The 66560-nt window shown below is 44.7% G+C and overlaps 1 protein-coding gene across 1 annotated transcript; it reads left to right on the top strand.

The window, feature by feature from the left end:
- Nucleotides 1–14439: 14439 nt before the first annotated feature.
- LOC130294534 (indolethylamine N-methyltransferase-like) lies at nt 14440–47142 on the top strand. Its single transcript, XM_056544470.1, has 3 exons — nt 14440–14590; nt 18590–18797; nt 46722–47142. Exons 1-3 carry the CDS (start codon nt 14440–14442, stop codon nt 47140–47142), a joined length of 780 nt encoding a protein of 259 aa, XP_056400445.1.
- The last annotated feature ends 19418 nt before the right edge of the window (nt 47143–66560 follow it).

The raw sequence follows: 66560 nt of genomic DNA, 5'->3' as shown, positions 1-66560 counted from the left end.
ATTAGTTGAGTATAAATTGCAAAGAGTAATAGGGGTGTTATGTGATCGGCCAGAGACTATAATATATTTATCATTTGGTTCTGATATGACTGAATCCTCTTGGAAGGGGCAATTCTTGGAGAACACAATGGCTACCCCACCTCTCCTTCTATCTTGATTTGCTATAAACACCTTGGGATATTGTCTAATAAGCAAAGTTAAAGGATTGGGGGTTATCATGGTGGGTCTCCTGAATGAAAGCAATATCTATCCTATGAGTTTTTAGTTCTTTTAACAGGAGTCTCCTTTTAACATTTGTGTTTAGGCCTTTGACATTGTAAGACATTAAGCGTGCCATGGCTGTTGGCTAGAGAAAGGAAGGGTATATGAATGTAGAGTTTTAGCATGGTGGTGGGAGTGGATGAAAGTGGACATGTTAGTTATCTGATCGATGTGGTTTGATCCATGGGCAGCAGTAGTGCGGCAAATCTGTGGGGAGACTCTTGACCTCCGTGCATCAGGATGAGAAGACTATGGAAGGATGACCATGCGGATAAGAAAAAGGAAAGAGAGAAACAATAGCAGCTGTAAAAAAAAAAGGAGAGCATCATCAGCAACATACGTAACCGTAAACTAGATTAAACTTGTTAACAACGTCAAAGAGTATATATAGTAAATACTTAACACACTCCTGAGATATAAGAAACTCAGGGAGCAGGGGAAGATCCTCCACTGGTTGGGGAAGAAACTTAAAGGGGTATTCCAGGAAAAAACTTTTTTATATATATATATCAACTGGCTCCAGAAAGTTAAACAGATTTGTAAATTACTTCTATTAAAAAATATTAATCCTTTCAGTACTTATGAGCTTCTGAAGTTAAGGTTGTTCTTTTCTGTCTAAATCCTCTCTGATGACACCTGTCTCGGGAAACGCCCAGTTTAGAAGAGGTTTGCTACAGGGATTTGCTTCTAAACTGGCGTTTCCTGAGACAGGTGTGATTAGAGAAGATTTAGACAGAAAAGAACAACCTTAACTTCAGAAGCTCATAAGTACTGAAAGGATTTTTTAATAGAAGTAATTTACAAATCTGTTTAACTTTCTGGAGCCAGTTGATATATAAAAAAAAGTTTTTTCCTGGAATACCCCATTAAAGTCGCTTTCTAAGCAGAGAGACAATCTCCCCCGCCCCTAACTGCATGGTATAAGCTCAATTATTTAGAAACAAGTAAACATAGTTAACTAAAAATAGCATGAATAACTAGCGGTCTGTATTTGTATAAACTGTAAACCAGTATTGGTAATGTTTTTAATAGGCCTTGCCATTAGCCCACATATGTTACTAGCCAGAAGAACTAATCTATTCTATTGTATATCCAGTAATATAGAAAAATGGGTACTTCCAAATGTCAGTTAACCATACGAGTCCTGGAGTGTGAGGTTGAGAATTGTTCTTCTTCTGGGAGGTGACTCTTGTCCACATCGGTGGGGGAGGAGGGGAAGGAGGTAAAAGTTCCCAGCTGCTAAGGTGCGGGATCGGTATATCAAGTGTTTCACAGAATGTCCGTAGGTCTTGGGAGGAAGAGTTGCTGACTTCCCATTCTTCTTTGCAGACAGGCTGAATGAGAATTCCCATTTGTATATTATAGCATTATCCCTGAGAGACTGGAGCAGGGGTCTCAGCTGGCATCTTTTTTGCAGGGTTAATCATGACAGGTCCGGCATCAGCTGCATAATGGCTCCATCAAAGTCAATTGAACGTTGGGATCTAGCTTTTATCATTATTTCTTCTTTCAATGAGTAATCATTACTGAATCAAATCATATCTCTAGGAAGAGGGGAGGACCCCTTGGGTTTTAGATCTCTATGAGCCCTATCCATTTGGATTTTGTGACTTGGCGGAGCTTTTAAAACTGAATTGAAAATCGCCTCTAGGGTTACTTTAAAGACCTCTTCCTGTGTGGCTTCGGGCAGGCCTCTCACCCGAATATTGTGTCTTCTCCCTCTGTCATTCAAGTCTTCTAGGTGCCTCTGGTACTCACAGAGGGTAGAGTGCTGATCAGTCACCGTTGATTGTAATGATGAGAAGCATTTTCGGGTGACATCGTGATCTTCTTCCAGCGTATCAACTCTGCGTGCTACTGAGCATATGTCCTGTCTTACGGTAGCGATTTCTGACTTTGGAGTAGCCTTCATTTCTGATAAAAAGCTCCGGAAATCATCTTTCGTAGGGAGCTGCCCTACATAGTTTCTCCAATCTGTATCTCCTTGACTAGATGTATTACCATCACGTGATCCGGAGGGTTTAGGGGATCATGGAGTTTGATCCATCTTTTTGCGCATCGGAGATGAGGATTGGTCAGTGGGATTCGCGTCCCAGGAAGCTGTAGAGGAAAGAGTTCTCTTAAAGGGGTATTCCAGGCCAAAACTTTTTTTTATATATCAACTGGCTCCGGAAAGTTAAACAGATTTGTAAATTACTTCTATTAAAAAAATCTTAATCCTTCCAATAGTTATTAGCTTCTGAAGTTAAGTTGTTGTTTTCTGTCTAACTGCTCTCTGAGGACTCACGTCCCAGGAGCTGTGCAGTTCCTATGGGGATATTCTCCCATCATGCACAGCTCCTGGGACATGACATCATCATTGAGCAGTTAGGCAGAAAACTTCAGAAGCTAATAACTATTGGAAGGATTAAGATTTTTTTAATAGAAGTAATTTACAAATCTGTTTAACTTTCCGGAGCCAGTTCATATATATATATATATATATATATATATATATATATATATATATATAAAGGTTTTGCCTGGAATACCCCTTTAACGTTCAATGGAGGATATTTAGGCTTCCTTTGATTTTTAGGGTCTCTGTTTTGATTCTTCGCTGAGGTGGGTGGAGACATTGCTTGGGGAGGTTGGTGTTGGATATCCAATACTAAAGAGGAAGCAGTCTGGATCAAGTAATCAGAGGAACCCAGTAAATTTTCAGCATCAATACTGTCTCTTGAAACAGAGTCTTCCATAATGTTTGGAGACCGTAAGTTAGGGGGGGGGGGAGGTTGTGTCAATATCCTGAGAAGAGTCAGAGAGGTCTTTATTTGGGAGAAATCTATTGAATAATGTAGCCGATAGCGCGGAGGTTGGTGATGATGGAGCGCTGTAGGCCTCAGAAAAGCAAATATTTAAGGATGATATGTTGGATCCTGTTCGTTTATTTGCAGAAGTTGATTTTGATCTGGATCTCAGAGATCTTGGTTTTAGTGCAGGATCTTTCAGGAAACATATATTCCGTAATGATGAATTGTAGACAAAATAATATTTTTTAAAGAAATGATTAAGGAATATTCAGGTAATGAGCAATAAACAATTTTCTCAATAGCTTGGTGGAAGTTGTTTTATATAATATGGTGTAGTTCTCAAATTCGACTGTAGATGGCAGCAAGCTAGTATAAAGCAATAGGAGAATAGGAGAATCTCACACACTTATAAAATCTTGTTATCTTTATGATCTAGCAGACCATTCTGCTACTCAGGTAAGTTTGTCACCTAGGTAGTGAATCAAGCAGTCACTGCAGTATTTGAATGTGGCAACTGAGACTTTGCAGATAGACGTGAGGTTATACAGGAACGGCTTGGGTAAGGAGACATAGATTGTTACAGTTACTTAACTGTTTGCAGTTCTTATGTTAGGGTACTTAGCTTGGAGCAGATGAGTGGATCTGTAGTGGGAGCTGCAGGCTGCTTGCTGTAGTTGCACTGTGCAGTCTGAGGTTGCTGTATGCAGGGATCCTCCTGCAATGTCCCCCTCTCGTCCTCCCTAACTGGAACTCCGGCCACCCATTTCCTGGGTTACACTGTGCCCCTGGGTGTTGGGTTTTGTGGTTTTTGCCCCCAGATAATAGTGCCATCAGGTCGCTGTCCCTCTCTTATGTGCAGTAGAGAGAGCAGAGTCAGAACGCTGCGCACGTGTGTGCTGTAATGGCAGCTGCCTTCAGGACCGACTCACACTGAAGGGAGCAGATAGCTGAACGGAGCCCGGGATGCAAGTGGGACTGACAGGCAGGTCCTCCCGACCTCTCCAGGGGATGCTTAGGAGGTAATTTAGTGATGTGGCAGGGCAATTACCGCAGTAAAGAGCAGTTAGGAGCGGAACTCTGTGGACTTGCATCCTACTCCATCGGTTTCCAGTCACGCCCCAAGTCAGAGATTTGTATTACACCAAAAAGCAAATAAATTATGAGAAACACTTTCCATGAATTTTCTTCATCCTTCAAGCTCAGATGCACTGACCTATTATAGATGTACAGAGATATAATAGGCTTGTAATAGAGATACAGAAGACCTTTAGGGCCCTCGCACACTATGGAAATTCTACTCTGAATTATTCTAAATGATATTCTGCTTGCAGAAAGATCCATCGGAATCAGTGCTTAAAGGGGTACTCCGCTGCTCAGCGTTTGGAACAAATTATTCCGAACGTTTAGAGCCGGAGCCAGGAGCTTGTGATGTCATAGCCCCGCCCCCACATGACGGCACACCCCGCCCCCAATGCAAGTCTATGGGAGGTGGCGTGACAGCCGTCATGCCCCCTCCCATAGACTTGCATTGAGGAGGCTGGGCCTGATGTCATGAGGGAGCAGGGCTATGACGTCATGTGTGGTCGAGCCATGTGGTCGAGCCATGTGGTCGAGCTGTGCAAGGGGTAGCAACCTGGGTGCTGCCTGCCGCAGCAAGACCATCCCACTTTGCGGCGGGGTCTGATGAAAACCAGTGACACCTTAGACTCCGCTCCCTGGTACGGTCCAAGTCATCTGCCACACAGGTCCAGCAGATCCACTACCACAAGTGTTCCTGTCTACTGAACCGAAAGTGTTACAATGAGTAGACCATATAGTGGCTGAATGACACAGCGTGGAGGTTGCGGCAGCATGAGGAGAACATATAGTGGCTGAATGACACAGCTTGGTGCTGGCATCAGCATGAGAAGAACATATGGTGGCAAAATGAGACAGCCTGGAGGTGGCTGCAGCAGCATCAGAAGTCCTGAAAGTGAAATGGAGTGGTGTGGTAAGTGGCAATATCAGTGCCCGGTGACGAAGGTGGGTATAAAAAAGGAGAACTTGGCATCAGATGTGTAGCATCAGGCAAGTGGCAGGATCAGAATAGTATCTGAGGCAGGTAGACAGAAGAAAAAGGTCTCTTTTGTAAAAGTGTTAGTGTGCACAAGTAAGTATTGAGGATAAGCATTACGTAAAACTTAACTTTTGATAATATGCTTAGGATAAAATATATGCCCTCCAATTTTTTTTTTTTTAATAAACCAAAGGAAAGGTGTGCAAAAAACACCATGTGCCGCCCACATCACTAAGTATTGATGTGATGCAAAGACCTCTAAAAGGTAGAAGGGAACAACGTGTGGTGCATTGTAACTCGAGGGGGTAAAAACTTCCCCTGTAAGGCCCTACTCTCAGATTATTAATTCCCTTCTTGGCAAGTGTTACTCACCCTAAAAAGGGCTGCCCCACACAGGAACCTCTTCCTATTTCCACCTACAAACACTGCCATTTTTCAGGGTTTTTAGGTGGAAATAGGGATTGGTTCCTGTGTGGGGCCACACTTTTTAAGACAAGTAACACTTTCCTCGAAACGGTCGAGGGGAACAACATATTGTCCATTGTAGCAGGTGGGGGTAAAAACTTCCCCTGTAAGGCCCTATCTCGCCCTATTAATTCCCTTCTTGGCAAGTGTTACTCACCCCAAAAAGGGCCACCCCAAACAGGAAACTCTCTCTATTTACACCCTGGGAAATGTCAGTATTTGTAGGGGGAAATAGGGAGAGGTTCCTGTGTGTGGCCGCCCTTTTTAGGGTGAGTAACACTTGCAAAGAAGGGAATTAATAATGCGAGAGTAATGCCTTAGAGGGTAAATTTTTACCCCCACCGGTTACAATGGACCATGCATTGTTCCCTTCCACCTTTTAGAGGTCTTTGCATCACATCAATACTTGGTGGTGTATATGGCACATGATGTTTTTTTCACACCTTTCCTTTTGTTTGATTAAAAAAACATTGAGTATGTATATTTTAACCTAAGAAAAGTTACGTTTTACGTAATGCATATCCTCAATACTTACTTGTGGTCTGATGGTGAGGAATGTCTGTAACTGGGGAGCAGTAACTTAAACATGTTTTGCACTATCCATATTTGTGAAGTGTTGGTGTGGCACCATGGTCAATCTACTCTGATGCATCAGGCATTGGTGGGTGGAAATTCTGGCTGATCCGTGCCTGATTTATCTTCACAAAGGTCAGTCTCTCCACATTTTTCATGTACAGGCGAGTTCTCCTTGGGGTTACCATGTCCCCCGCCGCACTAAACACCCACTCTGATTGCACACTACTGGCGGAGCAGGACAGCTTTTCCACAGCAAACTCTGCTAGTTGCTGCCACAAATCAAGTTTGGCTGCCCAGAAGTGCAGTGAATCTTCAAGGTGTGTTGGCATGGTCATGTCAAGGTATGCCATCAGCTGCTGGTTCAGGTCTTACTCCAGGTCTACCTCTGCTGATGGGTTGCTTCACTATGTGGGTGAAGAAAGCTACTTAACAGCGACTGTAGACTCAAGCTGCTGCTGATGGAGCTGGTACTGCTCCTGCCACCCCACCCCTCCCCAGTAGCCATGGCAGTGGAAGGTGAGCGCAGAGGACCCCCTGAGTCAGACCTGTGATAGGATAGAAGATGGCGCAGATAGGCATCGGCCAACTGGCTACGTAGGATGTCTCTGCAGTAGGTCAGTTTGTCTTCTCTCTCAGTGGGTGTAAAAAAGGCACCCATTTTGTGCCGGTAGTGAGGATCCAATAAGGTGGAGAGCCAGAAGTCATCCCTTTGCCAAAATGGTGACAATTTGCAGCCACTAAGCAAGGAAGTGAGCATGCAACGGGACTCGGAGGGACTCCCTGCCTCCATCTCCACTGCATACTGCCACAGTGTTCCTGGTTCCTCTGGCTCCTCCAGCTGCTCCTGCTCCTCCTATCCTGTAAGATGACTAGAAAAACTGTCCATCTCGTGAAACTTAAACTGTGCTCCACTGTGCCCCTCCTCCTCCAGTTCAGCCCCCACAGGACTCATGTGGCAGTGAGATGTAGGCGCCACGTCTCCAGTGCCCTGACCAGCCATCATTTCCAACATGTGTTGTAGTAAATGAAGCAGTGGAATGACGTTATTATTCCCGGAATCATGGCAATTGACTAATAATGTGGCTTCCTCAAAGGGCCTAAGCAAACGGCAGGTGTCAAATATGAGCTGCCACTGGTTGACATTGAAGTTACACAGGGGAGTCTCCCAATCCGCTTGGATCATCAAAAAATCAGTGATGTCTTTTCTCTGTTCATATAGTCGGTCCAACATATGGAGGGTTTAATTCCAACGTGTGGAAACATCGCAAATCAGACTATGTTGGAGGATTCTGACGCTGCAGCTCAAGGAGGGTGTGCTTTGCGGTGTACGAGAGGCTGAAGTGCATGCAAAGTTTCTTTCCCATTGTTAAGATGTCTTCAGGGGGAACCCTTCAGGAACCGCTTGACAACCAGATTGAACACGTGAGCCATGCAGGGCGCATGTCTCAGGCTTCCGTTGTCGGTTACCATGGTTCCCATTTCCAGTTTTCGTGGAGTAAGCCATAATTTCATTTCTTGAAGAATTACTTTTAGCAGTTCCTCCCCTAGGTGACTAAGTTCGCCAAGGAAAAACATGTGAAGAACAGCATGACACCGCTGTGCCCTTCACACATGGTATGCTGGAGGGGCTCTGAGACTTGTCCGTGCAGTGGAGGCTGAGGACACGGTGGAGAATGAGGAAGTGGAGTCGCACACCGTCACAGGACCAACAGCCTGAGAGCATGGAGGCGGAAGCGGTGTGACCTGTCCAAGTTGCTGTTGTTGTTGCTGTGCAGGAACCACACTCAACCAGTGGGCCGTAAAGAACATGTGTTGTCCCTGACAGTACGTACAGCTCCACACTTTGGCGCTGCCATGCACTTTGGTACACACCGACAGGCTTAAGGACTGGCCAACCTTCTGTTCCACAAAATTGTGCAGGGCTCGTACTGCCTTCTTCGCAAAGAAATGACGGCTTCTCCGCTTTTATACCTAGCTTCTTCACCACTATTTTCCATTCTTGCTTGTGTCGTCTATGTTCCCTCCTTTTTCGTTCTGTCTCTTCTTCCTTCTTCTTACCCCTTCTTGTCTCTTGGTCTGTTGTAACCCGCCCTTGTCCTCCCCTTCTTACCCTTGGCCCCCTACTGTGCCTTCGTGAGCTTCCTAGCTTCTACTCAGCTCCAGGGGTTGCAGCGATATTTAGCTACAGGTTTATATTGGAGTCATCCGATGTGTTGCTCACCCCTGAGGCTACCAGTCTATAAGGCCCTGTTCCTGTTATTTCTCTTTATATTATACTGTTGATGTGCCTTGATATGCCTATTTTGATATAGTAATATTGGTAACGCTTATGTATCGCCTTTGCATAATACAGTGATTCCTATGTTATAGTTGCTAATACTGTCAGTTGTGAAGTTACTTTCCACTGTAATGCTTTCATTACTTGTCTATGCTTTTGTTGAATTTAATTGATTTTTCTGTAAAACTTTCAATAAACTTTACTTTAAAAAAAAAAAAAGAAATGACGGCTTGGCACTCTTCACCTCGGCACAAGCCATCAGTTCTCTGAAAGTTGCAGCGTACCCACTTGAAAAGGGAGGGACTGCAGCACCATCAACTTGGACAGGAGCGCATTCAGCTTCTGCGCCTTTAAATGAGTGGGTGCATACTGTTGTCTCTTGGACATGGCTTCGCTGATGGATTGCTGGCGGAATTACTGACTCAAAGAAGGACGAGCTGGAGCATCGGGAGCGACAGAAGATGGGTATGACCCACAGCTCCCTTCTGCTGAGGTGGTGGAGCCTTGGTGTGCCGAAACAGGCAGCGGCGTGCCACTGGGGGATGTAGCAGGCTGGACCTACACGGTTTTCCGAGGACTCTTTATGGTGACGCTGCATATGTTGATGCAGGGCCATGGTGCCAACATTGGGACCCTGGCCACGATTAAGCTTCTGCCGACACATATTGCATGTGGCTATATTAACCTCCTCCGGATGCTTGATGAAAAACTTCCACACTGCCGAATAGCTGATTTTCCCACCAACAGTCCGTACTAATTGACTGCTACGGCCACCATCTCCAGGATCCACTGTTCCACTACCTCCTGGGAAGGTAGGCTGCCGCAAAGCAGGTGGCCTCCCCCGGGCACATTTGTTATCCTCCCTTTTATTACTATTATTATTTAAAAAAATAATTTTATGTTATCTTCATCTTTATGATCTATTTTTATTTGTATTTATTTCTTTTTAAATTTTTATACTTTTACATTTTTTCTTTTTCTTTTATTTATTTCTTTTTATTTCTTATTTTTTATTTATTATTTTTTATTGTCATTTTATTTATTCATTTTTTTCTTTTTTCTTAATTTATTTTTTATTTTATTTCTTTTTGTTTTATGAGAAACATGAGCATGGTCAGAATGTAAGATTGAGCCAATAGAAGAGTCAATTACATTTGGTAGAAGTGCATGTGGAAAAAAAACATAGTCTAAGCGACTATACGAGTTCTGTGGGTATGAGTAAAAAGTATAATCTTTTGTATCGGGATGAGTTAGTCTCCAGAAATCACTTAACTGTAGATTATGTAGTTTGCGTATAATAAGTGCTAGTTGGCGTCTAGATAGAGAAGAAGAGCCAGAAGAAGTGTCTAATAGGGGTTGCATGGGGACATTAAGGTCACCACATAGCAATATTTGACCAGTGGCAAAAGAAGTGAGTGTGTCTAAAGTAGAAAGAAGAAAAGAGGTTTGGTCCCTATTTGGCGCATAAATAGATCTGATTGTGAAGGGTTGGCCTGCCAGACTGCAATTAATCATTAAGTATCTGGCTTCTGTGTCAGCCAAAATGGAGCCCACTGTAATAGAAACAGATCTATGGAAGCCTATGGATACACCTTTGTTTCTATTATCGGAATTGGTAGCATGATACCAAGTGTTGGTGAGAGTTGGTGTATGGCCCGTCTTAAAGTAAGTTTCCTGAATGCATAAAATCTGGGTTGTGAGCTTATGAAAAGAATAGAGGATTTTGGCTCTCTTTTATGGTACAATAAAACCCTGAACATTCAGGGAAGTTATGGTAATGCTAGCCATTATCCCGAAAAAAGAAAAGAAAAAATGATATGTAATTGGAAAAGAGAGACAAAATGGAGTAAGAAGCGAGGTCAGAAGGAGACATGCCCAGAATAAACAGTATCCAAAAAATCAACAAACAAAAACAGCAACCTACCTAATTCAGTCGCACAATATCTAAAGGTGTCTAATCTACGGCAAAATCTGTTTGTACTAACCCTAGCTGGGGGTGGATGGCAGACAGCCAATACTACTAGGACATAGCCAATATCACAGATAATAAACATCATCAAATAAATGATAAAAGAACATCAACTCAGGCAGAAAAGGTTATCAATTAACACAAGAACGTATGAGGATGTACTCATGAAGTAAACCCTCATACGCTAAAACTGAGGAGACCTAACACAGAGCTATTATGAAGGATTATTTATAGAGGACATGGGGGAGGCACCTTGTGTCTAAGCAGTTTAGAGAACTAAAGTTAGCAATCTAATCATATATGTTAATAGAAAAACATCTAAAGGATATAAATGTCAGGTAGCTTGAGAAAGCAGAGTCGAGAGTCTCTGGAGCAGGAACTCTGGATCAGTTTCTTCTTGCAGACTTCTTTGAGGCCCTTTGAGGAAGAGGTCTCCATTCCTCAGATGGAGAAGATGAAGGATGAGAAGATGGGAGATTTATCTCGCCAGGGCCAGGATTCCAGTAATGAGTAGAATGAAAGGCTTCCCAGTCAGGGAGTGAGATCAGAGGCAACTGTAGGACTTGAAGAAATAGGGTAAGTCTTTAGGAGATCGAAGAGTAGCAGTAGTGTCCCCCTTTCGGACAATTAGAGAGAAAGGAAACCTCCATCTGCAAGGTATCCGTAAAGATTGTAGTTTAGAGAGCAGCGGAGTCAGCGTCGCTCTTTGTCTCAATGTCCGTATGGAAAGATCAGGATACAGCTGTATTTTTACATACAGATAGGTGATAGTTGGTAGAGACCGCGCATTTCTCATAATGTCCTCTTTTTGGGCATCATAATGCAGTCTGCAAATGACATCTCGTGGGTGGCGCGGATCCGGATTTTTTGGCGCAAAGTGCTCTATGAGCCCTGTCCATAGCTATTAAAGTATTCGGCATGTTTCCCAATATGCTGTTAAAAATACCAGAGAGTACTTGTATTAAGTCTTAAGGGGGAACAACTTCAGGAAGACCTCTCACACGTATATATTATTCCTACAGTTCCTATTTTCGAGGTCATCTATATTTTCAAATAGGTAATTTAGAGCATTAGAATGAGAGGATACCTTGGCGTTCAATTCCGTAACCACTACTTGCAGTGAATCTTTGGATATTTCTAATGCCGAAACTTTAGATTGCAGTGTCTGAACATCAGACTGGATGATTTTTAAATCTTTTTGCCAGGATTTCTTTAAGTCCGCTGCTAGGGGGCTGTCAAGTCGGATTCAGAAGGCAGCAACGTCAGCAATGCCCGTAATTCAGGGTGCGCACTCATTATCTGTGTTACTTCTTCAGGGTGCATATGAGAGGGAGAGCTCACAGTACAGATCCTAGAGCTTGAATCATTATCACTGGATAAGTGAGAGAAATCCCTTACTGGAGGTGAAGGGGTGCCTCTAGATGAGTATTTAGACAGGGTCCTCATTCATTTCTTTTTAGCCAGTGGGCTATCTCCCCAAGGCAGAGTTTTTAAAGGACATGGGTCATCAGAGTCCAGGGGAGAGGAGTCTGTGTCACTAGACCCTATGTCAGAGAAGGGAGGAGCCTTCACCATAGGAGGAGATGCAGCAGGTATGGAGCCTATAGGTGCAGAAAGAGTTAATGGAGAGTGGTCTTCGGCCCCTAGTGCTTTAATAGAGGGTTCCTGTGCTGTTAATAAGGGCTGCAAAAGTCCCGGCCTAGCAGGAGAGGAGGGAGAAGTAGGAGACACCTCCATCAATGCGAGCGCAGTGGGGACAGGCTGATACATCCCCACTGCGAGTGCAGGCTGTGTGAGCTGGGCAGGAGGGAGAGGCCCCGGCTTATTATTGATAGAGAGCAAAGGAGCTGGCGGTGAAGTAAGCCGTTATCAAGGAGGCAAGGGGGAGCTCAGCTCAAACACGTCCACTTGCCAGCTCGTCTGGCCACGCCCCCCTCATCGGATTCTTCTAAGCTCTTGCCAGGCCAGAGAGAAACCTACACAGACTTGTCAGTTGAACTAATTACACTCTCTAAACTATCCCTACAGTGATGGGCAGTAGAGGAACACACAAAAAGTAAACTAAAATGTATAGAAAATATTTTTTAGAATTACAGTCGCAGTATCAACATGCCATGACGATGTGAGCCCATAAAGTGAAACATCCACAATTAAGGGGTAAAAGAAGCTGAAAAGAGATGTATTAAACAGCTATAAAGCAAGTCGAAGGGGTGGACAACATGAGCTGTCAATGATGGGCCACCTGGAGGATAGCTGGGGACATCAATATAAGATGGAGATGAAATTAGAGAAGGAGCCTTCTATCTTCCTCATATATTGAGGCCCCTACTCCTCCTCTCTCCCATCCCATCATGCATATGGACATATATGTATGTGGCTCAGTATGTAGAAAAATAGGTAAAGACACCCTCCTATTATTAAAAGAACAGAGCGTGACAGGACAGGTAAAAAAAAGAGAAGAGAATCAGATGACAGGACTGTAAAGAGAGAGGACATTGATACTTGAGGGAGATAACCAACTAGTTAAAGAATATCAGCACTCATTTAACTAGCAGAAGACTTTTAGGAGCATTTAGGAGCCATAGGAGTTGGAGATCTCTAATGACAACATTGAGGAAGAGGATCTAAGGCAGTCAGACTGGAGCGCAGCAGTGTTGCAGTTGTGGGTTGTCTCTTCCCAGGTTGAGTGCAAGTCCACTGGGTTTCGTAAAGCAACTGCAGTGTCGCCGTGTCTCACCAGTAGGGGCCCTAGCGGTAAGCGATCTTTCTTGTTTAAAGAAGAGACAATAAGGGTTTTGAAGTGGCTCTCTGTGTCAAGGTACATTGAAAGAGGTCAGGTAAACTTAAAGTTCATATAGGAGATTGTTCTTGAATGGAGGGCTAATGTCTCAGTCCCTGGTATCATCCAGGCCAGGTTTGTGTGCCCACCACGTGCCCAGTCAGATCATCCATTTCACACATATTAGGCAGAGTCTCCAATACTGGGGGAGAAGAGTATAATCAGTCAGCACAGTTGAAGGCGAAACTGCATCCGAGCCCTCAGTAGAAATGTAGGGCATGCAAATGCTTGTAGCAGGATTAAAGGGAATCCCCTGATTGTCAGATATGTCTATAGGGATGCCTGAAGGGGCAGTTGGAGTCCCCCTCAAAACCTGGGAAGCAGAATGCCCTGTAGAATAGATTAGGCTGCAAGAGAGTCCTGATTGAAGGCAGGAGTTACTAAATTGCTGCAACTGCCAGTGGTAGGAGAGGCATGTGGAGTATCTACCCTGTGTTGTGTATTATGAGGTCCCTGGGGCACTGTTATACAGAGGCTCCTTTGTGCCTGTTGAGCCCTGAATGCAGCTCACCTCGCTTCCACAGAGTGCTGAGTGAGAGAGCAACAGAGAAGCTAGAAGGCTGAAGGTATGCCGCTGGTGTGGAGTGGTTTGGGCCGCCACTCGGCAGTGCAGACAGCACGGAGGCAGATCCGGAGGCTTGTGAAAGAGGAGCAGGTCCCAACATTGTATGCTGACCTGTGTGAGAGCCGTGAGGCATTCCTCCTGGTAGAGTTACCTTTGATTTATTTATTTGCATATTGTGCTCCTGGGACTTATGTTTTCTGACATATATATTTCTCCCTATCTACCTAGATTGTACATACCAATGGGGGTTGAACGTATGTACTATATGGCACTGCATATCTCTGCAGATCACTCCGTACCATTTCTTTTATGTTCCATATGTTGCACTTTATTGTGCGTTTTTATCAATCATTTGTTGTAACTAATAAAAACTATTTCTATTTTATTATATTGTACAGGTATCTTCTTCTCTTTTTGGTATTGTATTACATTATGGGATATACTAGGCTATTGCTATGTTGGATAGTTTTTATAGTTTGTTTAATTCAACACATGAATCTATTATACCTCATTTTCCCATGACTGACTCATGAATATTATATCTCATGACCTGATCAGTAATTCTCACTTTTGTGAAATGATATAAAGCTGAGCTCCAGTGTAGAGATAGTCACCTGTCTGGGATAGAAGATTAGACGATGGATTCCAGCTCCCATAAGATCTATCATGTACACGGTTATGATTCCAGACAATATCTGGAGGATTATTTTTCGGATAAACCTGATATGGTCTTTGCAGATGATTCCTTGATATTTCCCATTGAAAATCTTACAAAAACCTTTGCAGAGGGTATGTATCTTGAATTTTTTATGGTTAATTGGTTTTACAAATTCATAAACAAATGAATATAACTAGATAGACTTTGTCTGAGATGTTGCAGATTAGTAGGGGCGACCACACTACTCTTATACATTTTCTTCTATAGAGAGCAAAGCAACCTCTTGTTTTCTGAATATGATGTAAAATGTCGGGTTATGGGGTTTAGTGAAGTCATTGTTTTACCCTCAATGATCACGAGAAACCTAGAAAACTTAAAACTGTTATAGATGTTAAGACTTTATATCTGATCTGTTATGGGAATTTGTAGTTTACAAAGTTGTCCCAGTGCCACTTCTTGGTCTCTTAACAATGATAACCTAGAAGTTAAAATTATTTTCTAATTAAGATAAAAAGGTTTCTAATGATAATAATGTGAAATGAAATATTTTTTAATGTTTAAGCATTTTGGAGTATGTTCTCTTTGAGAGATACAATATATACTTACAGTACTGATCCCCCATGTGCCTGCTTTGTGTTGATAACCTGTTAGCCTTGGTCATGACCACTTAATGGCATCCACTAGAGATGATCGAATTTTTGAAAAATTTGATTTGACCGATTTGCGGAATAAAAAAAAAAAAAAATCGGTGAGATCCGAATTTTTGGCAAATTTTTATTAGTAATGTATTTTAATAATGTGTTTAATAAAGTGTGTGTGTTTCACTTTTTTGCTCAATTTTTTTCAAAATTTTTAGGTAGTACTCCTTACATCCTTTATAATGTCTAGATGGGGGCGGCTTTCTCACATCTAGATAGGATGATCGCATCGGGTGTCAGGAGTAATACCTGCTGTGATCTGTCCTTAAATGCAGGTACTACTGCTCCCAACATGGAGTAAACTCTGCTCCATGCTGGGAGCTGTAGTACCTGCATTAAAAGACAGATCACAGCGATTGTCACTTCTGACACCCGATACGATCATCCTGTATAATGTATAGATGCGGACGGCCGGCCGCTCTTCTCTGGTCCCACTGTAGTATGAGTATATGCCCTATATATACCTATTATTCATATTTTCCGCAGAGAGCTGTGATTGGCTGGAACCATCTGGCCAATCACAGCTCTCTGCGGGAAATATGAATAAGTGATGTGAATTCTATTCACGTCACTGGCCGGCCAGAGTATAGTGCAGAGATGCGAGCCCAGGAGAAAGCCGCTTCATCTCTGCCATAAAAAGGACAATTGCATTGGGTATCAGGAGTAATACCAGCTTTGAACTGTCTCTTAGTACAGGTACGCCATTTTGTAAATTTTGTGGACTTCCGTTTCTACATAGTACATTTCTCGGTAAAAATGACTGCTTATCTTTATTCTTTAGGTCCATACGGTTAAACTGATAGCCTACTTATATAGGTTTGATTTTGTATCACTTCTGAAAAAATCATAACTACATGCAGGAAAATTTATAAGTTTAAAATTGTCCTATTCTGACCCCTATAACTTTTTTATTTTTCTATGTGGCGGTCGGAGGGCTAATTTTTTGGCGCCATGATCTGAAGTTTTTATCGGTGCCATTTTTGTTTTGATCTGACTTTTTGATCGCTTTAAAAAAAAAATTTGGTGTAAAAAGTTACCAAAAATACGCTATTTTGGACTATGGAATTTTTTTGGATGCGTACGCCATTGACCGTGCGGTTTAATTAACAATATATTTTTATAGTTCGGACATTTACTCACACAGCTATACCACATATGTTTATTTTTATTTCTGCTGGGAAGCTTTTACTTTCACTTTAGATCAGCGAAGTCCAGCATTAACCACAGGTCCTGGTTGCTTATAGCAACCGGAACCCACCGGGTATGATGCGAGCTAGCCTGCTGAGCGTGCATCATACCTCGGGAGGGCTCTAATGGCCCCTTTCTACATTTTTATTAATGTCGGCTACATTTTTAGTTCCCTGCCTGCCCACATAAATTGATCCCTCTTAAAAATTAACATTAACATTTTTTTTTTTGTCTTTCAATTTTCGGGAGCGGGCAAGGACCAGAAAATTAAGTGCTCAATATTAAAAATGGTGCTAAAAAAGTAAAGTAAAAATAAAACAAAATTATGATTTAGAACGAAAACTAGAAAAAAAATTATTAAATGCACTCCATTTTTTATATTGAGCGCTGAATTTTCTGGTCCCTATGTAAATTTTTAAACAGCGATCAATGTATGTGGGCGGGCAGGAACCTAAAAATGAAGCTGACATTAATAAAAATATTTTTTAGGTAGTACTACTACTCCCAGAATGGAACACACTGCTCCATGATGGGAGTAGTAGTTCCTGTACTAATAGACAGATCGCCCGGGGTGTCACTCCTGACACCCGATGCGATCATCCATAATATAGCAGAGATGCGGAGCGGCTCTAAACAGCGCTCACATCTCTGCACTATAGTCCGGGCCGGCTCGTAATGTGAATAGAAATTCACATCACTCATTCATATTTTCTGCCCATAGTGGAGATTGGCCAGATGGTGGCAGCCAATCCCCGCTCTCAGCGGGAAATATGAATGGTGAGTGGCCGTCCGGAGTACAGAGCAGAGATGCGAGCACAGAAGAAAGCCGCTCTGCATCTCAGGGATGAAGGATGATCGCTGTGGGTGTCAGGAGTGAAACCCGCTGTGATCTGTCCTTATCTGCAGGTACTACTGCTCCCAACATGGAGCACACTCTGCTCCATGCTGGGAGCTGTAGTACCTGCATTAATAGACAGCTCGCAGCCCGCTTTGATTCTCCTGTATAATGTATAGATGTGGCCAGCCGCTCTTCTATGGTCCCCTACACTCAAGTATATATACACCTATTCATATTTCCCAAAGAGAGTTGTGATTGGCTGGAACCATCTAGCCACTCACAGCTCTCTGCGGGAAATATGAATAGGTGTATAAATAAGGCAGTGCAGGGGACCATAGAAGAGCGGCCGGCTGCATCTATACATTATACAGGAGGATCGCAACAGGTGTCAGAAGTGAAACAGGCAATCTGTCAATTAGTACAGGTACTACTACTCCCATCATGAAACAGTGTGTTCCATGCTTGGTGTAGTAGTACTATCTAAAAAATTAAAAGTGAAAAACACACACAATACAATTTAATTAGGCTTCTTTCACACTTTAGATTATTCATCCATTATTAAACATCCGGTTTCTGTATTGTATAATTAAAAAACGGATGTATAATAATGGATGAAATAACGGGTGCTAACGGCTGAATAACGTCTGTCAAAATAACTGGTATATTCATCCGTTAAGACCCATTGTAACATCCGTCATGTAGCATTATTTTATGGACGTTTTAACACCTCTGCCTACAGACTCCCGCATCCGGGACTACTACTATTTCCATCATGGAACAGACTTGTTTCCATGATGGGAGTAGTAGTTCCCCAGCTGCGGTAGTCTGCCGGTGGCAGGGGAGGCTACATTAGTTTTTGTTCTACTACCCCCATCATTGAACATCATGATCGGGGTTGTAGTACAGGGGCTGAGGGAGAGACCCAATGCGATCAGAAGTTATTAAACAAGGGAGCTGATGGCATGCTCCACTCCCCTGCAATGTACGATGTATTTTTACTTTCATTTTTAAGTTCCCCGCCAGGAGCCCTGAATAACCAGTACGGAGGAGCCATTCAGGGATCCCGGCTGGGTTTTAAACTTACAGGGTGCCTAATAACTGTATAATCAAATTCCCTCTCAAAGTCTCTCTCACAATATGGAATAAACTCACCTTATTTGGATTCCAGTCGTGGTGTGCTGCCTGCATTTCATATATATATATATATATATATATATATATATATATATATATATATATATGTATATATATATATATATATATATATATATATATATATATATATATTTACATGTGTGCCTTTTTTATACATTTATATATTTTTTATTTATTTATTATAAATATATATATATATATATATATATATATATATATTTATTTTTTTTTATTTTTTTTGTTTTTTGCAGGTCACATGAAAGGAGATGTCCTGATTGACCTCAGCGCTGGTCCCATGGTCCATCATCTATATTCAGCCTGTGATTTTTTCAGACACATCATAGTCCTGAAGGTCAGTGACAGATGTATCTTGGAGCTGAAGAGATGGCTGGACATCCGGACAGGAGCATTCGATTGGGGACATGCCACAAAACTTCATGTAGAAAAAGAAAATAAAAGGTGAAGTATTTGGCTTAATATTAATGGAAAACTTTTGGTGATATTGCTATTGTACTAGAGATATGAAGGTAGATCCTAGAATTTTTTTAACCCCTTAAAGGGGTACTCCGGTGAAAACCTTTTTTCTTTTAAATCAACTGGTGGCAGAAAGTTAAACAAATTTGTAAATTACTTCTATTAAAAAATCTTAATCCTTCCTGTACTTATTAGCTGCTGAATACTACAGAGGAAATTCTTTTCTTTTTGGTATGTTCTCTGATGACATCACGAGCACAGTTCTCTCTGCTGACATTATTATAATAATAATAACGCTTTAATTATTGTTATTCTTAGTTGGATTTGAACCCAAGTCCCCAGCGCTGCAAGGCAGCAGTGCTAACCACTGGGCCACCATGCTACAACTCACATACATCTGCAATGCGTGGTTGCTAAAATGGACAGAGATGTCAGCAGAGAGCACCAAGCCCATTTTCACCTTAAAGGGGTATTCCGGCTTTAGACATTTTTTCGCCTATCTAAAGGATATTATGTCTGATCGTGCTGGGACCACCCGCAATCTCCCTGCAGCACCCGCATTATGGGTGGAGCTGCATCACCAGGCTCAGAAACCAGAAGTTTTGGGGACTGGAGACGTGACCTAACACCACGCCCCCCTCGTGACATGACATCATGTCCCCTCCCTTCATGTCTATGGGAGGGGGTATAACGGCCATTATGCCCCCACTCATAGACATGAAGGGAGGGGGCATGATGTGACGTCAAGAGGGGACGTGGCGTTACATCACATCTCCAGTCCCAAAAACACTGAGCCTAGAGACGCAGCTCTGCACATAATGCGGGTGCTGGAGGGAGATCGCGTGGGAGGTCCCCAATCAGACATATTATCCACTATCCTTTGGATAGGGGATAAAATGTCTAAAGCTGGCATACCCCTTTAAGGTAAAAATTGACTTGGTCCTTAAGGGGTTAAGAAATTCTAGGATCTACCTTCATATCTCCATTGAACAGGGAATAAAATGTCCAAAGCCGGAACACCCCTTTAAGGACCAGATCATTTTTTGCAAATCTGACCACTGTCACTTTAAGCATTAATAACTCTGGGATGCTTTTACTTATGAATTTGATTCTGAGATTATTTTTTGTGACATATTCAACTTTTTATTAGTGGTAAATTTTCGACGATACTTCATCATTTCTCGGTGAAAAATTCCAAAATTTCATGAAAAATTAGCATTTTTCTATCTTTGAAGCTGTCTGCTTGTAAGGAAAATAGACTTGCCAAATAAATTATATTGATTCACATATTCATTTACTAAGAGTGTTGGGTTTTTACTAGTGGTAAAAGTTGTTTCAGACTTCCAGGATTCCTCTCTATTTACTATTGGGAAAAGTCGGGAACATTTTCTGAACAGTTTTTTCTAGATGGATATTTCCAGCCATTTATCCACAGGATTTTCTGTGAATTCAATAGTATATCGGTTGGGTTGCACAACCACGCCCCTTTTCGGGCCGACCATGCCCCCTTTTCGGCTTTTCACAATGCAATGTCGGATTTGTCAGATTTTCCAGGCGCACACTGTCGCACACTGGCACAGACTAGCACAGACATGTCTCAGACACTCTGCGCCAAAATAACAGACAAAAAACTGGTTGGTTTCTGCTTAATAAATGAGGCCCAATATGTCTACTTTATGTTTGCATCATATAGTTGACTACATTATGTTTGCATCTAGAGATGAGCAAATTTTTGGAAAAATTCACTGAATTTTCCCCAAAAATATTGTTTCGGTCCATATTTATTTGCGGTGAATCGCTATTAAAAACTGCTATTTCTGGCCTACAGAGATCCTCAACAGGGATTTTTCTAATAGTCATTTTAAACTGTTATCGCCCGTTATTCATAACGGGCGTTATTTTGTGATGGGAGATTGAACGGAAGAAATAGTGCATATACTATTTCTCCTGTTACTATCTCCCGTCATAAAATAACGCCGGTTATGAATAATGGGCGATAACAGGTTAAAACGGCTATTAGAAAAATCCCATAGACTATAATGGGATTTTCTAATGTATGGTAGGGATTTTCTAATGGCGGTTTAAACCCGCGATCGCCCGCTATTTTATAACAGGTGTTATATATCAGTACTTTTCATAGTGTGAAAGCAGCCTTAGTGTAATAATAAAGTTAATCCAAGGTAGAAGAAGATGGCAGCACTCACCAGATCAGTTGCAAGAAATTCTTCTTTATTATAAAGTGCAGACAATGAACATCAAGTGCGGCCGGACACGGATGCCAAACTTCACTCTGAGAGATAGGTGACAGCTGTTGCGCATGCGTAAAGCACACTTCATCAGACCCTGCCTCCTTTCTGCCAGATGCGTACCTGTATACTCTTTTCAAGTGTGATGTCAAACTGAGGTGGCCTTGACGTGGCGAGTGGGCTTGTACCGTTTGATCAAAATGTATACTAACAACCTGTTAGTTTTTGAATTTATGCTGAGAAGCAATTAGATCAAAATACAATATGTAGATGTGCAACCATGTCTGTTTCTTCTACCTGAAATCACATTTTGTTTTCTATCCCCTCCTTTTTTTTGTTGTTTTAGCATGTGTCTGCACTCTGCCCCACCCCCTCAGCCCAACCCTATATAAGTAGTAGTTCGCTACACAAGGGCCTTTTCTTTCCTAGCAGCCTCCCAGTCTGACTGGGAGCGCATGGTAAGTGAACTATTACACCTTGTTCACACTGGTGTGGTGCTGTGCGGCGTCCGTTGCTGCCGTGGCGCCGTGTCTGTAGGGAGGTGCGACCCATGGACTGGTTTGAGTGGCATTGGGGTTGCTCTGCCAGTGGGTCGTTCCCCCTGTGAGCACTGGTGTCGTGGCGGTGGTGGTCGCCGCCCAGTGCTACGCCATTTTATGCTAGGGACGTTAGGGACCAACTCAAATTAGGTGGCCTTGACGTGGCGAGTGGGCTTGTATCTTTTGATCAAAATGTATACTAACAACCTGTTAGTTTTTGAATTTATGCTGAGAAGCAATTAGATCAAAATACAATATGTAGATGTGCGACCATGTCTGTTTCTTCTACCTAAATTCAAACTGAGGTAGGCTTACAGATTAGAATAAAAACAGTGCAGTGACTTGTTAAAAACAAAAATCTGTACAGATAAACCAAATCACAGGAATACATTATAGTCGAGTCTATTATTCAAGCCTAAGTTTCCTTGCGCACTGGTTCTTAAAATCCAGCGTGCTTCGGCTTGTAGGAGGGCTCTATGTCTATATTTAGTATTAACCATGAAAGACTAGACTACTAGGATCACTGTTATGTACTTCATTTTGATGGCTTATAAAACGAGGAGCATCTTTTTTGGAACAGAGGGAGTAAATATGTTCTCGAAACCTAATATTCATGGGTCTTTTTGTGCTTCCAATATAGAAGTGTCCACATTTCCAGGTAATCACATATACAACCCATGGAGTGCGACAGGTTATGAGATCATGTAAAATTATTTTACAACCTCCGATCCAAAAAACTTTACCAGGTAGCAGATGTGGACACCAAGAGCACGTCCCACATTTAAAGGGGTATTCCAGGAAAAAAACTTTTTTTTTTTATATATATATCAACTGGCTCCAGAAAGTTAAACAGATTTGTAAATTACTTCTATTAAAAAATCTTAATCATTTCAATAATTGTCAGCTGCTGAAGTTGAGTTGTTGTTTTCTGTCTGGCAACAGTGCTCTCTACTGACATCTCTGCTTGTCTCGGGAACTGCATTTAGTAGAAGAGGTTTGCTATGAGGATTTGCTTCTAAACTGGGTGGTTTCTGAGACACGTGTTATCAGAGAGCACTTAGACAGAAAATAACAACTCAACTTCAGCAGCTCAAGTACTGAAAGGATTAAGATTTTTTAATAGAAGTAATTTACAAATCTGTTTAACTTTCTGGAGCCAGTTGATATATAAAAAAAAAGTTTTTTTTCCTGGATAACCCCTTTAAAACTTCCTTTTGGTCCTATGTCGGTAAGCCAGTCTGTACCTTTTTTCTTTTTAGAATTAAAGGAACTACAAGTGGGGGGCGTGGCCTGGCTGCCAGAGCGGATGGACGGTAGTTGGAACAGCTCCGTCTCATCACACCCTAACTAACGGCTATATACAGCTATACAGCTTTTATCACCGGCAAAGTACACCCACAGGTGTATAATAGCCTCCTGGACATGCCGGAACGCAAGAGGAACACAGGTAGACAAATGAAGTTGTCTACTTTCTACTTTTCCCGAAGCACCCAGAGGACCTAAGATGGCGCTGAACCCACGCCTTGTTCTCCCTCCTCTGCCTCACAGCCTGCTGATTTCTTCTCCTACCTTATTACCCCCGAGACGCTCCACCTCAGATCCGGCCCTGCATGAGAGATAACCGGGGGGCGCAACCCGTGCTGTCTCTCCGGCCGCCTCTACCTCCTCGGTGTGTAGCGCGGGAGCTTCCTGCTCTAATGGTGCCCCTGCAGAAGCGCTGCAGCACCAAAAATGGGGATCGCCTGCATGCTCTCCTTCTCAAAGCCCAGCAAAACAGAGGCAGAAGATGTCTCCATCTCCACATATGGCAGAGGTACGTGACTGGGATGATATGCCTGACCTCCCTTGTGGTACATCTGATGAACTGAGGACTCTCACAGTCTGTAATACATCTTTAACAGACACAAATATGAAGGACATGTTGCTTGCTTTACATAAAACCTTTCTGGCTGACATACACAGCAAGGTAACTCCTCTAACTGCCTCACTCACTGGTCTCTCTGAAAGAATGACACATGTTGAATCTAAGTTTGAAGAGTTTTCCTCCTCTCACAATGAGCTAATTGATTCTCACAATGATATGATAGATGATATCTCAGCACTGAAAGTCAAGGTTGCAGACCTTGAAGATCGCAGCAGGAGGAATAATTTTAAGTTGATAGGAGTCCCAGAGACTGTATTGCCTGCTAACATTCCTGCTTATGTGAATGCGCTTATCAAAGCTACCTTGCCTACCTGTTCTTACCAAGAAGTGGAAGTGGACCGGGCGCACAGGGTCCATAAACCGCAGTATCTTGATGTTCCTAGAAACATTTTAGCCAGAGTCAATTTTTTCACGGTTTATGGAAAGGCTTATGGAGTATTCTAGAAGAAACGGTAGCCTGCCGGCTCCCTATCACAAAGTGTCTATCTACGCGGATCTATCGGAAGGCACTTTACAGGCACGTAGGGAACTTCAACGGGTCACGCAATCCCTCCATAAAGCGAACATAGCATACAGATGGGGATTCTCTGTACGCTTGCTCATCAAGAAAAGGGACAAGATTCACGTTATCAGGTCACTGTCTGAAGGACAATCGCTTCTTTCATCGTGGAATATTACTCTCTCACACACATCTGACCTCCGTAACTAAAACCCTGTCCCCCACTCCAGGAAAACTTGAACGCTGTTCCGGCTCTCCTGACATGGTGATAAAATGCTCTTGCATTCTCTACATGTTTTTTTCCCCTTTAATTTTATAGGGGCTGGTCTGTTGTTACCTCCACGCTGGCTTCAGTGCGAACTCTTCCCCCCCCCCCCCCCTCCATCTGGTTGGCTACTGTGGATCTAGCCAGGTGTTATGATTATTTTTCCTTTTGTTTGAAATACCTATGCTTACCTCCTTTTGGTTGCATTTCATTATTCCTTTTGTTTTCTAACCCCTTTTTCTCCCTTCAATGTCAATATCAGTGTATTGCCTGACTTCCTTCAGAGAGTGCGTGCTGGCTGGTAGGCGTGCTCTCTCCACAAATGTCATATATCGTTAATACCTATTGCATTTCCTAGATACTGGAAATATGGTTATCACTATAGCCAGTATGAATGTAAACGGCCTTAATGTGCCTCACAAAAGATCTCACTTTTGGAAAGAAAAAACTGTACTTAAATGTGATATTATTTGTGCCCAAGAGACACATGCACACGCATTAAAACATCCCACTTTCCCTGTTTCACTCTCACTCCTCCTCCAAAACTAAAGGTGTTTTCATAGGTGTTAAAAATATGGTTTCCTATGCTTTAGAACTTTCCATTCTTGATGCTAAAGGCAGATACATAGTATTATACTGCACCGATCAACTCGGTGCCCCTTACCCTAGTTTCACTTCATGCACCAAACAGAGGACAAGTAAAGTTTCTCACCTCTCTCCTCCGCAAAGTAACTCACCTGAAATGGGGAGCCACTATTCTGTGTGGAGACTTTAACACTGTTATGTCTCCCTCCCTAGATTCCACATCAACTGCTCGTAATAGTTCTCCCTCACTTTCCTTCTGGGCGTGGGATAATGAGGTATATGATGTCTGGAGGATTCATCATGCTACAGAGAGAGATTATACTCACCTCTCTGCAGCACATAACTCCTATGCCAGGCTTGGCATGTTTTTAGTGGATAACTCTGCTTTACAACTTGTATCACAATCACACATAGGGGGAATCACATGGACAGACCATGCTGCTATCTCTATTGTATTGAATGACTCAGTATCCTCCCCTACATCTCATATGTGGCATATTAGTCACTTTCTACTCTCTCATAAGGAATATTCAGGCAAGCTGAAATCCGAATTGCAGGAATAATTCCTTATCAATGCTAATTCAGTCTCCGATCCTGTAGTAATGTGGAATTGTCACAAAGCAGTCATGAGAGGCCTTTGCATCAAATATGGGTCCCACCTTAAACGACAAAGAGAAAATAACATTAAAGCTTTGTTGTCCCAAATCCATTCCATTGAAACAGTTAATAAAAGATCTCCATGAAATTCCTTGTCCTCCCAACTTCTAACATTATGCCGCAGCCTTTGCTGCCTTATGTTATCAGACTACGAAAAAGCATTTAGGAAAACGGATTCTAGATATTATTCACAGGATAATAAATCAGGCAAACTATTAGCCAATAGACTCAGATCCCATCATCTCAAAGCTAAAATCCCTATGCTTGTACACCCCCAATCTAGGGAAAAATTGTATACACCGAAATCCATCGCAGATGGTTTTCAACCTTTTTATAAAAATGTATATTGGCGTGCAGTAATAACTCAATTATGAATTATGGTCATAAAAAAATTATTAATTATGAAAATTATTAAAAATATCAAAATTATGACCTGGTGAATTGTAGACAAAGCTAATCAATACAATTCACATCTGAGTCCGACTATTTCCTCAGATATCAACAAGTTCTTTTTATGACGGGATGACATTAACGCTTAAGGATGTAGTTTTGTAATATACAAATAATAATACAGGTATTATAAAATATGCAGATTTATTGGTTATGAGATTATAAACATAAATGAGTAACAAACACAATGATATATGCAAATGAATATCAATTAGATATTAGTAAACAGTACAAGATTGTTAATTGACTACTTTTAGTAGAACAATACATGTGAGTAGTTAGAACTTGTTATAATAAACAAAAGGTCCTAGGTTAGAATATCATATAAGAAAAAGGTTACATTCAGAGGAACCTCATGATATTAAGGTGGGCAATATCTAATCATTAGACATCAATATGGAATGCTAAATTCACTCCCCGCCCCCTTCTAACCACTACAAATCCCTTTACTCCAAGAATGGGGAAATCCATCTAAGAATATATACATGGAAGAACTATGATATACTTCCCCCCATTCTGGATTATTTTTCTATACATTATCTTGATAAGACATTAAGACAATTAGCAGAGATATATGATCTTGCTCTATATTTTAGGAAGAAGAACTTGAAACAAGTTTCCTGTGTGGAAACATACTTATAACACTTAAATTGGCGTGTAGGAATGCTATCAATATCTAGCAATTATTTAATGCTTTGATACATTATGAGTCTTGATTCTTCTGCAGGTAGAATGAAATCTCACAATATCCTAACACTATAATCTCAATATCGAGATAATTAATTATTTAATTTAATTAATTTAGTTGCCCATCTAAATGGTATAATTCCATCCACATTGTCCCAATTAGTCTTAATTAAATGGAATACCATTTTTGTGTCTCTTACCAAAACGTTGTATGAACCTTACTTCTGCTCTGAGGAACACTGAACGGTCCATCTCATCGTCAGGGACAGCCATTGGGTCGGTACCGTGCAATCAGTCCGGCTTGCAGGGATCTACATGGCTTCCATCTTGTGGACTTCTTTCCTTTGTCTTTGTGTTCTCAGTTAGAGCAGTTCAGTTCAGTATCAGCTCTCAGTATTCAGCTTTCAGCTCCAGAGACCGTCCCCTAAACATCTTGTTTACCAGACTTTTTAATTAGTTAGACACACCCTCCTAAATTGGAATTCCCCAATGAATGTAGGTTGGGCATGTACATATGGTAATGACTATGACATCATTTTACTACCCAGAATGCATTGAGCATATCACCCATAATGCCTTTCCTGTCAGTGTAATGTCACCTACCCATCCACTAGGGGTTGCTATTGCATAAGCAATTAGCATCATTACCATTAAGGGTTAACTGTCAACAATTGGTCTTAAACAACATTTCACACTTTGATGAATGGACCAATAATTAACAGACAGGTCTTACTTTTTGAGTAATCAGACCCTGGATTCCCATAGATATATTGGAGCCTATTGGACATCCTAAATTTATTGGAAAGATAAAAATCATGGAGGTCTCTAACACAGATGTGTGAATGTTTATGTCCAGTCAAATGGAAAATTAACTTTTAAACAGGATAACATTCACAAAGTCTTAGGAATACTCCACTAGTCGTTATCTCACCCCCCTTTACTTGGGTGAATTTTAGTAGTGATGTCTAGAGAATGTAACCAGACCCCTTATTAGTCCCTTGTCAAAACACCATAAATATCAAGAGATAAGAAGTATTCTACTGCCAGACTGTCATTAGAGATGCAGTAGAGATGAAACTTCAGAAATTGGCCTATTTTGATTATACGCAAAATGGCTGACATCATATTCTTGCACTATGAAGCATATTAAAACATAGTGATTCATTTTTGGGGATCAATCAAAATGCATAACAATATAATCTCCATTCCACTATCCCTGACCCTCCCAATGCCATTGACTCTATCCGTTCTTATTTTCACAATCTAAAACTACCATCTCTCTCTCCTACCCAACTCGCTTCTTTAAACAACCCCATTACGGCCCTGGAATTACAACAAATAATACACTCTCTTCCCCTTAACAAATCTCCTGGCCCAGATGGCTTTGATAGTTCATACTACAAAGCTTTCTCCGACATCTTGTCCCCACACTTAGCTACATTCTGCTCCTCCGCAATCTCCTCTAGTGCTCTACCAAAAGAAAACCTCCAAGCCTTCATTACCACCATCCCTTAACCCGGGAAATCGGACCTACCCCAAAACTATAGACCAATATCACTTTTAAATCAAGACCTTAAGATCTTCTCTAAATTACTGGCTGCTAGAATTTCCCTATTTCTTCCTAATCTTGTACAACACAATCAATTAGGGTTTGTAGCGGGACGCCAAACGTCGGATAACACTAGGAGATTGGTACATGTATTTCATCAGATTGAGTCCCACCGTTACCTGCTGTGGTTTTAGCACTTGATGCAGAAAAGGCCTTTGATCGCCTTAAGTGGTCCTACGCCTTTGCAGTACTGAAACAAATGGGCTTTGATGGTCCTATCCTTTCTGCTATTCATGCCCTTTACTCCAACCCTACAGCTAGAGTGTTGGTGAATGGGACCCTGTCTGATGAATTTGACATCACTAATGGCTCCAGGCAAGGTTGTCCTTTATCCCCACTTATTCACATTTTATCTATAGAACCCCTTGCCCAAACTATGTGCTTGATGACAGAATTTTGGGCATACCAGTAGGTCAAGTCAATAACATCATCTCAATATATGCTGACAATGTCATTCTTACATTGGGGAACCCTCTACACTCCCTCCCAGCAGCCATGGATAACATCCAACAAATCGGCCTCCTATCTTACTGTCTTTTAAATTATTCCAAAACACAAGCTTTACTTTTGAATTATTTCCCGGACATTCTAACCATACTGAAGACTACCTTTCCCTTTGACTGGCGTTCCTCTAACATTAGCTACCTAGGAATACACCTAACATACTATCTTAACATGCTTTATAAAACCAATTATGAGCCCTTATTACATGACATTTCGGAGGAAACTAATAACCTATCTAAACATATGATTTCCTGGGCTTGCAGAATAGCCACTTTCAAGATGTTTCTGCTACCCAAACTCCTATATGTCTTTAGGAATTTACCTATTCTCCTCCCTGCTTCCTTTTTTGTTAAAGCCCAACACCTTCTCTCCTCCTTTATATGGGCGGGCAAGAAACCCCGCCTCTCAGCTTCAATTATGTTGGGATCCAAGGGGGCAGGTGGTCTTGGTACCCCTGACGTTAAAGGGGTACTCCGGTGCTTACACATCTTATCCCCTATCCAAAGGATAGGGGATAAGATGCCTGATCTTGGGAGGCCCGCATCTGGGGACGCCCGTGATCATGCACGCTGCACCCCGTTTGTAATCAGTCCCCGGAGCGTGATCGCTCTGGGACTGATTACGGTCAACCGCAGGGCCGGCGGTGTATGACGCCCCCTCCTGTAGGCTTGCATTGAGGGACGAAGCGTGACGTCACACGCCGCCAGCCCTGCGGTCGACCGTAATCAGTCCCGGAGCGAACACGCTCCGGGGACTGATTACAAACGGGGTGCCGCGTGCATGATCACGGGTGTCCCCAGCTGCGGGACTCCCGCGATCAGGCATCTTTTGAATAGGGGATAAGATGTGTAAGCACCGGAGTACCCCTTTAAAGGTTACTACATAACTACATTAGTATCACAACTTAAACACTGGTGGTCACTAACCCCTTCCTCACCCTGGGCCATCATGGAACAACATGCTGTTTTCCCTTGTGCCCTCAGAGACCTTCTATTTTATCGCACCCGGAACATACCCCCAAATACCCTATCTAACCCGGTTCTTAAAGCTTCTCTACTAGCATGGCAGTCTTTTCTGGATAAAGGGGACTGTCTAGTTACTACTAAATCCAATGACATACCATTAAGAGTCATTCAAACTATTCTTCCGGATCTACCACTATAAAATTGGATAGATAGTGGCCTAGTACACACTGGCCTTTTGTATCGCGATCATACCTTGTTACCTTATTCCGGCATTAAAACGTCCTATGCACTCCCCAACGCCGATTTTTATAAGTATCTCAGGATTCGCCATTTTCTCACCTCCATACCCCCACCTTCCTAAATGCTCGAGTATGACATTATCTTCAATCCACGATCAAAGGCCTTAAACCAATGTATAATCTGTATACCCAGTCTCACAAGCTTGTTACCCTTTAAGGCTTTGGGAGAAGGAACTAAATATTACCATCCTGATGGAACACTGGCCAAAAGCGTTTATAAGCGCAAATAAAGCCCTTCAATGTGCCACACATATCGAATCCTTTTACAAAACGGTTTTACGGTGATACTTTACACCTGACAAAATAGCGAAGGCTTATCCGGGCTCCTCTGCAAAATGTTGGTGGGGTTGTGGCCACAAAGGCACGTTATATCACATATTATGGACATGCCCTGTCATCCAACCTTTTTGGGAAGGCTTCAAAAACTCCTTAGGGAAATTTTCCACCTTCACCTCCCTTGGACGCCTGGCTTAGTTTTATTACTCACTGATATAGAAACCGTCCCTACACTTTATAGGGATCTATTTTGCACTTGTTGCATTACCGCTAAAAATTCCTTGGCTAGCCATTGGAAAACCAGTACCGCCCCTCACATTGAAGTACTAATTAACAAACTTAACACCACATTCTCTTACAAGAAGATCATAGCAATAGGATTGGGTAGAATGCGTTCTCTAAAAGGTGGGAAATGTGGGTCTCCTCCCAATATTGTAAAGATTTCTAAATATACAAATGGAAATTACGGTTATTCGAGGCACATGGTCATCTTCTGTTTTGATATATCTATACAGAGTCTTGATTATTATGGGCGATAAACACATGGTCATATATGTAACTCTCTTGACCAAAGATTTGTCTTGGTTTATTTGTTCTACCTTTTTGTTATGGTATGTGATTTGGAACTATGTTTTAAGATTTTTCTGTGTCTGTCTTATTTAGAGTCCTATATGCTTGTTTATATGAAAAAATGTTTGCAATAAAAACTTATTGAAAGTAAAGGAACTACAATTAAGGGTGTCTGTTAAATTTTACACCTCCTAAAGGCTACCATAGGTTTTGTGGGAACTACTTTATTTAGGTCGGGATCTTTTTTGATCAGAAACCAGTTCTTGAAAATTGTGCTTTTGACTATATCGGCAAGAGGACTGAATTTAAATGAAAAAGAAAAAATATTTTCCTTCACTGTTTGTGTTTTTTTATTTCTTATTATTATTGTACAGTAAAGTGTGTCTATCTTGATTCAATGCTCGTGTCAATGCTTTATCCAGGATGTATTCTGGATCATTTCTAGCCAGTAGTCTCTCAGCTTGTGAAATAAAACCATCCATCGAATTATTAATGCGGCGCAGCTGTAAAAAATTGGCCATAAGTTACCGCTTGCTTTACATGTTCGGGGTGGTAGCTGGCGAAGTGGAGGAGAGAATTACAAGCTGTCGGTTTCCTAAAGCCTGACGTCACCAGCCTTCCATTATCTATCTGTAACAACACATCCAAAAATTCTAGTTTTTCTTCGTCTGTTTTCGATGTGAACTTTAAATTCATGTTGTTAGTTGTATTTAAATGGGAGACAAAATCATAAAAGGACGATGAGGTGCCATCCCCGGCTATGAACACATTGTCCACAAACCTGACATAGCACCTCATCGACCTGAGGGAGGGATTACTGTCAATAAGAACAAAACATTTTTCGAACGCTGCCACATATATGTTGGCAACCGTGCACGCCATGTATTTGGATTGGCTCCTCAGACCCCTTCTGCAGGAGTTACCATCGCTGATAAAAGACACCAACCAATTTTTAGGATGTCTAGATGATTTACATTGTCCAGAAAAAGGTATCTTGGCGTCGATAGACATAGAATCTTTGTACACTAGCATTCTGCAGAAACTTGGTGTAGACATGATCAGGGATATTTTGATGCAAACGGGACACAGTGAGAACCTTTCATTTAATCTGTAATGGACTATTGCTAGTACTACAGAACAATGCGTTTCAATTTGATAATTAATGGTTTATACAAATCGGGGGGGTGCCTATGGGCACCCCCGTGGTGTGCACGTTTGCCAACTTGTATGTGGCAGCGTTCGAAAAGCATTTAGTTCATAGTGACAGTAATCCCTTACTCAGGTCGATGAGGTGCTATCTCAGGTTTGTGGACGACGTGTTCATAGCCTGGGATGGCACCTCATCGTCCTTGTACGATTTTGTAACATGAATTTAAAGTTCACATCGAAAACAGACACAGAAAAACTAGAATAACTAGAATTTTTGGATGTGTTGGTACAGATAGATAATGGAAGGCTGGTGACGCCAGGCTTTAGGAAACCGACAGCTTGTAATTCTCTCCTCCACTTTGCAAGCTACCACCCCGAACATGTAAAGCGAGCGGTACCTTATGTCAAATTTTTACAGCTACTGAACTGAAGGAGAGACTACTGACTAGATATTATCCGGAACACATGCTGGATAAAGCATTGACACGAGCATTGAATCAAGATAGACACACTTTACTGTACAATAATAAGAAGAAACAAAAAACACAAGCAGTGAAGGAAAATATTTTTTCTTTTTCATTTAAATTCAGTCCTCTTGGCGATATAGTCAAAAGCGCAATTTTCAAGAACTGGTTTCTGATCAAAAAAGATTCCGATCTAAATAAAGTAGTTCCTACAAAACCTATGGTAGACTTTAGGAGGTGTAAAAATTTAAAAGACAACCTTCCTTGAAGTTCCTTTAATTCTAATAAGAAAAAAGGTACAGACTGGCTTACCGACATAGGACCAAAAGGATGTTTTAAATGCGGGACATGCTCTTGGTGTCCACATCTGCTACCTGGTAAAGTTTTTTTGATCGGAGGTTGTAAAATAATTTTGCATGATCTCATAACCTGTCGCACTCCATGTGTTGTATATGTGATTACTTGGAAATGTGGACACTTCTATATAGGAAGTACAAAAAAAAACATGAATATTAGCTTTCAAAAACATATTTACTCCCTCTGTTCCAAAAAAGGTGCTCCTTGTTTTATAAGCCATCTTAATGAAGTACATAACGGGGATCCTAGTAGTTTAGTCTTTCATGGTATAGAGAGGGTTATCCAGTAAGAACAAAAGGAATGTCCAGCGCAGCCAAGACTCAAATGCTAGTGGTTTATTGTAGACTTGACAGCATACAGGAAAAACAGCAGTGACGCGTTTCGATCAGCTAAGCGATCTTATTCATACTCAGGATGAGTAAGATCGCTTAGCCGATCGAAACGCGTCACTGCTGTTTTTCCTGTATGCTGTCAAGTCTACAATAAACCACTAGCATTTGAGTCTTGGCTGCGCTGGACATTCCTTTTGTTCTTACTGGATTACCTTCAGCATTGTCTGGGCTGAGTCCGTGCTGCAGCTGGCGTAGATTAGAGGGGTGAGCTCGATCTACCTAGTGTATGTGTGGCTATAGATAGGGTTAATACTAAAGAAGGTCAAGATAGACATAGAGCCCTCCCACAAGCCGAAGCACGCTGGATTTTAAGAACCAGCGTGCAAGGAAACTTAGGCTTGAATGATAGACTTGACTATAGTGTATTCCTGGGATTTGGTTTCTCTGTCCAGATTTTAGTTTTTAACAAGTCACTGCACTGTTTTTATTCTAATCTGTAAGTTTACCTCTGCTTGACGTCACACCTGAAAATAGTATAGGTACGTGTCTGGCAGAAAGGAGGCAGGGTCTGATGAAGTGTGCTTTACGCATGCGCAACAGCTGTCACCTATCTCTCTGTGCGAAGTTTGGCGTCCGCGTGCAGCCGCACTAGCTGTTCACTGTCTGCACTTTATAATAAAGAAGAATTTCTTGCAAATGATCTGGTGAGTGCTGCCATCTTCTTCTACCTTGGATTACATTGTGTGACTGCCTTTTCTGGTTTGGTTCAGCACCCGTTATACAGTTGCACCCGTTATACATTTGCTCCCGGTGCACTCCGAATTATCTTGCAGGTGTGTTGGTCTACGTGTCTTAGGGCTTGGTGCCGACCACTGTGTCTATCTTGCTATTCGTAATAATAAAGTTATTTAGTATGACATGCAGATTAGAGGCATCGCTATTAGAATCAGAATTAGAATGTCGCAGAGTGGCACAATGACAGAGCCTGGAGGTGGCATCAGTAGGAGGAGACCATATAGTCCCATAATGAAACAGCGTGGAGTTGGTGGCAACATGAAGAAACCATATAGTGGCTGAATGACACAGCGTGGAGTTGCCAGCAGCATGAGGAGGCCATATAGTGGCTGAATGACACAGCGTGGAGGGGGCGGCAGCATGAGGAGACCATATAGTGACTGAATGACTGTCACGATGCCGGCTGGCAGGAGGTGGATCCTCTGTGCCAGAGAGGGATTGGCGTGGACCGTGCTAGTGGACCGGTTCTAAGTCACTACTGGTATTCACCAGAGCCCGCCGCAAAGCGGAATGGTCTTGCTGCGGCGGTAGTGACCAGGTCGTATCCACTAGCAACGGCTCAACCTCTCTGACTGCTGAAGATAGGCGCGGTACAAGGGAGTAGACAGAAGCAAGGTCGGACGTAGCAGAAGGTCGGGGCAGGCAGCAAGGATCGTAGTCAGGGGCAACGGCAGGAGGTCTGGAACACAGGCTAGGAACACACAAGGGAACGCTTTCACTGGCACAATGGCAACAAGATCCGGCGAGGGAGTGCAGGGGAAGTGAGGTATACATAGGGAGTGCACAGGTGAACACACTGATTAGAACCACTGCGCCAATCAGCGGCGCAGTGGCCCTTTAAATCGCAGAGACCCGGCGCGCGCGCGCCCTAGGGAGCGGGGCCGCGCGCGCCGGGACAGGACCGACGGAGAGCGAGTCAGGTACGGGAGCCGGGGTGCGCATCGCGAGCGGGCGCCACCCGCATCGCGAATCGCATCCCGGCTGGAGGCGGTATCGCAGCGCACCCGGTCAGTGGATCCGACCGGGGCGCTGCGGGAGCGAGAGTGTAGCGAGCGCTCCGGGGAGGAGCGGGAACCCGGAGCGCTCGGCATAACAGTAGCCCCCCCCTTGGGTCTCCCCCTCTTCTTGGAGCCTGAGAACCTGAGGACCAGATTTTTATCTAGGATATTGTCCTCAGGTTCCCAGGATCTCTCTTCAGGACCACAGCCCTCCCAGTCAACCAAAAAGAAGGTTTTTCCTCTGACCTTTTTGGAGGCCAGAATCTCCTTTACGGGAAAGATGTCTGAAGAACCGGAGACAGGAGTGGGAGAGATAAGTTTAGGAGAGAAACGGTTGATGATGAGTGGTTTAAGAAGAGAAACGTGAAAGGCATTAGGAATACGAAGAGAAGGAGGGAGAAGAAGTTTATAAGAGACAGGATTAATCTGGCACAGAATTTTGAAAGGACCAAGATAGCGTGGTCCCAATTTGTAGCTAGGAACACGGAAGCGGACATATTTAGCGGAGAGCCATACCTTGTCTCCGGGAGAAAAAATGGGGGGAGCTCTTCTTTTCTTATCAGCAAACTTCTTCATGCGTGATGAAGCCTGTAAGAGAGAATTTTGGGTCTCTTTCCATATGGTGGAAAGATCACGAGATATTTCATTCACAGCGGGTACACCAGAGGGCAAGGGAGTAGGGAGGGGGGGAAGAGGGTGACGGCCGTACACCACGAAAAATGGGGATTTGGAAGAAGATTCAGAAACTCTGAAGTTATACGAGAATTCGGCCCATGGTAGAAGATCTGCCCAGTCATCCTGGCGGGAGGAAACAAAATGCCGTAAATAATCACCCAGGACCTGGTTAATTCTTTCTACTTGCCCATTGGATTGAGGATGATAAGCAGAAGAAAAGTTTAATTTAATCTTGAGTTGTTTACAGAGAGCCCTCCAGAATTTAGACACGAATTGGACGCCTCTATCCGAGACGATCTGCGTGGCCAACCCGTGAAGACGAAAAATGTGTACAAAAAATTGTTTTGCCAACTGAGGCGCAGAAGGAAGACCAGGAAGAGGGATGAAATGTGCCATCTTGGAGAATCGATCAACGACCACCCAAACAACAGTGTTGCCACGGGATGAGGGTAAGTCTGTAATAAAGTCCATACCAATCAGAGACCAAGGCTGTTCGGGAACAGGCAGAGGATGAAGAAGACCAGCGGGCTTCTGGCGAGGAGTCTTATCCCGGGCACAGACAGTGCAGGCTCGCACAAAATCCACAACATCCGTCTCCAGAGTCGGCCACCAATAGAAACGAGAGATGAGTTGCACGGATTTCTTGATGCCCGCATGACCTGCGAGATGGGAGGAGTGACCCCATTTGAGGATTCCGAGGCGTTGGCGTGGGGAGACGAAGGTCTTCCCTGGAGGAGTTTGCCTGATGGAGGCTGGAGAAGTGGAGATCAGGCAGTCAGGAGGAATGATGTGTTGCGGAGAGAGCTCTACTTCCGAGGCATCCGAGGAACGAGAGAGAGCATCGGCCCTAATGTTCTTATCGGCAGGCCGAAAGTGAATTTCAAAATTAAATCGGGCAAAGAACAGAGACCACCTGGCCTGGCGAGGATTCAGCCGTTGGGCAGACTGGAGATAGGAGAGGTTCTTGTGATCGGTGTAAATAATAACTGGAAATCTTGATCCCTCCAGCAGATGCCTCCATTCCTCAAGTGCTAATTTAATGGCTAGTAGCTCTCGATCCCCGATGGAGTAGTTCCTCTCCGCCGGAGAGAAGGTCTTAGAAAAAAAACCCACAAGTGACAGCATGCCCGGAAGAATTTTTTTGTAGAAGGACCGCTCCAGCTCCTACTGAGGAGGCATCAACCTCCAATAGGAAGGGTTTAGATGGGTCAGGTCTGGAGAGCACGGGAGCTGAAGAAAAGGCAGACTTGAGCTGTTTAAAGGCGTCTTCCGCTTGAGGAGACCAGGACTTAGGATTGGCATTCTTTTTGGTTAAAGCCACGATAGGAGCCACAATGGTGGAAAAATGTGGAATAAATTGTCTGTAATAATTGGCGAACCCCAAAAAACGTTGGATAGCACGGAGTCCGGAGGGGCGTGGCCAATCTAAGACGGCAGAGAGTTTGTCTGGATCCATTTGTAGTCCCTGGCCAGAGACCAAGTATCCTAGGAAAGGAAGAGATTGACATTCAAACAGACATTTCTCCATTTTGGCATAAAGTTGATTGTCACGAAGTCTCTGAAGAACCATGCGGACATGCTGGCGGTGTTCTTCTAGGTTGGCAGAAAAAATCAGGATATCGTCCAGATACACAACAACACAGGAATATAAGAGATCACGAAAAATTTCATTAACAAAGTCTTGGAAGACGGCAGGGGCGTTGCACAGGCCAAAGGGCATGACCAGATACTCAAAGTGTCCATCTCTAGTGTTAAATGCCGTTTTCCATTCATCCCCCTCTCTGATGCGGATGAGATTATAAGCACCTCTTAAGTCCAGTTTGGTAAAGATGTGAGCACCTTGGAGGCGATCAAAGAGTTCAGAGATGAGAGGTAGAGGGTAGCGGTTCTTTACCGTGATTTTATTAAGACCGCGGTAGTCAATGCAAGGACGTAGGGAGCCATCTTTTTTGGACACAAAGAAAAATCCGGCTCCGGCAGGAGAGGAGGATTTGCGGATAAAGCCCTTTTTTAAATTTTCCTGGATGTACTCAGACATAGCAAGAGTCTCTGGGGCAGAGAGAGGATAAATTCTGCCCCGGGGTGGAGTAGTGCCCGGGAGGAGGTCAATAGGACAGTCATAAGGCCTGTGAGGAGGTAGAGTCTCAGCTTGTTTTTTGCAAAAAACATCCGCAAAGTCCATATAGGCCTTAGGGAGACCGGTTACAGGGGGAACCACAGGGTCACGGCAAGGAGTACTGGTAACCGGTTTAAGGCAGTCCTTGAAACAAGAGGGACCCCAACTCTTGATCTCCCCTGTGGACCAATCCAGGGTTGGGGAATGGTGTTGAAGCCAGGGTAGTCCAAGGAGAATTTCGGAAGTGCAATTGGAGAGGACCAAAAACTCAATTTTTTCGTGGTGAGGTCCGATGCACATTAGGAGGGGTTCCGTGCGGTAACGCACGGCACAGTCCAATCTTTCATTGTTAACGCAATTGATGTAGAGAGGTCTGGCGAGACTGGTCACTGGGATGTTGAACCTGTTGATGAGAGAGGCCAGAATAAAGTTTCCTGCAGATCCGGAGTCCAAGAAGGCCTTAGTGGAGAAGGAGAAGGTAGAGGCAGATATCCGCACAGGCACAGTAAGACGTGGAGAAGCAGAGTTGACATCAAGGACTGTTTCACCTTTGTGCGGAGTCAGCGTACGTCTTTCCAGGCGGGGAGGACGGATAGGACAATCCTTCAGGAAGTGTTCGGTACCGGCACAGTACAGGCAAAGATTCTCCATGCGGCGTCGTGTCCTCTCTTGAGGTGTCAGGCGAGACCGGTCAACTTGCATAGCCTCCACGGCGGAAGGCACAGGAACGGATTGCAGAGGACCAGAGGAGAGAGGAGCCGGGGAGAAAAAACGCCTCGTGCGAACAAAGTCCATATCCTGGCGGAGCTCCTGACGCCTTTCGGAAAAACGCATGTCAATGCGAGTGGCTAGATGAATGAGTTCATGTAGGTTAGCAGGAATTTCTCGTGCGGCCAGAACATCTTTAATGTTGCTGGATAGGCCTTTTTTAAAGGTCGCGCAGAGGGCCTCATTATTCCAGGAAAGTTCTGAAGCAAGAGTACGGAATTGCACGGCGTACTCGCCAACGGAAGAATTACCCTGGACCAGGTTCAGCAAGGCAGTCTCAGCAGAAGAGGCTCGGGCAGGTTCCTCAAAGACACTTCGAATTTCCGAGAAGAAGGAGTGTACAGAGGCAGTGACGGGGTCATTGCGGTCCCAGAGCGGTGTGGCCCATGACAGAGCTTTTCCAGACAGAAGGCTGACTACGAAAGCCACCTTAGACCTTTCAGTAGGAAACTGGTCCGACATCATCTCCAAGTGCAGGGAACATTGTGAAAGAAAGCCACGGCAAAATTTAGAGTCCTCATCAAATTTATCCGGCAAGGATAGTCGTAGGCCTGAGGCGGCCACTCGCTGCCGAGGAGGTGCAGGAGCTGGCGGAGGAGATGATTGCTGAAGCTGTGGTAGTAGCTGCTGTAGCATCACGGTCAGTTGAGACAGCTCGTGGCCTTGTTGCGCTATCTGTTGTGAGTGCTTGGCGACCACCGTGGTGAGGTCAGCGACATCTGGCAGAGGTACTTCAGCGGGATCCATGGCCGGATCTACTGTCACGATGCCGGCTGGCAGGAGGTGGATCCTCTGTGCCAGAGAGGGATTGGCGTGGACCGTGCTAGTGGACCGGTTCTAAGTCACTACTGATATTCACCAGAGCCCGCCGCAAAGCGGGATGGTCTTGCTGCGGCGGTAGTGACCAGGTCGTATCCACTAGCAACGGCTCAACCTCTCTGACTGCTGAAGATAGGCGCGGTACAAGGGAGTAGACAGAAGCAAGGTCGGACGTAGCAGAAGGTCGGGGCAGGCAGCAAGGATCGTAGTCAGGGGCAACGGCAGGAGGTCTGGAACACAGGCTAGGAACACACAAGGGAACGCTTTCACTGGCACAATGGCAACAAGATCCGGCGAGGGAGTGCAGGGGAAGTGAGGTATACATAGGGAGTGCACAGGTGAACACACTGATTAGAACCACTGCGCCAATCAGCGGCGCAGTGGCCCTTTAAATCGCAGAGACCCGGCGCGCGCGCGCCCTAGGGAGCGGGGCCGCGCGCGCCGGGACAGGACCGACGGAGAGCGAGTCAGGTACGGGAGCCGGGGTGCGCATCGCGAGCGGGCGCCACCCGCATCGCGAATCGCATCCCGGCTGGAGGCGGTATCGCAGCGCACCCGGTCAGTGGATCCGACCGGGGCGCTGCGGGAGCGAGAGTGTAGCGAGCGCTCCGGGGAGGAGCGGGAACCCGGAGCGCTCGGCATAACAATGACATAGTCTGGAGTTGGTGGCAGCATGAGGAGACCATATAGTGGCTGAATGACACAGCATGGAGTTGGTGGCAGAAAGAGGATATCATATAGTGGCTGAATGACACAGCGTGGAGGTGGCAGCAGATTGAGGAGACCATATAGTGGCTGAATGACAAAGCGTGGAGGTGGCAGCAGATTGAGGAGACCATATAGTGGCTCAATGATACAGCCTGGAGGTGGCGGCAGCATGAGGAGACCATATAGTGGCTGAATGAGCCTGTAGTTGATGGCAGCATGAAGAGACCATTTAGTGTCAGAATGACACAGCCTAGAGGTAGCGGCAGCATGAGGAGATCATACAGAGGTTGAATGACACAGCCTGGAGTTGGAGGCAGCATGAGGACACCATATAGTGGCTGAATGACACAGCTTGTAGTTGGTGGTAGCATGAGGAGACCAGATAGTGGCTGAATGATACAGCCTGTAGTTGGCGGCAGCATGAGGAGACCATCTAGTGGCTGAATGACACAGCGTGGAGGTGGCGGCAGCATGAAGAGACCATATAGTGGCTGAATGACACAGCCTGGAGTTGGCGGCAGCATGAGGAGACCATATAGTGGCTGAATGAGCCTGTAGTTGGTGGCAGCAAGAGGAGACCATATAGTGGCTGAATGACACAGCTTGGAGGTGGCAGCAGCATGAGGAAACCATATAGTGAATGAATGACAGTGTAAAGGTGGCGGCAACATGAGGAGACCATAAAGTGGCTGAATGACACAGCGTGGAGGTGGCAGCAGCATGAGGAATCCATATAGTGAATGATTGACAGTGTGGAGTAGTGTTGCTCGCGAATATCGCATATTCACGAATTCGCGAATATTCGCGAATATAGCACTATATATTCGTAATTACGAATATTCGTGTGTTTTTTTTTGCAGTACACATCACAGTTATCATCCCTCTCTGCTTCCAGCTTGTGTGGTGTAAAGAAGGCTCTAATACTACTGTGTGAGACTGGCGTGCATATGCAAATTTTCGCATATGCGAATTTTCGCTTTTGCTAATTTTTGTATATGCTAATTTTTGCATATGCTAATTTTCGCATACGCGAATTTTCCCATATGCGAAAATAAAGCGTGAATATTATGAATATGCAAATTTAGCGAATATATGACAAATATTCCTCCATATATTTGCGAAATATCGCAAATTCGAATATGGCCTATGCCGCTCAACACTAGTGTGGAGGTGATGGCAGCATGAGGAGACCATATAGTGGCTGAATGACAAAGCCTGAAGGTGGCGGCAGCATGAGGAGACCATACAGAGGCTGAATGACACAGCCTGGAGTTGGCGGCAGCATGAGGAGACCATACAGTGGCTGAATAACACAGCTTTTAGTTGGTGGCCGCATGAGGAGACCAGATAGTGGCTGAATGACATAGCCTGGAGTTGGTGGCAGCATGAAGAGGCCATATAGTGGCTGAATGACACAGCGTGGAGGTGGCGGCAGCATGAAGAGACCATCTAGTGGCTGAATGACACAGCCTGGAGTTGCCGTCAGTCAGCATGAAGAGATCCTATAGTGGCTGAATGAAACAGGCTGTAGTTGGTCGCAGCATGAAGAGACCATATAGTGGCTGAATGACACAGCCTGTAGTTGGTGGCAGCATGAGGAGACCAGATAGTGGCTGAATGATACAGCCTGTAGTTAGCGGCAGCATAAGGAGACCATATAGTAGCTGAATGACAAAGCGAGGAGGTGGCGGCAGCATGAAGAGATCATATAGTCACTGAATGACACAGCCTGGAGTTGGCAGCAGCATGAGGAGACCATATAGTGGCTGAATGAGCCTGTAGTTGGTGGCAGCATGAGGAGACCATATAGTGGCTGAACGACACAGCATGGAGGTGGCAGCAGCATGAGGAAACCATATAGTGAATGAATGAATGAATGACAGTGTGGAGGTGGCAGCAACATGAGGAGACCATATAGTGGCTGAATGACACAGCCTGCAGGTGGCGGCAGCATGAGGAGACCATGTAGAGGCTGAATGACACAGTCTGGAGTTGGCGGCAGCAAGAGGAGATCATATAGTGGCTGAATGACACAGCTTTTAGTTGGTGACAGCATGAGGAGACCATACAGAGGCTGAATGACACAGCCTGGAGTTGGCGGCAGCATAAGGAGACCATATAGTGGCTGAATGACACAGCTTTTAATTGGTGACCGCATGAGGAGACCATATAGTGGCTAAATGACACAGCGTGGAGTTGGTGGCAGCATGAAGAGACCATGTAGTGGCTGAATGACACAGCCTGTAGTTGGCGGCAGCATGAGGAGACCATATAGTGGCTGAATGACACAGCGTGGAGGTGGCGGTAGCATGAAGAGATCATCTAGTGGCTGAATGACACAGCCTGGAGTTGGTGGCAGCATGAGGAGACCATATAGTGGCTTAATGGCACAGCTTTTAGTTGGTGGCCGCATGAGGAGACCATATAGTGGCTGAATGACACAGCGTGGAGTTGGCGTCAGCATGAGGAGACCATATAGTGGCTGAATAACACAGCTTGTAGTTTGTGGCAGCATGAAGAGACCATATAGTGATTTTAACAGGAACTAAATGGTACACCACTTAGATGTACGTATGTGGTATGCACTTATGAGGGGAGTTCAAGGCTTCCAGTACGCCGCTTAAAACAGTATTTGTCTACAACAACAGCAGGTGTGTACTTTTGGCTTAGTACAGGTACTACTACTCCCATCATGAAATAGTGTGTTCCATGCTGGGAGTAGTAGTACTACCTAAAAAATGTATAATAAAAAGTGAAAAACATACACACACTACATTTTACTGGGCCCCCCTTCATACTATTATGTTGCTCCGTTTAAACCCGTTCGACCCATTATAAACTTCCGTTACAAAAACCTTAAAATTGGGTGTTAAACGGCCGTTACAAAATCCAATTAAAGTCTATAGGATTTTTTGATCATCCGTTATGACCCATTATAGCCCGTACTGAATAACGGATGTTATTTGCAAATACAGGGTGGGCCATTCATATGGATACACCTTAATAAAATGGGAATGGTTGGTGATATTAACTTCCTGTTTGTGGCACATTAGTATATGTGAGGGGGGAAACTTTTCCAGATGGGTGGTGACAATGGCGGCCATTTTGAAGTCGGCCATTTTGAATCCAACTTTTGTTTTTTCAATAGGAAGAGGGTCATGTGACACATCAAACTTATTGGGAATTTCATAAGAAAAACAATGATGTGCTTGGTTTTAACATACCTTTATTCTTTCATGAGTTATTTACAAGTTTCTGACGACTTATAAAATGTGTTCAATGTGCTGCCCATTGTGTTGGATTGTCAATGCAACCCTCTTCTCCCACTCTTCACACACTGATAGCAACACCGCAGGAGAAATGCTAGCACAGGCTTCCAGTATCCGTATACACTGCTATATACTACTATATACACCGCAGGAGAAATGCTAGCACAGGCTTCCAGTATCCGTAGTTTCAGGTGCTGCACATCTTGTATCTTCACAGCATGGACAATTGCCTTCAGATGACCCCAAAGATAAAAGTCTAAGGGGGTCAGATCAGGAGACCTTGGGGGCCATTCAACTGGCCCACAACGACCAATCCACTTTCCAGGAAACTATTCATCTAGGAGTGCTCGGACCTGACACCCATTATGTGGTGGTGCACCATCTTGCTGGAAAAACTCAGGGAACGTGCCAGCTTCAGTGCATAAAGAGGAAACCCCATCATCATGTAGCAAGTTTGCATATCCAGTGGCCTTGAGGTTTCCAATGATGAAGAATGGCCCCACTATCTTTGTACCCCATATACCACATCATACCTTCAATTTTTGTGTTCCAACAGTCTTGGAGGGATCTATCCAATGTGGGTTAGTGTCAGACCAATAGCGGTGGTTTTGTTTGTTAACTTCACCATTCACATAAAAGTTTCCTCATCACTGAACAAAACTCTTCTGAGTAAACTGAGGGTCCTGTTCCAATTTTTGTTTTGCCCATTCTGCAAATTCAGTGCACCGATCTGGGTCATCCTCGTTGAGATGCTGCAGTAGCTGGAGTTTGTAAGGGTGCCATTTGTGAGTAGCTAATATCCGCCAAAGGGATGTTTGACTAATGCCACTCTCCAGTGACATGCGGCAAGTGCTACGCTGTGGGCTCTTGCTGAATGAAGCTAGAACAGCCACTGATGTTTCTTCATTAGTGACAGATTTCATGTGTCGACATTTTGGCAAATCCAACACTGAACCAGTTTCACGAAACTTAGCAAGCAGTTTGCTAACTGTAGCATGGTAGATGGGTGGTCTCGTAGGGTGTCTTGAATTGAAATCTGCTGCAATGACCCGGTTACTGCGTTCACCAGACATCAACACAATTTCTATCCGTTCCTCGGCTACTTTAGTGTTTGTATTACAACACCCATCATGGAACAGACTCTGTTCCATAATGGGGTTTGTAGTACAGGGGCTGAGGGATTGATCGCACCTGGTCCCGCTTCTGAGACCCAATGTGATTAGAAGTTATTAAACAGGGGGAGGGCGGCATGCTGCGCTCCCCTGTGATGTACGATGTATTTTACTTTCATTTTTAAATTTCATGCCCGGAGCCCTGAATGACTGGGACGAGGGAGCGGGGTTTTTGAACTTCAGTGTGCCTAATTACAGTATAATCATATTCCCCCCATGCCAGGGACATGCCATTCCATTCCATGCTGCTCATCTCCGTATCTGACAGAGGAGCAGCGGCGAATGGAGGGACCTGTCGCCCCTGTTCGCTACATTTCCTGCCATTTGGTACCTGATCTGTACGCCCAATGCACTGCCTCATTCATTCCCCACCGCCGCCCGACATGTTCCCGCTGCACCCCTGCTCCAAGTGCAATCAGAGAGCATATCGGGTACATGTCAGTCTATTCCCCACTGCTCATCTCCATCGGTACGGATGGGGGCCTCAAGCTGTTAAAAAACTCCCAGCATGCCTGGACAGTCAGTGGCTGTCTGGGAATACTGGGAGTTGTTTTTTTGCAACAGCGGAATACTTCGTTTTGGAAACACTGCCGTATGAGACATTATTTCTTTTTATTGGGGAGGTGGGAGGGTTAACTGTGTAAGGGTGTTTATGTAGTGTTTTACTCTTTATTTAGTGTAATGTAGTTTTTTTTTGTGTACATTCACACAGGCAGGGGTTTACAGAGAGTTTCCCGCTGGGAGTTCGAGCTGCGGCAGTTCAAGGGAAACTCACTGTAAACTCCTGCTCTAGTGAATGTACCCGATTGACCTGGAATCGTCGAAAATCGACAATCTCAATTGACCGAAGCTTTTGTGGTTATCTCAGGATACCCCCCACGGGTTTGCATGGGATGCCTGCTAAATGATTTCAGCAGGCATCCCATTCCGTTCACCGCCAGGTTACCAGTGGTGAATAGACACGCAGTGGGTACTCCGGTGGAAAACAGATTTGTAAATGACTTCTATTAAAAAATCTTTACCCTTACTTTTTAGCAGCTTTATGCTACAGTGGAAGTTCTTTTGTTTTTTTATTCATTTTTTGTCTTGTCCACAGTGCTCTCTGCTGACACCTCTGTCCGTGTCAGGAACTGTCCAGAGCAGCATAGGTTTACTATGGAGATTTTCTCCTGCTCTGGACAGTTCCTGATATGGGCATCAGGTGTCAGCAGAGAGCACTGTGGACAAGACAAAAAATGAATCTGTTTAACTTTCTGGCACCAGTTGATTTAAAAGAAAATGTTTCCACCGGGGTACCTCTTTTAAGTCCCAGGATACAAGGGCGTACCTGTACGCCTCTGTCCTGGTGGGATTAAAAGAAAACTGTCATGCTGTTCACCCACACTAAACCCAATACATCGGGTTATAGTGCAGGTGAACAGGAGACCGATGCAGGGTCTCTGACTTATATATATATATATATACCTTCTGTCGGGCGCCTGCTTCCTCGGAAGATCCTCATCCATCTTTGCTGAATTGCACACTGGAGGCAGGCCCGTCGGCTGGATTTGAATATTCATGGTCGCTGGTCACGTGAGCTCTCAGCAGGCACAAGCGCTCACTTGACCAGCGACCATGAATATTCAAATTCAGCCGGCGGGCCCACCTCTAGCTCACAATTCAGAGAAGATAGATAAGGATCTTCAGAGGGATCAGGTGCCGGTCTGCAGGTATGTATAGTCAGAGACCCCGCATCAGTCTCCTGTTAAGCCGCACTATAACACAATGTATTGGATGAACAGGATGACTGTATTTCCATTAAGTTGTATAGCTTTTTGACACTTGATTGTAACACGTACCTGTCTGGGCTACAGCACCGCCTCCTTCCTTTGTGTAGTCCATGGTGTCTCTTTTCATCTTGATGATTGTCATGCACTTCGCTGTGCCGTTTGTCACTCTATTTCCCCTTATCAGGAGGTGGGAGCGCTGGGCCAATAAGGTGTGGTGCCAGTGCTCACACCTTCCTTTGGCAGAAAATTTAAACTAGTCAGCTGTTCAGTTCTATAAGATTTATACTTAGTATACCAAAGTTACATAGTGTGGTTGAAAAAAGACAAATGTCCATCCTGTTCAACAGCCTTCAAGTTTTAATAAAAGTTTTCCAATATCAACTACAAAGCTTTTTGTTCTGCTATAACTGATGTAGCCTGTCTGTTTTTTAAATCTCTTTTAGTGACCAGTTACAGGACAAAGAAGGAAAAGTGAGATTGTCCGTTCAACATGTGATGAAATGTGACTTTGAGAAGGAAAATATGACGGATCCGATAATCTTACCACCAGCAGATTGTATCATTAGCGGTTGGCTCCTAGATAAGATCAGCAAAGACCAAGATGACTACAGGAGATATCTCAGGAAGTTCTCAGGGTTACTAAAACCTGGAGGACACCTGATAATAATTGGAGCTTTAGATACAACATATTTCATAGTCGGGAAGGAGAAGTTCCATTTTCTCACATATGATGAGGATTTTGTCAGGAAAGCTCTAGTTGGAGAAGGATTTGTTATTGATTACTCTAATATTAAGAAGAGAACGGTTGTGAGTGACCTTGCTGACTATAAGGCCATGATATTCATTGCAGCTCACAAGAAGTAGATATTGAATATACACACAATATAAAATCACATGAAAAATACAGCCATAACATGGTAAAAAATGGCTATATTTTTCATGTAATATTTTACTCTATAAATGTCTTCAAAATAGGAGGCATCAGTGCACACTGTTGTAATTCCAACATAATTTTACGATGTGTGAACTCAGACTTAGACTCTGCTTAGATTGTATTCAAGCCTAAGATTTCCCAATATTTACTGCAGAATAAATCCTCTGATATATATGAATAAAAAAGCTCTAATCTTTATATAATATATAATGTAAAATGAATCAGTGCAGCATTATGGAGATATTTAGACTAAGAAGAAGAAATGGTTCAAGGCTCCATATTTACTGCTCCTTATACTTCTGAATATACACGGCTTACACATAATGATAGGCAGACATGTACTAAGAAGCACAATAGGTTTTGCTATGATTGAATATGAATTTTACTACAAATTAACGTAACTTCGGCCATGCACCTACATGTATAAGATGTGGAGAGCTGATTAGTTCAGAGTGTGGGTAAAAGGGAGGAGAGGGGGTGGAGTATCCCTGGGCGAGCCTAAGCAACTACGTCAGCGCTAGGAGTAAGGCGTTTTTTATATTTCAGCCATGGAGTCCATAACTTCACAAACCTGTCATGGGAATATGAGTGCCAGCTAGACATCTCCTCCATGCGACATATCTGACTCACCCTCTCTAGCCATTGAGCTTTTGTAGGGGGAGTCTTTTGTTTCCATAACAAAGGGATTAGAGTCTTGGCCACTGCTAGCATGTGGGTAGGTAGGGAGTTATGGATGGCCTGAGTGAGGGAGTGGGGAGTGCCAGAGCCACTACAGCCACAGAAAGGGAAATTGAACTTTTGCAAACGGAATTAATTGTGGCCTCCACATCTCTCCAAAAAGGTTGCACAACTGAGCAGGACCACCAGATATGCTCAAACGTGCCCACTCCCTCGCAACAACGCCAGCACATCTTATCCCGGGACAGCCCAAATCTGAATAAGGCCTCTGGTGTTTTGTACCACATAGTAAGCAACTTCTAGTGATTTTCTTGCAATTTTACGCAGCGGGAGAAACCATGCGAGTTTCATAGCACATAGTCTCTAACTTCGTCAGTCAAGTTTAGATTTAGCTCTTTTTCCCAAGAGTTTAGATATAATGGGCGTAATGCGCAGGTATCTTGAATCAGATGGTTGTAAAGGAGTGACAGCTTGAGTTTACTCTTAGTACCATGGATGTATAGTCAGTCTAGCCATGAGAGGGACTTGGCAACAGAAAATTGTTACTGGAAAGCTATACATTGTTGTCTGACAGTATAAGCGTGTAGTGTAGCAGAGGAGTGGGACGGGATCAGAGATGTGAGTGAATCCATATCAGGTATAGTATCATTTGGAAGGAAGGTGGCCAAGTCGACCGATGACAGTAATGACCACAGAGGGTTAGAGCTAGCCCCTAATGTACTTAGTGCCTGCGGTATAAGTGAGGCAGGTGCTATTGGCGAAACAGAAGTCTGTGTAAAACCAGACTTAGCACATCGCACCAGTAAAGGGCCCTTGAATAAAGGGTTATGAAGGGACGAAACAGCTATCCTTTGTGGTGCCCAGATAAGACTTACAGCATTATTGCCTAACAGCCTAGTTTCTAAACCTTGGTCTCTAAGCAAGCTTCTACCCGCAGCTATCTCTATCCACCTTCTCAAGTGAATCGCCTTATAGTAGTGTTCCACGTCTGGTAGACCCAGACCCCCCTTCATTTTCTTACGGATCAGAACTGAGTGTGCCAATCTTGGTTTCCCCGTCCTCCACAGAAAATGTGAGAAAAGGCGTCATATTTTATGTAGATAAGATAGCGGTAGATGAATAGGGACCATGGATAGAGTGTATAAGAATACGGGCATGACATATGTTTGCAGTAGATTCTTGTGTCCCATCCATGATAGGTAGGGGATATCATATGTGCGTAGTAATTCCGTTAGTTTGTTTAGGAGAGGTGTAAAGTTAGTATTAAACAAGAGTGATAATGATTTTGTGAGCTTAATCCCTAGATACTTCATCGAAGCCGAGGGCCACTGATAAGGGGCAATGGACTTAACCACATCCGCGAGTTGTGTTGGTAAGGTTATATTTAGTATTTCAGACTTGAAGTAGTTAACTTTAAAGTTTGACGCTGCGCCAAAAGCAGACAGAACCCGGAGCACCCCTGGCACAGACCTGCGAGGGTTCGTAAGCAGTAACAACACATCATCAGCAAAAGCTGAAACTAAATGCTCCTTGGAGCCTATGGCCAGGCCAGTGATCTCCGGGTCCCCTGTAAGACTCTGGAGGAGCATTTAGACTGTAAGGATAAATAAAGATGGCGAGAGAGGGCAGCCCTGTCTAGTTCCATTTTTTTTTTTTGGAAGGCCGGCGACAGGGTGCCATTTATTCAACTCGGGCGTACGGAGTGGTCTAAAGGGATAGGATGGCGTTCACAAATTGCGAGGGAAAGCCAAATTTTATCAAAGTATGTTCTAAAAAATCCCATGTGACCCTATCAAATGCCTTCTCGGCATCAGTGCAGAGAAGAAGCATAGGGGTACGGGAGTCCTGTGTGTATTGAATGGCGTGTAAAACTCTAATCACATTATGTCTCCCCTCCCTACCTTTCACAAAACCAATCTGGTCCGGGTGGATACGTTTTGGTAAAATTTTGCCAATTCTAATGGCCATCAGCTTCGCCCAGATTTTTACATCAAGGTTAAGTAGAGATATAGGTCTGTAATTGGCACAGAGCGATGGGTCCTTCCCCTCTTTAGGTATGACCGTAATGTGCGCCTCCAGTGATTGTCTGGGAAAGCGATCACCCTTTAGAAGGGCGTTACAGTTATCTGCAAAGCGCAGAGCAAGAATATCTATGAATTTCCTATAATAAAGGATTGTGAGTCCATCCAGACCAGGACTTTTACCTGGGGGGAATGAGGAAATGGTCTCTCTAATTTCTTGTGTGGTTATAGGTTGAAGTAAAGAGTCAGCTTCTGAAGGAGTGAGCGTAGGGACATCTATTCGGTCCAGAAAGGCCGAAATTTGTGGTAATCTGATATGTGTGGGCTCAAAAGTGGGCGACAAGTTGTAGAGGGAGGAGTAATAATCAGTGAAGGTTCTAGCTATGTCCTTGGTGGAAGAGTAAGATTTTCCTTCAGAGGTATTAATGGTGTGAATAAACAACCTTTCCCTCTGCTTCTTAAGCATTGTGGTCATCAATTTACCTCCCTTATCTCCATGGGCATATACCTTGTGTTTAAAGAACTGTAGGGACTTTGCTCGCTTTACATTAAGTAGATCCTTCAGACTATCTCTAAGGGAGTTCAGATCATCATATACTTCCAGTGCAGCAGATTGTTTATGTTGTCTTTCTAGGTTAGAGATTTGTTGAAGTGGCGTGTCTATCTCTCCAGATCTCTCCCTCTTGACTCTACTGCCCAGTGAAATAAGTAGACCTCTGATATATGCCTTGTGAGCTACCCATATGAATGGTAAGGACAAGTCTGGCGTTACATTTAATTCGAAGTATTCTTGTAAGCGAGACTGTAGATCCGTCACATGGGTCGCAGAGTCAAGAAGGGTCTTATTTAGTCTCCATGTTAAATCCCTCCTGGGCAAAGTGGGGAAAGCAATAGTCGCGTCCACAGGCGAGTGATGGGACAGTGTAGTCATGCCTATATTCGCTGAATGTAAACAAGTGATGAGGCTGGAATGTATCATTATGTAGTCTAGTCTTTGATGTGACCTAAGCGGGGCTGAGAAAAAGGCGTAATCAAAGCCTGAAGAATGGAGAAATCTCCAGGCATCCACCAGGCCCAGCTCTTGTAATTTACGCTGTAAGCGATTGAGAGCTGAGAAAGAATGTACAGAGCGGCGCCCTGAGGAATCCCGGAGAGGGTCCAGAGTGAGATTGAGGTCACCTCCAACTACGATAGGTCCCTTAGCGAACAATCTCAGCTCCTCCAGTATATTTACTGTCCAATTGATCTGGCCCGTGTTAGGAGCGTAGAGACTAGCAAAGGTGTATGTGGTGTTGCCAAGCTTACCTCTCAGGAAGAGGGCCCTGCCATCACTAGAAGCATACCTGTCCAAGGGGGTGAAAGGGATGTCCTTGTGAATAGCTATAGATACTCCACAAGAGGCAGAGGATGCACCTGGGCTATGAGACCAAAAAGAAAAAAACATTAGTAGGGAGTTTGAGTATTTTACCTTCCTTGAAGTGCGTTTCTTGGAGAAAATAATAGATATCTGATCTTTCTTAAGTAGCGAGAGGACATGGCTACGCTTATTAGGGGAGTTAAAACCTTTAACGTTATATGTACATAACTTTAATGTGACCATACTACGGAATAATGGCAGAAGTAAGTACTAACCATCTATTAATAGATTGCACCCAGTAAAGTTGTAAGGGGGAATAGGGCAGGGCGGGGAGCAATGGTAGGCAAGGGTCTGGCCGGGCTATTATGGAGCAGGAAATCTCCATGATGGAATGTCTGCAAGTTTTACCCATCATAACAGACAACAACTCGTTTGATCTATAACCAATAACAAAAACATTAAGTAAAGAAATATGCATTACAAGTGCGGGCAATGACAGATCAGAACTATCAAGCACATCTAGTAGACTTACAACTTTAGTATACATTAGTTAGCCAGCAGTAGGTAAGAGGGGGTGTAATAAGGTTAATAGTGGACATGTTATGGCCTTAGGGCCAAGAAAGAGGACAGTCATCAAGGAGAATACAAGAAGGAGAAGGAAAGCAGGGGGAAGTAGGACAGACGGAAGAGGGAGGAGAAGATCGATTATGAAGAAAGAGAATGGTAAACCAGGGTTAGCAATTATCTCTAGACACTCGCTGAGAATAGGTGTCTCAGCCTAAGGCACCATTTGTGCGAGAAGGTGTGTCACGATTCGGCTGGCAGGAGGTGGATCCTCTGTGCCAGAGAGGGATTGGCGTGGACCGTGCTAGTGGACCGGTTCTAAGTTACTACTGGTTTTCACCAGAGCCCGCCGCAAAGCGGGATGGTCTTGCAGCGGCGGTAGTAACCAGGTCGTATCCACTAGCAACGGCTCAACCTCTCTGACTGCTGAAGATAGGCGCGGTACAAGGGAGTAGACAAGAGCAAGGTCGGACGTAGCAGAAGGTCGGGGCAGGCAGCAAGGATCGTAGTCAGGGGCAACGGCAGGAGGTCTGGAACACAGGCTAGGAACACACAAGCGAACGCTTTCACTGGCACGATGGCAACAAGATCCGGCGAGGGAGTGCAGGGGAAGTGAGGTATACATAGGGAGTGCACAGGTGAATACACTAATTAGACCAACTGCGCCAATCAGCGGCGCAGTGGCCCTTTAAATCGCAGAGACCCGGCGCGCGCGCGCCCTAGGGAGCGGGGCTGCGCGCGCCGGGACAGGACCGACGGAGAGCGAGTCAGGTACGGGAGCCGGGGTGCGCATCGCGAGCGGGCGCCACCCGCATCGCGAATCGCATCCCGGCTGGGGGCGGTATCGCAGCGCACCCGGTCAGTAGATCTGACCGGGGCGCTGCAGTAGCGAGGATGTTGCGAGCGCTCCGGGGAGGAGCGGGGACCCGGAGCGCTCGGCGTAACAGTACCCCCCCCCTTGGGTCTCCCCCTCTTCTTGGAGCCTGAGAACCTGAGGACCAGACTTTTGTCTAGGATGTTGTCCTCAGGTTCCCAGGATCTCTCTTCAGGTCCACAGCCCTCCCAATCAACCAAAAAGAATTTTTTCCCTCTGACCGTCTTGGAGGCCAGTATCTCCTTCACGGAGAAGATGTCAGAAGAACCGGAAACAGGAGTGGGAGAAACAAGTTTGGGAGAGAAACGGTTGATGATGAGTGGTTTAAGGAGAGAGACATGAAAGGCATTGGGAATACGAAGAGAAGGAGGAAGAAGAAGTTTGTAAGAGACAGGATTAATTTGGCACAAGACTTTGAAAGGACCAAGATAGCGTGGTCCCAGTTTGTAACTGGGGACACGAAAGCGGACATATTTAGCGGAGAGCCATACCTTGTCTCCGGGAGCAAAAATGGGGGGAGCTCTTCTTTTCTTATCGGCAAACTTTTTCATGCGAGATGAAGCCTGTAAAAGAGAATTTTGGGTCTCTTTCCATATGGTGGAAAGATCACGAGTCACTTCATCCACAGCGGGCAAACCAGAGGGCAAGGGAATAGGGAGGGGGGGAAGAGGGTGACGGCCGTACACCACGAAAAATGGGGATTTAGCAGAAGATTCAGAGACTCTGAAGTTGTACGAGAATTCGGCCCATGGTAGAAGATCTGCCCAGTCATCCTGGCGGGAGGAAACAAAATGCCGTAAATAGTCACCCAGGACCTGGTTAATTCTTTCTACTTGCCCATTGGATTGAGGATGATAAGCAGAAGAGAAATTTAATTTAATCTTGAGTTGTTTACAGAGAGCCCTCCAGAATTTTGACACGAATTGGACGCCATTATCCGAGAGGATCTGCGTGGGCAAACCGTGAAGACGAAAAATGTGTACAAAAAATTGTTTTGCCAACTGAGGCGCTGAAGGAAGACCAGGAAGAGGAATAAAATGTGCCATCTTGGAAAATCGATCAACGACCACCCAAAAAACAGTGTTGCCACGGGATGGGGGTAGGTCTGTAATAAAGTCCATACCAATCAGAGACCAAGGCTGTTCGGGGACAGGCAGAGGATGAAGGAGACCAGCAGGCTTCTGGCGAGGAGTCTTATCCCGGGCACAGACAGTACAGGCCCGCACAAAATCAACAACATCCGTCTCCAGAGTCGGCCACCAATAGAAACGAGAGATGAGTTGCAAGGACTTTTTGATGCCCGCATGGCCTGCGAGGTGGGAGGAGTGACCCCATTTAAGAATCCCGAGACGTTGGCGTGGAGAAACGAAGGTCTTCCCTGGAGGAGTTTGCCTGATGGAGGCTGGAGAAGTGGAGATCAGACAGTCAGGAGGAATGATGTGTTGCGGAGAGACCTCTATTTCCGAGGCATCCGAGGAACGAGAGAGAGCATCGGCCCTAATGTTCTTGTCGGCAGGGCGAAAATGAATTTCAAAGTTAAAACGGGCAAAGAACAACGACCACCTGGCCTGGCGAGGATTCAGCCGTTGGGCAGACTGGAGATAGGAGAGATTCTTGTGATCGGTGTAAATGATAACTGGAAATTTTGATCCCTCCAGCAGATGCCTCCATTCCTCAAGTGCCAATTTAATGGCCAGTAGTTCTCGATCCCCGATGGAGTAGTTCCTCTCCGCCGGAGAGAAGGTCCTAGAAAAAAAACCACAAGTAACAGCATGCCCGGAAGAATTTTTTTGTAGAAGGACCGCTCCAGCTCCCACTGAGGAGGCATCAACCTCCAATAGGAAGGGTTTAGATGGGTCAGGTCTGGAGAGCACGGGAGCAGAAGAAAAGGCAGACTTGAGATGTTTAAATGCGTCTTCCGCTTGGGGAGACCAGGACTTAGGATTGGCATTCTTCTTGGTTAAAGCCACGATAGGAGCCACAATAGTGGAAAAATGTGGAATAAATTGTCTGTAATAATTGGCGAACCCCAAAAAACGTTGGATAGCACGGAGTCCGGAGGGGCGTGGCCAATCTAAGACGGCAGAGAGTTTATCTGGGTCCATTTGTAGTCCCTGGCCAGAGACCAAGTATCCTAGGAAAGGAAGAGATTGACATTCAAACAGACATTTCTCCATTTTGGCATAAAGTTGATTGTCTCGAAGTCTCTGAAGAACCATGCGGACATGCTGGCGATGTTCTTCTAAGTTGGCAGAAAAAATCAGAATATCGTCCAGATACACAACAACACAGGAATATAAGAGATCACGAAAAATTTAATTAACAAAGTCTTGGAAGACGGCAGGGGCGTTGCACAGGCCAAAGGGCATGACCAGATACTCAAAGTGTCCATCTCTGGTGTTAAATGCAGTTTTCCATTCGTCCCCCTCCCTGATGCGGATGAGATTATAAGCACCTCTTAAGTCCAGTTTGGTAAAGATGTGGGCACCTTGAAGGCGATCAAAGAGTTCTGAGATAAGAGGTAGGGGGTAGTGGTTCTTTACCGTGATTTTATTAAGTCCGCGGTAATCAATGCAAGGACGTAGGGAGTCATCTTTTTTGGACACAAAGAAAAATCCAGCTCCGGCAGGAGAGGAGGATTTGCGGATAAACCCCTTTTTTAAATTTTCCTGGATGTATTCAGACATAGCAAGAGTCTCTGGGGCGGACAGAGGATAAATTCTGCCCCGGAGTGGAGTAGTGCCCGGGAGGAGGTCAATAGGACAGTCATAAGGCCTGTGAGGAGGTAAAGTCTCAGCTTGCTTTTTGCAAAATACGTCAGCATAGTCCATATAAGCCTTAGGGAGACCGGTTACAGGGGGAACCACAGGGTCACGGCAGGGAGTACTGGGAACCGGTTTAAGACAGTCCTTGAAACAAGAAGTACCCCAGCTCTTGATCTCTCCTGTGGACCAATCAAGGGTTGGGGAATGGCGTTGAAGCCACGGTAGTCCAAGGAGAATTTCGGAAGTGCAATTGGGGAGGACGAAAAACTCAATTTTTTCGTGATGAGGTCCGATGCACATTAGGAGGGGCTCCGTGCGGTAACGCACGGTACAGTCCAATCTTTCATTGTTAACACAATTGATGTAGAGGGGTCTGGCGAGACTGGTCACCGGGATGTTGAACCTGTTGATGAGAGAGACCAAAATAAAATTTCCTGAAGATCCGGAATCCAAGAAGGCCATAGTAGAGAAGGAGAAGGTAGAGGCAGATATCCGCACAGGCACAGTAAGGCGTGGAGAAGCAGAGTTGACATCAAGAACTGTCTCACTTTTGTGCGGAGTCAGCGTACGTCTTTCCAGGCGGGGAGGACGGATAGGACAATCCTTCAGGAAGTGTTCGGTACCGGCACAGTACAGGCAAAGATTCTCCATGCGGCGTCGTGTCCTCTCTTGAGGTGTCAAGCGAGACCGGTCAACTTGCATAGCCTCCACGGCGGGAGGCACAGGAACGGATTGCAGAGGACCAGAGGAGAGAGGAGCCGGGGAGAAAAAACGCCTCGTGCGAACAAAGTCCATATCCTGGCGGAGCTCCTGACGCCTTTCGGAAAAACGCATGTCAATGCGAGTGGCTAGATGAATGAGTTCATGCAGGTTAGCAGGAATTTCTCGTGCGGCCAGAACATCTTTAATGTTGCTGGATAGGCCTTTTTTAAAGGTCGCGCAGAGGGCCTCATTATTCCAGGATAATTCGGAAGCAAGAGTACGGAATTGGATGGCGTACTCGCCAACGGAAGAATTACCCTGGACCAGGTTCAGCAGGGCAGTCTCAGCAGAAGAGGCTCGGGCAGGTTCCTCAAAGACACTTCGAATTTCCGAGAAGAAGGAGTGTACAGAGGCAGTGACGGGGTCATTGCGGTCCCAGAGCGGTGTGGCCCATGACAGAGCTTTCCCAGACAGAAGGCTGACTACGAAAGCCACCTTAGACCTTTCAGTAGGAAACTGGTCCGACATCATCTCCAAGTGCAGGGAACATTGTGAAAGAAAGCCACGGCAAAACTTAGAGTCCCCATCAAATTTATCCGGCAAGGATAGTCGTAGGCCGGAAGCGGCCACTCGCTGCGGAGGAGGTGCAGGAGCTGGCGGAGGAGATGATTGCTGAAGCTGTGGTAGTAGCTGCTGTAGCATCACGGTCAGTTGAGACAGCTGGTGGCCTTGTTGCGCTATCTGTTGCGACTGCTGGGCGACCACCGTGGTGAGGTCGGCGATAACTGGCAGTGGAACTTCAGCGGGATCCATGGCCGGATCTACTGTCACGATTCGGCTGGCAGGAGGTGGATCCTCTGTGCCAGAGAGGGATTGGCGTGGACCGTGCTAGTGGACCGGTTCTAAGTTACTACTGGTTTTCACCAGAGCCCGCCGCAAAGCGGGATGGTCTTGCAGCGGCGGTAGTAACCAGGTCGTATCCACTAGCAACGGCTCAACCTCTCTGACTGCTGAAGATAGGCGCGGTACAAGGGAGTAGACAAGAGCAAGGTCGGACATAGCAGAAGGTCGGGGCAGGCAGCAAGGATCGTAGTCAGGGGCAACGGCAGGAGGTCTGGAACACAGGCTAGGAACACACAAGGGAACGCTTTCACTGGCACGATGGCAACAAGATCCGGCGAGGGAGTGCAGGGGAAGTGAGGTATACATAGGGAGTGCACAGGTGAACACACTAATTAGACCAACTGCGCCAATCAGCGGCGCAGTGGCCCTTTAAATCGCAGAGACCCGGCGCGCGCGCGCCCTAGGGAGCGGGGCCGCGCGCGCCGGGACAGGACCGACGGAGAGCGAGTCAGGTACGGGAGCCGGGGTGCGCATCGCGAGCGGGCGCCACCCGCATCGCGAATCGCATCCCGGCTGGGGGCGGTATCGCAGCGCACCCGGTCAGTAGATCTGACCGGGGCGCTGCAGTAGCGAGGATGTTGCGAGCGCTCCGGGGAGGAGCGGGGACCCGGAGCGCTCGGCGTAACAAGGTGTAGTACTTATAAGATGAGATAGCTCAACACTACATTCATGAAGAGTCTTCAGGCGGAGTCCATATCTATACGTTTTGGTGTCATCTTATGGGTCTTTTTCTTCTTTTGCGACTTTTGAGGTCCAACCCCCTCCCACGGAGTAGGGGGAGTTATAATTGGCAGGTCGGTGAGATCAGTAACAGCAGACCAGTCCGGGATGTCCATATTTGTTTGGCCCAAAGCTTCCAGAGCAGGCGTCAGTTCTTGTCTGACTCTGATCGTGAACTTCTTGCCTTCCACAGCAAATGAGATCCCAAAGGGGAAGAGCCACCTGTATAGAATGTTCTTTGAACGTAGATGGGTTGTAAGTGGGCGTAGCATTCCTCTTTTAGATATAGTTATTCTAGCAAGGGGGGGATGGATGCTGGCATAATGGGGGATATACTCGAGAGTCCCAATGAAAAGGTGTGTTACTTCATGATAGTAATCTCTGTCAGTACAGCGATGGGGGGGGGGGGGGTAGAGCAAGTAGCTCACCAGCTATTGGCTGCTGGTACGCCTAGGGGGGGAGACAGCAGATTGGCAGAGGTGTGAATAACTTGCGTCTTTAGAATAAATGTTTTTAAGTTACTCAAGATGGGAGAGATGCAGTATTTCAGTTCGAGCATTAGATGGCAGCAAAGAATTGCTGTGAAGGTATAACAACTCTCAATATGGTAACTGGAGGATCACAATGCAAAAGTTCTGCACAATCTAAGGTGTGAGACAATTTAAAATCTAACACATTGCCCGCCCGCCCTCGCAGGCTGTATTAAGTAAATGCCCGGACCAAAAGGGGCAATCAAGGTGTCCAGATATTCCTGGGGTGGTAAAAGCGGCGCACCTCAGGAGCTCTTTACATGTGCGTCCTCCTCGGCTCGTGGCTAGCTCCGTCCCCGCAAACCTCCCTCTTTGCGCAGACTTCAGAGCAGATTCGATGGCCTGGGACGCAAACAATGACACCCTGTCAGAGCAAGACAATGTGATATTATACTGGATACCTGACAGATACTGTTACGCCTAGCGCTCCGGGTCCCCGCTCCTCCCCGGAGCGCTCACGGCGTCTCTCTCCCCGCAGCGCCCCGGTCAGTCCCGCTGACCGGGAGCGCTGCACTGTCTTGGCCGTCGGGGATGCGATTCGCACAGCGGGACGCGCCCGCTCGCGAATCGCATCCCAGGTCACTTACCCGTCCCGGTCCCCTGCTGTCATGTGCTGGCGCGCGCGGCTCCACTCTCTAGGGCGCGCGCGCGCCAGCTCTCTGCGACTTAAAGGGCCAGCGCACCAATGATTGGTGCCTGGCCCAATTAGCTTAATTGGCTCCCATCTGCTCCCTGCCTTTATCTGACCTCCTCCCATGCACTCCCTTGCCGGATCTTGTTGCCTTGTGCCAGTGAAAGCGTTTAGTGTGTCCAAAGCCTGTGTACCTGAACTTCTGCTACCCATCTTGACTACGAACCTTGCCGCCTGCCCCCGACCTTCTGCTACGTCTGACCTTGCCTCTGCCTAGTCCTTCTGTCCCACGCCTTCTCAGCAGTCAGCGAGGTAGAGCCGTTGCTAGTGGATACGACCTGGTTGCTACTGCCGCAGCAAGACCATCCCGCTTTGCGGCGGGCTCTGGTGAAAACCAGTAGCCTCTTAGAACCGGTCCACTAGCACGGTCCACGCCAATCCCTCGCTGACACAGAGGATCCACTACCTGGAAGCCGAATCGTGTCAGATACACTTTGATAGTATTATGCTAGATGCAAAGAAGAGTGGCAAAACCCGATGAATGCAAAGAGGAATAAAATGGTGAGTGAGACAACCTCTGGGACTTGAATGTAAAATATAGTGTAAGTAATAGAGGCTACGTGTTGGATGCTCACTGTGAGCTGTAGACGTGGAAAGACTCGGTGAACAACCCTGTGTCTGTATGCACACCTTAAAGTGCCAACAATGTGTATACAAATGACTACCTAATCGCCAACCTAAACCTGTGTGAGGTTATCACTATAACCAACCTGTGGATGTGTCCGGCAATGAAACCACTTATGCAGCAAACGTGACAATGAAATTCAACCAACATGTGATTACCATCATCGTCAACCTAAGCCGAGACAAACAAACCCAACCACCCAGAACGTGACGCCAACCTGAAGTCAGGTCAGGTTGTAACTGAACCGACCTGTAGACGTGACAGACCGAAATAAATGAAAGGTTAGACCAAATCTGTAACTAATAGTATGACCGTCAACCTGAACCAAAACAGGTTGTAACCATGATAGACCTATTAACAATGAATATATAAACTATCCCTGTGGCCTAACCCAACTGCTGAATAAACACAACGTATACAAAGACATTGTCGCCAACCTGAAGTCGTGTCAGGTTGCATCCGGACTGATCTGTAGACGTGACTGGTCTAACCGAATTAAAAGCTTCAACCAACATGTATGACTACTAGTATTGACGTAAACCTAAAGTCGAGACAGTTTGTAACCATGATTGACCTATAGACGTGTCAATTCACAATGGAAAAGTAAAGCTATATCCCTGTGCTAGCACAACAGCTGAATAACACAACATATATGATATCGCCAACCTGAAGATGTGTCAGGTTGTATCCGGGCTGACCTGTAAACGTGACTGGTCTAGCCGAATTTAAAGCTGAAACAAGTCATAACCATGCTAGACCTGTCGGCTTGGCAAGTAATGAACCAAACCCCAGCTATTCGTATGCACAACTCAATATTTACAAAAATGGTGACCCACCAAATTATCCGTGCACAGATCCGCCCAATGCCATAAAAACCTGCGCAGTCTCAAAAACATGGGTGTATGGTCTAAACACCATAATATAGCACAGCAAGACATCATGAAACGTGTGTGCCTAATAAACCTATGAATGTGTACCAAAAAGGAACAATCTAAATGTATGTCTAGCATGACTCCTTGACCCATATGCAGACCATGCCAGTATGAACGAGGGCCCGGCATGACCATCAAGGCCATATGTACCTCACTAACACCACGACCACATGCACAAACAACCCACGACCGTATACACAGACAAACTATATAGGCATATGTACAAAACTTTAAGTGCGTGCACCGAACAAACTGAACGTATGGCTAGAATAAACTGTATGAGCGAGCATATGCACTGAACAAACTATATGATCAGATGCACAGAGTAACTTTTCCACACATATACCCAGCACAACTATATAATTGCATAAAGCACTGATGTATGATACAACACATGAATTTATACAGACGATGTCTGTCCTACTGTACAATAACTAGAAAGCACTGATCTGAAGCAAATGTTTCCTTTTTTTATTTTTTATTTATTTATTTTTATTGCGGACATGGCAGATATAATGGGTATACACAGCCTATGTGTCGTGTTATTGTTGTTCTGAAGACGTGTCAGTACAACAACTATGCAATTTACCCCCCTGCAGACGTGGCAGGCATAATGGGTATGCACCGCCTATGTGTCGTGATATTGTTGTTCTGAAGGCGTGTCAATAACAACAATTATGCAATGTATCCTCCTGCAGATGTGGCAGGCATAATGGGTATACACCACCTATGTGTCGTGATATTGTTCTGAAAACGCATCAATAACAGCAACTACACCATGTATCTCCCTGTAGGCATGGCAGGTATAAAGGGTATATTGGTCGTGAGGCTGTAACTCTGAATACGTGTCAGAAAACTACTGAGTACCACCCCCTGCTGACATGGTGGGTATGATGCCCCGACCGCAACAGCTGTTTAACCCCTTAAGGGCAGTTTTGTTTTTTCAGTTTTTGCATTTTCGTTTTTTGCTCCTTGCCTTTAAAAAATCATAACTCTTTCAATTTTGCACCTAAAAATCCATATTATGGCTTATTTTTTGCGCCACCAATTCTACTTTGTAATGACATCAGTCATTGTGCCCAAAAATATACGGTGAAACGGAAAAAAAATCATTGTGAGACAAAATTGAAAAAAAAAACGCCATTTTGTAATTTTGGGGGCTTCCGTTTCTACGTAGTACATTTTTCAGTAAAAATGACACCTGATATTTATTCTGTAGGTCCATACGGTTAAAATTATACCCTACTTGTATAGGTTTGATTTTGTCGTACTTCTGGAAAAAATCATAACTTCATGCAGGAAAATTTATACGTTTAAAATTGTCATCTTCTGACCCCTATAACTTTTTTAATTTTTCCGTGTATGGGGCGGTATGAGGGCTCATTTTTTGCACCGTGATCTGAAGTTTTTAACGGTACCATTTTTGCAATGATAGGACTTATTAATTCATTTTTTCATTATATAAAAAGTGACCAAAAATGCACTATTTTGGACTTTGAAATTTTTTGGCGCGCACGCCATTGACCGTGCGGTTTAATTAACGATATATTTTTATAATTTGGACATTTCCGCACGCGGCGATACCATATATGTTTATTTTTATTTACACTGTGTTTTTTTTTTTTATGGGAAAAGGGGGGTGATTCAAACTTTTAATAGGGAAGGGGTTAAATGACGTTTATTCACTTTTTTTTCACTTTTTTTTGCAGTGTTATAGCTCCCATAGGGACCTATAACACTGCACACACTGATCTCTTATACTGATCATTGTTATCCCATAGGGACCTATAACACTGCACACACTGATCTTTATCATTGATCACTGGTTTCTCATAAGAAACCAGTGATCGATGATTCTGCCTCATGACTGCTCATGCCTGGATCTCAGGCACTGAGCAATCATTCGGCGATCGGACAGCGAGGAGGCAGGTAGGGGCCTTCCCGCTGTCCTGTAAGCTGTTCGGGATGCCGCAATTTCGACGCGGCTATCCTGAACAGTCCACTGAGCTAGCCGGCATGTTTTCGGTTTCACTTTAGATGCGGCGTTCAACTTTGAACGCCGCGTCTAAAGGGTTAATAGCGTGTGGCACAGCGAACACCCACTAAAAATACTACCATGGCAATAAACACTTATCCACAGTATCAAAGTAACAAGCCGATGTAACGTATAACACAAGCGTAAGAACGGTATACTGTAATTAATACCAGCATAAATAAATAACCAGCAAAAGTACAAACTGAATCTATGAGCATATGTATCTGTGTGTTATGTACAGTATAATTCCTACAAGCGTATGTATGACATGAAACCTACAAGCGTGTGTACAGTATAAATACTACCAGTGAGTGTACAGTATAAACCCTCTGAGCGTATGTACAGCACAAACCTGCGAGCGTGTATACCGCATAGACCCTAAGAGCGAGTATACAGCATAAATCCTACGAGCGAATATACTGTATGAATCCTACCAGCGTATGTACAATATGAATCCTGCAAGCATATGTACAATATGAATCCTACGAGCGTATGTACAATATGAATCCTACAAGCGTATGTACAATATGAATACTAGCAGCAAGTGTACCGTATGAACCCTCTGAGCGTATGTGGAATATAAATCCTACGAGCGCGTGTACAGTATAAATACTACCAGCGAGTGTACAGTGTAAACCCTCTGAGTGTATGTACAATATAAATCCTACGAGCGTTTATACTGTAAAAACCTATGAATGTGTGTTCAGTATAAACCCTACGGACGTGTGTACAGTGTTTATCCTGCGAGCATGAGGACAATATACACGTACCCTTAAGTGACCCATCAACTACCATGGACCAACCTTCCTGACAAAGTGTTTGTCACAGAGTATCGATCAAAAGCCTAAATGGGGACCGTAGCACCATACCTGTAAAGAGAACATATATGTCACAAAACTTTCATAACGTAGCCATGCATGCGCTGCATGTATGTGACAAAGCCCCTGCAATGTGTATGAGCGGAGCTGCCAGAGAGCGTGCCGGCATAATTAACACCTTACTATAATGTGCAGAGCGGAGCAGCCAGAGAGCGTGCTGGCATATAATTAACCCCTTACTGTAATGTGCAGACCGGAGCAGCCAGAAAGCATGCTGGCATATAATTAACCCCTTACTGTAATGTGCAGACCAGAGCGCCCAGAAAGCGTGCTGGCATATAATTAACCCCTACTGTAATATGCAGATCGGAACAGCCAGAGAGCGTGCTGGCATATAATTAACCCCTTACTGTAATGTGCAGAGCGGGGCAGTCAGAGAGCGTGCTGGCATCTAATTAACCCCTTACTGTAACGTGCAGAGCAGTCAGAGAGCGTGCTGGCATCTAATTAACCCCTTATTGTAATGTGCAGAGCGGAGCAGTCAGAGAGCGTGCTGGCATATAATTAACACCTACTGTAATATGCAGAGCGGAACAGCCAGAGAGCGTGCTGGCATATAATAAACCCCTTACTGTAATGTGCAGAGCGGAGCAGTCGACAGCGTGCTGGCATCTTATTAACCCCTTACTGTAATGTGCAGAGCAGTCAGAGAGAGTGCTGACATATAATTACCCCTTAAAGTAAAGTGCAGAGCTGAGCAGCCAGAGAACGTGTTGGCATATAATTAACCACTTATAGTAAAGTCCAGAGCTGAGCAGCCAGGGAACGTGTCGGCATATAATTAAACCCTTATAGTAAAATGCAGAGCTGAGCAGCCAGAGAACATGCCGGCATATAATTAACCCCTTATAGTAAAGTGCAGAGCTGAGCAGCCAGAGAACGTGTCAGCATATAATTAACCCCTTATAGTAAAGTGCAGAGCTGAGCAGCCAGAGAACGTGCCGGCATATAATTAACCCCTTATAGTAAAATGCAGAGCTGAGCAGCCAGAGAATGTGCCGGCATATAATTAACCCCTTAAAGGGGTACTCTGGTGCTTACACATCTTATCCCCTATCAACGCCACCAGCCCTGCGGTCGACCGTAATCAGACCCGGAGCGAACCCGCTCTGGGGACTGATTACAAACGGGGTGCCACATGCATGATCACGGGGGTCCCCAGCTACGGGACTCCCGCGATCAGGCATCTTATCCCCTATCCTTTGTATAGGGGATAAGATGTGTAAGCACCGGAGTACCCCTTTAATAATGTAAAGTGCAGAAGTGCAGAGCTGAGCAACAAGAGAACGTGCCGGCATGTGACTAATCCCCCCTCCACACCGTTGTGGACGAACCCGGTAACCGACACACACAATATACACTACATAACCATGACAGGCGCCGGGGGTATGATGATAGCCTACAAGCTCCCCCAATACAACAAGCAGGGGCAAGTACCCAGGCAGGAAACCCGAGGTGACAGCACCGACCCAGCTGTAGAAATACTGGTTCCGTACTGTCACGAAGGTTCGTGGGGGAGCGAGGACTTGTGCAGCCATCCCCAGACAACAGCAGCATGCCCCCGTCACGGGTCCCACTGCAGGTGGAGACTCGCTATGCACTGCCATGCCAGACCAGCCGGAAGAAGAGAACGGGCCACGTGGGACGCGTGTCCCCCTGTTACTGAAACCGGGACCGGGGCCTGGCCGAGGGTACACCCCCGGACTACGGCTTACCTCCAGAGAGGTGGTTGCGGAGAAACGCCGCCACCCATGCCAGCCCTGGCCACTTACCCATACCGCACCGCTGGAAACAGCTTCCGGTTAGCTGACTCGTGTGTCAGCTGACCTCTCATCACGTAACGAACTTAAATTACGTAATAAGGCTAATTCATTAGCCTGCATTTGTGGGAGGGGTGGGGATTCCCTATAAGAACCCGCGGCGTTACCTGTTCTTGACGCCGCGGGTTCTTATAGGGAATTCCCGCCCCTCCCACAAATGCAGGCTAATGAATTAGCCTTATTACGTAATAAAGGTAAACATATAAAACTGGACTGTCTGTGCTTTTCCTGAGGTGATTTGTGTTTTTTGTCTTCTCCTTAGAATAAGAATTATGATCTAGATTTATATGTCATAAATTTCTATTACACCACAAAGCAAACAAAATGTGAGAAACATTTTCCATGAATTTTCATTCGAGCTCAGATGCACTGACCTATTATAGATTTGTTTTGTACAGAGATATAATAGGCTTATTATAGAGATACAGAAGCTTTAGGGCCCTCGCACACTATGGAAATTCATATAGTTTTTCTATTAATGTACTACTTTAATAAGAAGTCAAACTTTATTGAATAAAACCAATTTTACATTGTCCTCTTCTGACCCCTATTACTTTTTTTATTTTTTCGTATATGGGACTGTGTGAGGACTCATTTTTTGCCATAACCTGTAGTTTTTCTTGGTACCATTCTTGTTTTGATGGTTTTTTTTTTATCACTTTATACAATTTTTTTTCTGATATATGATGTGATTAAAAATCAACATTTTTGGACTTTGGGATTTTTTTTTTACATTTTGCTCACCATTTGGGATCATTAACATAATATTTTAATAGATTGGACATTTCCACATACAGCGATACCAAGTATAATGATTTATTTTTATTTTTCCTTTTTTTTTTTATTAATACTTATTTTTTTTTTTTACACTTTCATAGCCACAGAGGCCTTGATAAGTATTGATTACGGGATCTGAGGGGTTAATGGCGGACATCAGCGTGTTCACCGATGTTTGCCATTAACGATGGGTCCCTGGCTGCTGATAGCAGCTGGGACCCGCGATCTGTACTCGCTTCATAGCCATGGTGGGATGCAGGATGTACATGTACGTCCTGGTGCACTAAGTCCCAGAGACTTAGTGCAAAAGCTCTGCATCCTCTAGGGGTTAAATAAAGTTTTGTTGCCTTTTCAATAAAGAGGAAAACATTTTAGAGTGATGGCTGTTGTACACATTGTTTACTCTATTGTGAGGATTAGACACGCGTCACACCCAAGGTAAGCTGACATGGACATTACTTCTTAATTCTTTTCTT

The sequence above is a fragment of the Hyla sarda genome, chromosome 10, assembly GCF_029499605.1.
Source record: "Hyla sarda isolate aHylSar1 chromosome 10, aHylSar1.hap1, whole genome shotgun sequence".
In the NCBI taxonomy this organism is placed as follows: Eukaryota; Metazoa; Chordata; class Amphibia; order Anura; family Hylidae; genus Hyla; species Hyla sarda.
Note: the sequence above shows the minus strand (reverse complement) of the source record. Positions and strands in the feature narration are given on the sequence as shown.

What these genes read in the sequence shown, in the direction of transcription:
- LOC130294534 (XM_056544470.1), top strand. Translation starts at nt 14,440, where the DNA reads ATGGATTCCAGCTCCCATAAGATCTATCATGTACACGGTTATGATTCC. An exon ending in TACAAAAACCTTTGCAGAGG is followed by an intron (nt 14,591 to 18,589) that starts GTATGTATCTTG and finishes TGTTTTTTGCAG; the next exon opens with GTCACATGAAAGGAGATGTC. An exon ending in GTAGAAAAAGAAAATAAAAG is followed by an intron (nt 18,798 to 46,721) that starts GTGAAGTATTTG and finishes AATCTCTTTTAG; the next exon opens with TGACCAGTTACAGGACAAAG.